The 72,089-nt window shown below is 43.5% G+C and overlaps 1 protein-coding gene and 3 pseudogenes across 4 annotated transcripts; 1 reads left to right on the forward strand and 3 right to left on the reverse strand.

The window, feature by feature from the left end:
* Positions 1 to 669: 669 nt before the first annotated feature.
* On the reverse strand, positions 670 to 2,329 carry LOC311360689 (annotated as a pseudogene). Its single transcript has 3 exons — positions 2,236 to 2,329; positions 1,850 to 2,055; positions 670 to 1,133 (listed from the first exon to the last, which is right to left on the reverse strand). The product of its transcript is annotated as an uncharacterized misc_RNA (transcript).
* Positions 2,330 to 19,375: 17,046 nt separating this feature from the next.
* Positions 19,376 to 31,064, forward strand: LOC311360691 (NACHT, LRR and PYD domains-containing protein 3-like; the record flags this gene model as incomplete). Its single annotated transcript, XM_084480802.1, is given in 10 exon segments — positions 19,376 to 19,443; positions 20,118 to 20,184; positions 20,583 to 20,811; positions 20,961 to 21,248; positions 21,251 to 22,742; positions 22,950 to 23,123; positions 23,533 to 23,706; positions 23,982 to 24,155; positions 24,554 to 24,600; positions 30,511 to 31,064. Coding segments are annotated over 10 exon segments (3,267 nt in total).
* Positions 31,065 to 42,767: 11,703 nt separating this feature from the next.
* On the reverse strand, positions 42,768 to 57,399 carry LOC311360692 (annotated as a pseudogene). The gene is made up of 6 exons (XR_014684197.1): positions 57,363 to 57,399; positions 56,821 to 57,183; positions 55,692 to 55,738; positions 43,497 to 43,575; positions 43,287 to 43,359; positions 42,768 to 42,890 (listed from the first exon to the last, which is right to left on the reverse strand). The product of XR_014684197.1 is annotated as an uncharacterized misc_RNA (transcript).
* LOC311360637 lies at positions 48,868 to 50,113 on the reverse strand (annotated as a pseudogene). Its single transcript has 3 exons — positions 49,812 to 50,113; positions 49,473 to 49,634; positions 48,868 to 49,351 (listed from the first exon to the last, which is right to left on the reverse strand). The product of its transcript is annotated as an uncharacterized misc_RNA (transcript).
* Positions 57,400 to 72,089: the final 14,690 nt, after the last annotated feature.

Below are 72,089 nucleotides of genomic sequence, written 5' to 3' on the forward strand. Positions count from 1 at the left end.
CAAGCTTTTAATTAGGTTTTTTTTCTTGTTTGTTTGTTTGTTTGTTTGTCTTAACAAATTGGCTTCTGTTTTAATATGCACTAACTTTTTGTTTGTTTTAATATGTACTCAACATGTATTGCATCTTGCTTTTATCGTGAAGCACATTGAGTTTATGCTTGCCATATGAAATGTGCTATATAAATAAAATTGACATTGACATTGACATTCACGTCACCTTTACCAATTACCTGTGCCAGTTTATGCGAACCCTTCCACAGCGGCAAAGTGCTATTTTGATGCGCAACATCAAACAGCTGATGCGGGATTATGAGCTATTTTAATGATCTATACTTCACCCGATATTGCTTCTGTTACTGGAATTATTTGTTAGTGTTACCCTATTGGAATTTGTTATGTAATGTTTTGTGTTCATGTTCTGTGTGAAACATAAGTTCAGTAGCCTCTTAGTGAATTAGATATAATGAAATAGCCCACTGACACCATTTTAAATTTGTTTTATAGCCTACTGCGTGCGTGTATGGTGGGTCAAGTTGCTGTAGGCCTAATTGATAAATAAACCCCTTTTCTCTAATAATGTTTCCTACTATATAATTTCTGTGGACATTATGCGCTATAGCTTTGGCTATAGGCCTACACTTATAGTATACTAAATAATTAATTCATCTATCAGGGCAGTAGCTTGTTGTATAAACATTTTATATGCATACCCAATCGTAGCACATTGTGCTGGTTGGGAAACACGGCAGCATCTGACAAAAAATAATCAGCCAGCTGCTCCCTGACAAGTGCCGCTCTCTGAGATGGTCTGGCTCTGCCGACCGAACACCGTGGTCCGTCGACCATATTCCGGTCCCCCGCAACATGCTGCCTCCACTCTCCAGGCTGGACCTCTCCGGTGTCAGCGGTCGTATCCACAAAGGTGGCGGGCATGTATCTGGCTCGTTCGGTGGATGCCAAGAAGAGAGCCACGCACACCTTCACAATCTTCACCGCCTTTTCAGGTTGACAGTCAATCGGACGGCCAAAAATTTGGAAGCGCGCAGCCAATATGCCAAAGGCATTCTCCACCACGCGTCTCGCCATGGCCAGTCGGTAATTGTAGATGCGCTTCCTATCCTGCAGGTTAGTGCCTTTAATGAGAAGACAAATAAGTGTCATGCCGGAACACAGAACAGATGACTTGGTTGACTCCAACTTTACATGGCTATGGGATAGTAATGGTCAACTGTGCCATTGCGCGCACTGTGTGCCTGCCTGGGTAGGCTATGCATTTTTTTTCGTTAGACTAATTCATGTATATAATTAAAACAATAAATATGTAAATCTATAAACGAGCTAACACACCAGAAGCCAGCCATACAAGACCCGTGGGCGAATCTTTCTCTGGACATGCAGATTGCTTTAATGTAGCCTGGGGTGTTTTATCCAAGAGACCTGCATTTATTTCCATCAGCTACCAATTCGTTTTAAATTACCTGCACAGGTCGCATCAGATTATCCTGTGGAAAGGCCTCTGGCCTATGATGATATATTGTCGGGGTGCGAATTATAGGCTCACGGCAACTGAATAGCCTACAGTGTCATAAGGTTGGCTATATTGCACAACAGGTAAACAGCGCCTTTGCTTGTGCCCTGCTTTTTTTTTTTTTTTCATTAGACCGATGGTTTTTTTGTTAGACCGATGTATGATCATCATTAACAATATTATATATAATAATCAGTAAACGAGATACAACTAAGCCAGCCATACAAGACCCGTGCGCGCTTTCTTTGTCATTGCTTCTGGGCTTTATTCAAAGGCTACCTGCGTTTATTTCCATCAGCTATCAATTATTTTTATTCTCACCTGGATAGGGACGCATCAGGTTCACCTGTAGGGGAAAGGCCTCATCCCCCAGGAAAAAAAAAGGACTGGGCGTTGTGGTGCCTGGTAGGACAGCAGGGGCGGGTAGATTGAGGTTGCCTTCTGCCAGTCTGGATCCGAAGGCACTGCGACCCAAGACACCTCCATCGCTCTCACGCCCGTATGCGCCAACGTCGACATAAATGAACCTATAGTTGGCATCAGCAGCAGCCATAAGGACAATTGAAAAAAAAAACCTTTGTAATTATGGAAGTCACTTCCCGATCGTGCTGGAGCTCTGATTCGAACATGCTTCCCGTCAATCGCCCCGACACACAGGGGAAACTGCCACTGCCTCCAAAAGTCCTCCGCTATATCCTGCCACTGACCGCGGGAAGGAAAGGCCATGTACTCCCCCTGAAGGGCGTCCCAGATGGCAGAACTCATCTCCTCCACGATGCCCGACACAGTGCTGGTGCCCATCTTATAGCTGGCCGAAAGAGCTTGCAGGCCGATGCCGGTTGCCAGGTACCTCAATGTAACCGCAAGCCTTTGGGAAGCCCCGATCGGGTTCCGGTGGTTTTGGTGAGAGTCCGGAAGATATCGGATGACTCGCGAAACGAGATCATCAAACTTTTGCGCCGACATCCGGAAGTACTGGAAATGCCTCTCCTCGTCCAGGCTTCGCATTGGAAGCACCAGAGAAACAAATTCCCCATCCTGGTCTCGTGTGGTATTTAAAGGGCACACATACCACCGCCTATCTCTGCGCTGCCTGCGTTGCTGCCGCCGATGTAATAGGAGCAATAAAATGCACTCTTCTTCCGTAGCCATTTTGATAGGAATGTCACCCGCGAAAACACCAGTGACTCTGCTGCCACCCGTGGCGTGAGCGGTGTATTGCATGTCATGCATTGCCCGCAACGTTTGCGTATGCTGTGTAGACTATGAAAGGGCTCGCGTCGCTTACGCGCGTTGACTAGGTAAGGGCCCTTAGACTGGTACGTGTATGGAGTCAAGGTACATGTCCCACTTTTGGAAATATTTTTCTGTCCTGTCCTGCATCCTATATGACATCCTTTCATATGCAGACACTTTTCCTAATTCAGTCATCCATTCCTGAACAGGTGGTTCTCCTGGTTTCTTCCAGTTCCTAAGAATGATTTGTCGTCCAACCATAATAGCAGTTTGTATCCAGTGCTTCAGTGGGTCAAAGCACATATTGCCTTTTTATAACATTGGCTATGTAACAGTGAATCTTCTTCCAATATTGATTAATCCTGGGGCATGACCATAGAGTATGTACCAGTGTACCTTCATCCATACCACACTTCCAGCAGGTTACTGCATCCTTTAAACCAAGTCTGAAAAGCCTACTCGGGGTCCAATAGAAACGTTTTAGAACTTTAAATTGAATAAGTCTCACTCTCATATCCCTTGACATTATTCGATAATTAGCGCAAATTGAAGCCCAATCCTGTTCATCATATGATACCCCTAAATCTCTTTCCCAGATAAGTCTAAGGGCCGACACACCTCCATCTCCTCCAGACTCCATCAGCATCTTATAATATTTAGCTGCTTCATGACCTCTACCAAATACCTTGAGAATGGGGGGGCTCTCTCCGGAGGCAGTGCCCAGTGGGCCAGATGTCTCAAGCTAAATGCATAATAATAATACAATAAATTTGGGAACCCTAAAGGCCGCAGTATACTCGCCGTTCCCAAGTTGTCACGGGAGCGCTGTGACTATTTATACTCGCGCTGGTGGCCGCGACACTATTTGCAGTCTTCTCCTGAACAAAGGTGTCGCCACTGAGGAAAGGCTACCGACTTTTCACTATTTCCATGCACTAGAAGAAGAATAAAACGTAAACAATGGCAGAGCTGGCAGCAGCAATGATGTCACAGTCAATGTCGGCGACGATATTGGATTCTATGGATGAGGAAGAACAGCTGCTTTAGAGTCTTCTTGCAAAGTCGCGAAGGAAATGAAGGTGGTGTGTTCGTCCTTTGCATCACGCCAGACATAAGTATGGTGAATTCAATGTCGTTGTAAAGCCAATGCAGATGATGGACGAAGAGAAGCACTTTGAGTACTTCAGGATGTCGGCACACCGATTCGATTACCTACTCCAGCGGATCAAGCCTTTCATCAAGCATAAAATAACTCAACTCAACCCAGTGAGTGACTTGCCGTCACTCTCAGAGTCCTAGTGTCCGGTACCAGTCAGAATGCAGTTGCTATCTCGTACAAACTAGGGACGACAACTGTTTCCCGCATAGTTTCCGAGGTGTGTGGTGCCATTTCCTAAAGGGGCTGATTGGAAAGACATTTCTCGAGACTTTTGGAGAGTGTGGAATTTCCCCAACTGTCTGGGCTGCATCGATGGAAAGCATGTCACCATCAAAGCCCCAGCGGACGCTGGAAGTGACTACTTCAACTACAAAGGTGCACAGTCCATCGTGCTTATGGCCGTGTGTGACGCGAGATATCGTTTCACCGTGGTGGATGTCGGTGCTTTCGGCCGTGAGAGTGATGGGGGGATTTTTCGAAGCAGTGAGTTTGGCGCTGCTCTTCTGCAGAACACCCTTCAACTGCCACAGCCTGCGCACTTGCCAGGGACCAACACCAACCTGCCCTATGTGTTCCTGGGAGATGCTGCGTTCCCTCTGAATGTGAACTTGATGCGGCCATATCCAGGTATTTATCTGCAACATAATGTTTCCATGTTATATTAATTTCAGTAATGTAACGTTGATATTTGGGTTCAGTTCACTGTAATTGAAAAATCTTTATTTTCAACTATTGCAGGAGTCAATCTGGATGATGGAAGGAAAACCTACAACTACCGCCACTCAAGGGCCCGCAGGGTCATCGAGAACAGCTTCGGCATCTTGGCTGCACGCTGGAGGATTTTCCAGAAACCGATAGAGTTCACCCCCGACAAAGTGGTGGATGTTGTGAAGGCATGTGTTGCTCTTCACTACATGCTTACACACACGGATGCTGATGAGTCCTACTTGCAGATACATCCCACCAAACTTTGCAGATACAACATCACTATCAGGGGAAGTTCAGCCAGGTGAATGGAGGAGGGTCGTTGCTGATGACACCAATATGAGAGCTGTAGCTAGAATGTCCACTGCACGTGCATCCCGTGCTGCAAGTGCAGTGAGGGATGACCTCAAGACATTTTTTCAAACACAGCAAGGACTTGTTCCCTGGCAGGAAACAGTCATTCAGAGAGGTTGTCTGAACTGAAACAATCTTGTGTTGAATACTGTAATACAGTTGCAATAAAAGAGTTCTACTGATACTGGTACCCATGTCTTTAATTTCTTACACATCATTAGACATTCAGTTAGTTCACCAGGATGTCTCCCACTATACAGCATTATGGCTGTCATTATGACTTTACATTGATTCTACATCACTGCCACACCTGGTCAGCCATCAACATTCCAGTGTGGCAGCAGTTACCATATGAATAGTGTCCTCCCTCATGTGCACCTGGCTATCTAGTACTTTACCTTGCTATTATTCTACAGCAGTTACCATATGAATAGTGTCCTCCCTCATGTGCACCTGGCTATCTAGTACTTTACCTTGCTATTATTCTACAGCAGTTACCATATGAATAGTGTCCTCCCTCATGTGCACCTGGCTATCTAGTACTTTACCTTGCTATTATTCTACAGCAGTTACCATATGAATAGTGTCCTCCCTCGTGCACCTGGCTATCTAGTACTTTACCTTGCTATTATGCTACAGCAGTTACCATATGAATAGTGTTTGTAAGTATCCATCGTATTAACTTTTATATAATCATTACGTAGAACCACGGTTTATTAGCGGGGGGGGGGAGAATATATATATACACACACCACACAATAAAATTGAAAATATAAAGAAAGAAACGATAAAACAAACAAAAAACCTTAACAATAACGCACATTTAAATGTGCATCAACGTTCACACATTCTTTGTGGGTGCTGCTGGGTGTGCTCTAACATAGTTAGCAGCTTTTGTTTCAGCTGCTCATGCACCTGTGGATCCACACTCTCCATCAAGTCCGCAAAGGACTTTGAGAAAACCCGACACAGGAGACGCCGCAAGCCGTAAACACCTGTCCTGGTTCTCCTTGTATTCAGTCCACATCCTTTCCCTGTGCTCCCTGAGATTCGCTAGATGTTCTTCCACCACAGAGTGGTCCAGTGCCATCCGTCTCTTCCTCCTTCTTGGGGTACTCACAGAGAGAGATGACGAGGATGCCACTGCTCTCGGAACAGCATGGGTGATGGGGGAAAGTGGGGTGGCGAGGGCTGGTGAGCTCGACTGGCACGGTGTGGAGGATCTCGTTGATTCTGGGCTTTCTGTGGTCCCGGCTTCCGAATCTGACAGATCCTGAGCCACACAGCTGTGAAGCCTCTGTCGCTTGGTCGCACATCTGTGAAGCCTCGGCCGCTGGGCTGCACGTCTGGATTGATGTAAAAACAACAACGTTAATATATAGGCCATGTCAAATCCAACAATCAGTTTTAACAAACCTTAATTTAAACGTTAGGCTATTCAAAGTTTAGGCTTTAAAAAAATAATTAAAACTGATTCATTGATTAATAATTAAAAATAATTAATAATTAAAAATAATTTAAAAAAAATAATTCAGACACAAGCAAATTAATGCAGATTTGACACCAGCTGATTGAACCAAGAATAATCAAAACAAACATGTTCTGCTTACCTGAATATTTGTTTCTGTCAGCCTGTGCTTCACAAACTTGCACAGCCATGAAAGCTCCTCCAGTATAGGTGCAGGCCTCTGTCCTCCTGTAGCACCGCTTTTTGTAGCTGCCTGCGACCTCTTCCTAGCTTTTGCAAATTGGTCGCGGAGGTTTTTCCATATTTTGCGACATGTGGCCTCATCCTTTCCAACATTAGTTGCGATTTCTCGCTATGAATTTATGCACCTCTGGGCATCCCTGTGTTCTTTCATTGAAGTATCATACAGGTGCCTATAGAGGTGCACTTGCTCGGAAAGCTTGCCTTCGAAATGTTCCATCTTGTGCTTCCGCTTTGTCGCGCGCTACTAAAAGAAAAAAAAAAAAGAGTGGTGCGCGACAGGGCTTAAATCCTGTGGCGCCGGCGATATCGACGTCATTTTGACGTCACATTGTCGCGCGACAACTTGTGAACGGCGAGTATACTGCGGCCTTAAGCCACAACTATTAACTGGCCTTGGTAATTTCTTCATATTCATACGGGCAGGCTTCCCATTCCAAAGAAATGTTTTAAATAGGCTATCAAATCTTTTAAAGTAACTGTTCAGAATTTCTAATGGGAGAGAGTGAAGTAAATAATTAATCCTGGGGACACATTGACTTTTCCCCATAAGGACAAGTATAGTGGCGACCACCGTTTTACATCGATATCCAGTCTCTGTATTAGAGGGTCAAAATTTACTTTAATAATATTGTCAAATTGAGGGGGGAAAAGAATACCCAAATATTTTAACCCCTGCATGGGCCACTTGAATCTGCCTGCTTGGAAGAGAGTTGTCAAAACTTCGTTAAGGGGAGAGCCTCCGATTTATCCCAATTCACCTTGTATCCTGAGAACTTTGAGAAGGTATTAATTGTATTTAACAAAGAGGGTATCGATACCACGGGGTCAGATACCAGTAGGGATTTGTGGACTGAACCGTTAAACGTCACTCCCGGAAAATGATCATCCCCCCTAATCGCGGCTGCTAAAGGTTCCATCACTAAGCAGAACAGCAGAGGGCTAAGTGGTGACCCCTGACGTGTACCTCTACCCAGCTCAAAATATGGAGATGTGTACCCATTAGTTTGTACTGCTGCCTCTGGCTGTTTATATAATAGATGCACCCATTTAGTAAAGATTCTCCCAAAGCCAAATATTTCTAATGTCCTAAACAAAAATCTCCATTCCACCCTGTCAAGCGCTTTTTCGGCGTCGAGTAAAACAGCAGCAATTGGCGAATTTGAATTTGAGACAGCCCACATAATATTAATAAAACGTCTAATGTTATCAGCCGAGTTACGTTTATGAATAAAACCTATCATGCACAATCGAGGTCATTACCTTCTCAAGTCTATTTGCAAGAACTTTAGACAAAATCTTGGTATCTAATGGGATAAGAGAAATCGGGCGATAGCTCTTACAGTCACATGGATCCTTATCCTTTTTAAGAATAAGTGTAATCAAGGCTTTTGATAAAGTATCTGCTAACTCCCCCTTCACAAATTCCTCATTGTACATACTGAGTATTGTAACATATTTCAGCCATAATATTCTCCCATAGCCACAATACTGAGTAAACATAACATAAGCTGTAAGACTTGCGCATAGCCACAACCAGGCAGCAGCTGATCATACATAGATGAAGGGGGCGGGCTTTTAAAGCCACAGAACACGCCCACCTCTACCTGCCTATTTAACTCGGACTCCGCCATTTTAGAATCAGAATCTCTTGGGCGGCGTATCGATTAGATGTAAAGCTTAGAGACGCTCTGCGCATGTTATATACCATTCCTCTCCTTTTGTTTCATAGACGATAGACAATAGACCAACCACCTTAACTCAATAAAGTGAGTTAAAAGCGATCCTGTCTCGGCGGCCTTTCCTGGACTAAAATATCATAACAATTGGTGACCCTCGGACGTGATTTATCCAAGGAAAGGCGGACCTAGACTGACCGAGCCGATCGAACACGGGGATCTGAACACCCCTGCCACGGGCCAACTAAAGGTAAGAACCTTAGGTGGTAGAGGCGATCAGCATTCGTTTTTGTGAAAGCTCCGTTATTCCGGTCCATAGTCATTACAGTTAAGCTGACGTAAAGATGAACGATCGTTGATAACTCTGATTAGGAATTAATTATAAATAATGATTTAGTCGCCATTATAAGACTAAACCGAGGAAACAAAGGGCCAGAATTGTATATATGTTTGTCTAATGTGATACCCGACGGGGTTTTAGAGGTGATCTGTCATAAAGGGTTTGTTAAGTTTTCGACGTGTCCGCGTTTTGACCGGGACATATTACAGATGAGCTAAATTGTTATCCAAGTTGTATTAAACAGTTCGCTGAGACCTCGAGGAACTGGAAAGAGTGTTCAGAGCATTGTCGAGTCGGCAAATACCATGGTGTTACTAGGCACACACGTGGTGGTGTCTCTAGGTCCCAGGGGATTAAGAAACTGTGCTCTTTGTGTCGGTGGCCATGTTAACGCATGTTTCTTTTTAATGGCGATTATGGTAGACCACATGGTTGAAGCATTGTTTAAACATTGGGGGATGGGAGACATTGTCGCGAAGACTGCTTATCACACCTAGAGGAGCTTCAAAGGGTAGATCACCATCTGGTTAACAAAGAGAACACCCCCCCCCCTCCCTTCTGTCCTCTCTATCTATCTATCGACCCCCCCTCACAACTCTCTCTCTCTCATGGATCAATCAATGGATGAAGTTATAATTATAACGTGCTTAAATAGTAAGTACTTCTCAAAGAAATGATCACTACCTCTAATATTCGATACAAGGCAGAGGACCCGGGGAATTCAGCATGTTATGGAAAGCGCTCCCTTCATTATTGTGTTCCTGCTTGAGAACCCCTGTCTGGAGGCCTTCGGCTGGCTGGATGTCTTGGGCTGACAGGGCTTCATGGCCGGGGTAACTCTTAGGGGCCAGCTCAGGGAACTATCTATCTATCCCCCCCCAACTCTCTCTCTCTCTCTCTCTCTCTCTCTCTCTCTCTCTCTCTCTCTCTCTCTCTCTTCTCTCTCTCTCTCTCTCTCTCTCTCTCTCTCCCAACACTCCATACCTCTCGATCCCTCCCCCAACACCCTCTCCCTCTCAGTAACTGTCTCACATACTGTCTCACTCACTCACACATATACGCACTGGCTTAAACACAGACTCACCCACACCCTGTCTCACACATAATTTCTAACACACACACACACAAACTGTCTCACTCACACACTATCTACGACACTGACACAAACACTCACTGTCTCACACACACACATACACACACACATTGTCACACACACACTACACACCCCTTGTTGACAACCCCATACTGTAATAAATTTTAAAAAACCAAAAACTTTTACTAATAAAATGATTATATTTCTTTTTACCCCATTATGTACATAGGTTGTAGGAGGTATTCATGCATTAAATCCGCATGCATTAAATTGGAGACCTCAGTTTTATTTGAAAACCGTGAAGAGATTTACGGTGGATTTTTAGGGACCGAGCAGAACCTGCAAGGTCCCTATTGTTATTGGTCTGTTTTTTATTATTCTTTTCCTTTACTTTCGACTGCATTTCCCCCCCCCCCCCGAACATATACGAAAACTCATTTTTATTTGCCACATTTGTGGGGACTGCTGTAACTTAGATATTCTATGCGTCCAATTCAGTTTGGCCCAAAGGTGGCGCTATACCAACTGTTCTAACGTACAAACTTTGCACAAGCAGCACTCGCCACCGGTTTGACCTACACTCATGAAACTTTGCACACACATGCACATCCTCATGATGAACAAAAAAGTCTCTTGAACTGAAAATTTCCGGGTTGCCAGATTTTCCGCCATTTTGAATTATGTTAAAAACAGCTAATTGCCTAAGGATCCCAGGTTTTTCGACTTCGACAAAAATACTTTGGCACATATTATCTATGGCCCATTACCTTCAATCTGACATAAGGATTAGTCTGTACAATAAAGTTTAAACCACCCATGAGCCAAAAGGGGTGTGGTTAAAAACGCTAAAATCTTTAATTGCTCATATCAACATCAAGTTGGACTCCTATGATGTTGACCCAGATACGAAAGTTGTTCAGATCAAGATCAGTTCAAATTCTGAACAAGATAAACTCAAGATTTTTTCTAATGGGGCGTAGCAACCAAATGGGCGTGGCCTGTCACTAAAATCACCACAGTTCATAGACGCAATATTTGATTTGAGTGGGATCAACTTAGTGGCCGTTAGGAACCAAAGTTCCAACTGCTCAAGTAAAATGAAGTCGATTGGAAAAACAACATGGCCGCCAGAGGAGGGTAAATCACTCTGCGGAGACCGTAATAGTTATGAATATGAAATTCACAGGACACGTGTAGACTAGTGCCTGTAGCTCACATACCTAAATTCGTGGTTGTCATGTTTGTAGCGCCCCCTACAGGAACTTTAAAAAGCAGCCCCTGCGCCACGTTTCACCAATATGTATGAAACTCGGTATGCCCGTACAACATGCCAATACCTACAGAAAAGCCTCTTGGACCCATGCCCCAAAACCTACCGGAAGTCGGATATTTTCTTTTTTTCATTTTCACTTTCGGCAGCAAATTTCACTTTTGCGCCTTGTATTTGAACGAACTCCTCCTAGGGAATTTATCGGATCTGCTTCACAATTGGTCAATTGTTTCAACATATTAAAATAGCTGATTTTACTGGCCCTGTTTCTGCTTCTCTATCATATTTATAGTGTGTGATTTGCAAAACACGTATCATCATAGACATCATAAAGAGTAGATGTCGCATTGGGATATATATACATACACTGACTAGATATCGCATTCGGCTTCTAAGCATGCGTCAACAATGCCGCCATCTTAGGGCGGGGTAACCACCCACCAGAATGAATGAACGTCGATGTGGCAGAAGACCGACATTCATTCATTCATGTGGGTGGTTAGCCCGCCCCATGATGGCGGTGGCATTGACGTAGTTCCACTGACGCTAGAAATGCAGCAGCCATCTCGGATTGGCCAGTTGCGGAGCAGCAGAAGCAACCATGCTGTTAATTCAGTGCACCTGCCACCTGCTGGCGATCTATGGGCAAGACGCCTTCACAACTACCAACATCAAACTCAAAGACAACATTTGGAAAATGTATACTCTACATTAAATTAAAGAAATATTGTTATATGAGAGTCAGACTTATTGCGCTACATTAACACATTTTCCCTGTGGATGAACCTCAATCTTATAACTAAAGCATTAACAGAAATGTTTCTGGAGATTAAAATTAAGTTCTAAATTATAAAAATGTATTTTATACTGATATTATGTTAGATATGAAAATCTCAACAATTCATATTTCTTTTCTACACATAACCACCAAATAACCACAACACACAAATAGACCATATAAAAATTTATTTAAATAACAGGGTGTCGGTGAAATTCAGGGGTCGGGGTTCTCCTCCGCCTCCGCCTCCGCCTCTGCCTCCTTTAATTGATCTGCACACAAACAAAATAGATATTCTCAATTGTGACAGTAAAGGATTTATTCAATCTAATGTCTTGTTCCAAAAAATTCACACACACATTAAAACATAACAAACGTACCATCCTTCAGGAGTTGGATTTCAATCTCCAGCATCTGCACCTTTTCCAATAATAATTTAATTTGAGACCGCATGGCCTCGCCCTGGTGCTGTAATGTTTTGACCTGCTGGTCCGCACAGCGCTTTTGGCGTGCTGTGCGGACCATGTTTTCTAGGGCGAGGCCATGCGATCCCAGGATGGCATTGTAGGCCGCCTCTCTTCCTACGTTAGGATCCAGCACTGCATACTATGAACAAACAAAGCAAATATTAATAATTATATATAGGCCTAGACAAGTTAATAGAACTGTTTATCAACCACACTGAATAAAGTGTTTAATAACCCAACTCTTTCCTTTTTACCTACAATCATATTTTTACACCAATGTTTACCCAAATACAAATTAAAGCAGATAAATCAATAAAACTGTATTATGCTGTTGAGAACAACTGCAAATGAACAATATAGTTGTTTAAACACTCATAATAATAAAACCCCTATAAAACAATTTTTTTTTTCCATTAATACACAGGATCAGATGTTATAATCCCTTGTGCCAAAAGCCGAGGAAAACACACATTCAGAAGCCCCTGTCCAAACCAACCTTATAACCACGCTGGCTACTAAGCTACCAACCAAAGGTGAAAAACACGAGACAACTAGCCCAACTAACACAATCCACACGCTATTTCTATGCAGTTTCACACGTATGAATAATCTTTGACATCATAATATTTAACATGCAAGTGTAGTGGTGCCTGGTTGCTGCGGGGGAAAATCAGCTTTGCGCCGGGTGCAAACTAGCAACGACACATGCGTCGGTGTAGAAAGTCAATTGCGCCGGGCGCAAGATAGGGCCCTTCTTCTGTTTGGCGCACATGGCTAATTTGCATACGCGCACAGGACTGTCGGAATGGGAACATGTCGGACTGGCAGCATTACAGGGGCGCGATTACGGGCTGGCGGAGTTACATTTCAAAATCGCGTTCAAGTAAAAATAAATAAGAAAAGCGGAATCAATTTGCTCGTTGTTCAATCTGTGGCGCAGCGCCACACATTGGCCTATGTGTGGGAAACACTGACAGGCATTCCCAGCAATACAATTTGCAGTGCTCCTCGGAGGCTGTGAGCTACCGCTCGTAGTTGCTGACTTGAAAGTGGCGGACAAACCCTTTTCCCGGCTGGGACAGACTTGCTAGCTTCGGGGTCGGCCGACCGTTCTTCACAATGTCCAGCTTTTCTTGAAAAGTCTGTCTTGAAAATGGTTTTGTGAGCACATCTGCGACCAAATCAACTTCTTCTCCTCCGTCAGCCATTGTGGGTTGTTAAAACAGCTATATTAAATCTACTCGCAAAATATTTTACTTTGTGCCGGTGGCTATAGATGCTTTGCTGGCTCTGACTAGTACCTGTCTCTGACCATCCAATCAAAGGACGTGAAAAATATATTAAAACATAAGTCAGTGATTCTGATAGTGTTTAGGCCAGCAGAGAAGGCCTTGCTGGCCCTGACAGCCCACCACTGGTTAAGAGGAAGTAAACGTGTGGTGAGGATTTGATCTTTGTGAGATTGTACTGATCATCTGGAACACAGGTGAGGCCTTCTCTAGGTCACAAGTTTCTATTCTCTACATTATCTACATTTCTCTCTTCATGGAAATCATGGGAACACTTTACAACAAGGTTGCATTAAGTAACAATTAATTAACATTAGTTAATGCAGTCATAAGAATTAACAGTTCATGAATAGTAATCATTTAATAATGGTGTTCATGTTTACTAATAGTGTCCCCGTGAACTAAGTTTCCCATGCTAATAGTGTATAATAATTGTTATAAGTGCATTCACTACAGTGTTTCCCACAGACCAGGTAGCAACCTGAGGGGGGGGGGAATCAATTTGTGGCGCTCGTTGTTCAATGTGTGGCGCAGCGCCACACATTGGCCTATGTGTGGGAAACACTGCACTAATGTTAATGAATGTTTCATTAATGTATGGTAAAGTGTTAATGAAATCCAGATATTTATTTTCTGTAACTGAGGAGGACGTGTGAGGCGATGCATCAGTGACTGAGTGTCTCTACCTGCTGTTTGAACCATCAAGTGTCTCTTTGTATTTCTCTGAGCTTCTAGACATCACAGCTCTGTCCATTGTTTATATTTTAATCCAGTGGTTATCACTGAGTGAAGTCGCGGAACAGCAGCCTATCAGAGGTTAATCAGAGAGGAGTTTAAACAGGGAGGGGAACTGAACCAACTGGTTGGTTCACAGCGTCATCATTTCCTTGTTGTCGTGTCAGACGGTTTGGTTGCTGAGCACTTCATCGCAGCGGGGAGAAGACGAGGTACTGTAGTCAACACGCTCTGTCATAATCATAATTCATAGGTTGGGTTATATTTATGAAAACGTATAAAGTTTAAAATGTTGTTGCTTTTTAATCTGTAGCCACTTGACAATCCTTTTGTATGTCGTATGTTGTTTGTGTGTCAACATCTAGTAGCGTTCAAATGTATTCATCATCTAACTATTTATCATCTATACTATTATGATTTAAATATTATAATTAGCAATGTTATTATTTTTACTTGGAATATTATGATTATTAGGATAATGATATAATTGTATTATTATAGTTTTATTTATTATTACTATTATACTGATTATTATTATAATATTATTATTGTTATAATTGCCATGTTCTTTATAAAATCGCTGAGTCATGATCGCTTTTAACTGACTTTATTTGTTAAACGTCCGGTATGTTATCTACGAAGCAAAAGGAGGGGAACTGTATAAGCACGCATGGAGATACGCTCAGTAAGGCATCCGATAAATGTGTTACTTGGAGCGTTCTGGTCCCTTAAGCTATGTGTTGTGACTTTAATAATGGGCAGGTGTGGTCTCCGTAATGTGCTCTGATTAGCTAAGCATGGTGCTGAGCTCCCGCCTTTTGGATACCCGTATGTGTACTCGGTGCTGGTCCCTTGTGGCTATGTGTAGGTATTACAACTTGTTTTCGTGGCCTTGGTCTCTGGGCTTCTCAGACACCTGGCCTGCTAATATCTCAAGAATTGATACGTGTATGAATGGCTCTACACATGAGCGGATGCCTCCCTAGTCGCCGAGGACATATCTGGCCTGATGCATGCTAAAATAAGCTACAAAATTATTATTATTATAGTATTATTATTAATATTATAATGATAATTATCATTATCGTCGTTGTGTGTGAGGAAGAGGGTAATAGCTGGGGATCTGGGTGTGGTCTAAACGTCATGAGGAAGTCAGTTTAAGGTCGTCAGTCAGACTGGTTCAACAGGACAGAAAACCTCAGAGGAAGATTTCCTCATAGTGAGCGTATCTGTCTTCTGGTTCCCCTGCAGACGCACTTGAAGCCCTGAGACGTTCTGTGTGACTGAAGTTATCAGTGGTTTGTAGTAAACACTGGGCAGCGTCTCCACGTCTTTCCCCTCGTTGAGAGCAGCAATGACCGGCAATAAGCAGGTTCTACAAAAGCAGTGAATAACCCAAAGCTGAATGACCAGAGAAACAATGCGTAGTTGTGTTTGTGTCCAGGTGTCCAGTCTACTATGGATGAGGAGAGAGAGGAGGGGGGTCCTACCTCTAAGACCACTCTGTCTGGAGCACATGGCCGATGGAGCAAAGCTAAGAGGTAAGAAGAGGATCTCTCACTGTCTGTGACTGTTGTCCATCTCAGAGCTCAGCGGTGATATATCATGACTCCATCATTAGTCTGAGTAAAAGCTGTGTGTGTGTGTGTGTGTGTGTGTGTTGAAGCCCAGCACAGCAGGAGAGACTAGACTCCCCTGGAGCCAGATTGAGGATTAGTTTCAAGGACAGAGGGAAAATGTAAAAGCTCTATTAAAAAAAGGGCTATAATAAGACCACGTTGGCTATGTAATCGCTGACAACAGGGGACATTTCATAGTGGTTGGTGGAAACCGGGACATTTTAGCGTCCCAACAGGCTTTTGCTGGGACTCGGAACACGCAACTCAAAATCGGAACAGTCCCTGCAAAAAAAAGTCTGGTCACCCTATACTATAAGGAATGATGATCAGGTGGTCACCCTATACTATAATGAATTATGATCGGGCGGGTGCGGGTATCAATTGTTCAAAAAACGTTGTTTTGGGTGGATGGCGAGTGGATTATTGATATTAAGCAGCGGGTGCCAACTGCGGATGACATTACAGCTCATACCGAATGTTTTAATTTTTTTATGAATGAAGACACCCGCATGCAAAAATGAGTTCACGTCTGAGTGTAGGCCACAAACGTGATTAACTATCGCAAGTGCAAAAACGCCAACATATTCTTTATTATGCTGACCACTTGTTTTTTATCCTGATAAAAGCCTTGTAAGGACAGTTCCTCTGTGTCTTTCTTGTAGATCGCACCATCTTTCAACGTCTTCGTTTAAGGCGACTACATCATTGTGGCCAAATCCCAAAGTCTGGACTTACAGACTCACAGACTTTACTGGACTTTCTCACAAAGTTAGTAAGGCTTTAGGGCTGTCCCAACATATGAGCAAAGCTCAGAGGTAAGAAGAGGCTCTCTCATTGTCTGTGACTGTTGTCCATCTCAGAGCTCAGCAGTGATACATCATGACTCCATCATTAGTCTGAGTAACAGCTGTGTGTCTTTTGTGTTGAAGCCCAGAGCAGCAGGAGAGACCAGACTCCCCTGGACCTGGATCGATGATTAGTTTCAAGGAAAGATGGAAAGTGTTCGAATCAGAGTAAGAATCTTTCATTAAGATTACACAAAATGTCACAGTCAAACAGTCAACCATCCATAGATCCATCATGTGTAGCCACCCATTGGCTCACAATTAGAGCTTAGAGCCCAAAGAACTAAGGCCCGCCCCGACTCCTTAACTGTAATTATGAGCCCGAGCTATTAAATTAATTATTAAGTAATTATTAAACCCGACAATTGTATTAATACATTAATAACCTAAATAATAAGTAGGTCAACATATTGACTAGACACATGGCAAACTATATTTTTCTTACCCAGCGCTCGTCCGCTGGTTTCCATCAGCATTCCACTGCGCGATCATCCCTGTAGCGTATGCCCTCACACATTGTTGAAATCACATGCTGGATGCCTGTGATTTCAACAATGTGTTTGCTGACCACTTGTTTTTTATCCTGACAAAAGCCTCTTAAGGACAGTTCCTCTGCGTCTTTCTTGTAGACTGCACCATCTTTCAACGTCTTTGTTTAATGCGACTGCATCACCGTGGCCCAATCCCAAAGTCTGGACTCAGAGGACTTTCACAGACTTTACGTTCTCGCGAAATTAGTAAGGCCTTAGTGCTGTCCCAATGTCGGATTCCAAAGGGTGTGAGGTTTGAGTCCACACTTACCGAGCCCTTTCCGTGAGTCCGCATCAGTGCAGACTTTACCTAAGGGAATCACCCTCAGTTCAAAGCGGTGTGATGTTTACCGCGGAGACCATAGGGAAATCCGGAAATTAGGAAGGTAAACAACAACACGACGCAACTGTCAATGTGCAACCAGATGGAATTTCGTCTCTTTTTAGTGAGCCGGATCATTTGGTCATTTTGATCATTTTGATCTCTTTCGGCTCCCAAACGGCTCTTCATATCACCACTTATACCTTTATAATTCAGCTAAATGTAGCCATTTTGACTTATGATTAGTATGTGTAGGCCTATATATCACCTAAACTATTCAATACACATAAAAAATAAAAAAAAATCTAATATCAATAAATTTCTGTAGCCGAAAAAAAAACCTCTAAATGAAAATTCCCAAACCGGCAAGTGTCAGCAACATCTTTGTCATTAATCGTTGCCAAGGTAACATGTTTTTTCGTCAAGTGCTGTCCCAATCCCATATATACCTATCTGATCTCATGTGGCCTCACACACTCACTCATTTAAGTTAATTAGCACCTGAGATAAATTAAGTCTGTGAGTCCTTAGTCCTTAGTCCTTAGTCCTTAGTCCTCAGGGCTCTTTGGGATTGGGCCCATCTCTCCACAAGCGCAGCAACACCTCTACCTAAGCCCCCCCTCCCCCCGGAACCGCAGAGCCGTCTAATCGCATTTACATCAAAATGAAACCGCCAATGTGTGTAGGGTCCGGGAGGGTAAATTGGGGTGCTGGCTCAAACAGCCAATTTACCTCGGTCAGTGTAAACGGACGGACCATGCCGGGAAAAAGGCGTGCATAAGACGGGCATATTTGGCAGTGTAAAAACGTTGAATGGTATGATCTCTTCTCCTTTTACATGAAGCAGGTCTAGCAGACAGGGAGATCCATTATCAGCCTTTCTAGGCTGTCGCTATCTGTAAGATCACAATGTACCAGGTATTCAAGTGGTCAATATGAGACATAAGTGAATATTTGCAGATGATATTCTTGTTCTAGTCTCAGAACCCTGCCGTACACTCTCATCTCATTTTAAATTTGTTTTTAAATTCAGTTGTGTCTCCATGAAGAGTGACTGGTCTATGGAACAACCTGCTATGTTTGGAGAAGGAAATCTATTGAGAAATCTATTGTCTATTGAGCCAAGGTAAGGATCTGTCAGATTATCGACAAAATTCGACAATTCGACAATAAGTGAAAATTGGTGAAAAGCATAGCAGACAGAGTTAGGTTAGGGTTAGGGCTAACCCTAGCTCAATTCCGACAAGATATTGCGGCTCAAGTGAGGCAGGATCCAACAGTGCCAGTGAAATGAGGGAACATCGGGCCTAATTAAAAACTCTTAGAAATGTGGGAACATAAGGCTGTGGGAACATAGGGCTGTGGGATCATAGGCACGCTCCCGTCTCAGAACCCACCTGTACACTCTCATCTCATTTTAAATTAATTCATAAATTGGGCCAGCTGGCCTCCTGAGAACCTTCCTCTTCCAGAGCGCTCCATGGAGGGGAGAGTAGAACCTATTTACATTTGAACACACAGCTAGAAGGACATTTCCAGCTCATGAATCCATTATATCCAGCGTTTAGCTTTAGATTTGAACACTTAACACTTGCAGTAAACTACTTATTTTATATCTATAATGTATTAACTTGAAAAGCAATACAACATTTAATCTAAAAATATCTAGAAGTGTCCAGAAGCAGAGAGCAGACTCCCCTGCACCCAGCTGTGTCTCCATGAGGAGTGACTGGTCTATGATGCAACCTGTTGAGTTTGAAGACGGAAATCAGTCTACTGAGCCAAGGTAAGGATCTGTCAGATTATAAAATACATCATATCTAGAAGAGAACGGCTTCATTTATTTACAGCTTTAAAATAATCTGGAATCAGCAGAAAAGTTTCAAACAGACAAACAGACCTGGAACCGTGGTCACCAGAGCATCCCTCGTGGGGGAAAGCTAACATTACTAAGATGAACTGTTCTTCTTAATTACATGCTAAAAATTGAGCAAACTACACTACTACACAACATTTTCAAAATTTGTGCAGGAAATTGTTTTGGAATGGTAAATGCCCAAGATTGAGGGTACCTAAATTGCAAAGAGCTGCTGACCGTCGGGGTCTGGGAAAACCCAGTTACCTATAAGACCATTATACCTTTACCATCAGGCGTATGGTCCAATAGTCTCACTCACCAGACAGGAACCTCCTTGGTTCAGTATTGAAAGTACCCTTAGTAGACCCTCTCTTTAATGGATGTGGATATGGATCATTTAGCCCCGAATATTCTACAGCACCTTAGGTTCAGGTGAAACCCTAAACTACCTCCATTCACAGGCAGGGTTCTGGTTAGACCCTAAACTACCTCCATTCACAGGCAGTGTGAATGGTGTGAAGTGTGTGTCTGTATTTTCCACAGACACACACTTCACAGGCAGTGTGAATGGTGTGAAGTGTGTGTCTGTGTATTTTCCACAGACAACACCTGGAGAGGTCAAAGGTTACCAGTGGTCGGTGTGTACAGCAGCAACACATAGAGTTGAAGGTGTGTAAATTCTGAGTTCTGTAATGGATGACTGGTTTCCGACCCAACATATTCTCACTCTGAGTTCCACTGAGTACCACTCTCAAAATTCAACAGCTTCTCCATTTCAATCAATAAGACCCCTCCGCCAAGGTCAAGAATCTGGGTGTCATCCTCGACAGCACACTCCCCTTCCAATCACACATAAATAACATCACCTTGAGATGTCCTTGAGATCCTTGAAAGGCACCTTTAAATAACATTTATTATTATTATGACATGTGAACAACGTCTCTCCTGGAGCTAACAGTCTCCAGGCTTCCCTTTTCAGACCAGCAGGACGTGAATCCAGGACAGACGCTTCTGATGTCCTCAGTTAGTTCACAGTAAAGTTCTCATCGATGTTTGTTCTGTTCCAGCGGATCAAGGAGAACGCACACGCTTTTCTAGACAAGGAGGTGGAGAAGCTCTGCAGGGTTCTCTTCCCAGATTACCCACAATGCTCAGAGAGCCAGAGGGAGGAGGAGGAGGAGGTGGATGGTGAGGAAGAGGAGCAGAGGAGGCGTGCCATAGAGGGAGTGGTAGACATCACACTGCTCTGCATGAAGCAGTTGAAGCAGGAAGAGCTGGCCGACACGTTGTGGAGCAGTAAGATACTCTTATTTTGAAACAGAACATTAAGATACTCTTATTTTGAAAACAGAACAGTAAAACAAACAGAGCAGTAGGAAACGGTTCTTTTAAAAGAAGAGCAGTTCTATTTTGATATATTCTTACACTGTTGTTTTTAAATTTAGAAACTGTTGCCGCTGAGTGCCAACGTAAAAACAAGTCTCATCTGAAGGCGAAGACCCAGTGTGTGTTTGAGGGAATCGCTAAAGCAGGAGAGCCGAGACCTCTGAATGAGATCTACACAGAGCTCTACATCACAGAGGGAGGCAGTGGAGAGGTCAACAAGGAACATGAGGTCAGACTGATTGAAACCGCTTCCAGGAAACCAGCCAAGGAGGAAACACCCATTAGATGTGAAGACATCTTTAAACCCTTACCTGGAAAAGATAAGCCAATCAGGACAATAATGACAACTGAGTGGCCGGCATTGGTAAAACCATCTTAACACACAAGTTCACTCTGGACTGGGCTGAAGGCAAAACCAACCACGACATAGACTTCACGTTTCACTTACCTTTCAGAGAGCTCAATTTACTGAAAGATAAAAAGTTTAGTTTGGTGGAACTTCTTCATCACTTATTTATTGAAACCAAAGAAGCAGATATCTGCAGATACGACCGGTTCCAAGTTGTCTTCATCTTGGATGGTCTGGATGAGTGTCGACTTCTTCTGGACTTCCAGAACGACCCAATCTGGACTGATGTCACAGAGTCCACCTCGGTAAACGTGCTGCTGACAAACCTCATCAGGGGCAAGCTGCTTCCCTCCGCTCACATCTGGATAACAACGCGCCCTGTGGCAGCCAATCAGATCCCAGCTGAGTGTGTTGACATGGTGACGGAGGTGAGAGGGTTCACCGACCCACAGAAGGAGGAGTACTTCAGGAAGAGATTCAGAGACAAGCCGCTGGCCAGCAAAATCATCTCCCACATCAAGAAATCACAAAGCCTCCACATCATGTGTCACATCCCAGTCTTCTGTTGGATCACTGCTACAGTTCTGGAGGACTTCTTCAAAACAACCCAGGGAGAAGAAGAGGTGCCCAAGACCATGACTCAGATGTACAGCCACTTCCTGATGGTTCAGTCCATACAGGGGGACAGGAAGTATCATGGGAGAGCTGAAACAGATCCACACTGGAGTTCAGAGAGCAGGGAGATCATTGTTTCTCTGGGAAAACTGGCTTTTAACCAGCTAGAGAAAGGCAACCTGATCTTCTATGAGGCAGACCTGGCAGAGTGTGGCATCGATATCAGAGCATCCTCAGTGCACTCAGGAGTGTTCACCCAGATCTTTAAAGAGGAGTGTTGGCTGTACCAGGACAAGGTGTTCTGCTTTGTCCATTTAAGCATCCAGGAGTTTCTGGCTGCCCTTTATTTCTTCCTGTCCTTCATTGATACTGGTGTCAATATGCTCTCAAAAGAACAACTATCCTTCAGGGAAGATGAACACCTCTTCTACCAGAGTGCTGTGGACCTCGCCATACAGAGTGAGAACGGACACCTGGACTTGTTCCTCCGCTTCCTCCTGGGCCTCTCTCTGGAGACAAATCAGATTATCCTACGAGGTCTGCTGGGACAGACAGTAAGTAGCTCACAGACCAATCAGAGAACAGTGTCTTACATCAAGAAGAGGATAAGTGTAGATCTTTCTCCAGAGAGAACCATCAATCTGTTCCACTGTCTGAATGAGCTGAACGACCGTTCTCTAGTGGAGGAGATCAAACATTACCTGACATCAGGAAGTCTCTCCAGTGAATATCTCTCTCCTGCTCAACTGTCAGCTCTGGTCTTCATCTTACTGACATCAGAAGAGGAGCTGGACGTGTTTGACCTGAAGAAATACGCTGCTTCAGAGGAGGGTCTTCTGAGGCTGCTGCCAGTGGTCAAAGCCTCCAAAACATCTCTGTAGGTTCACTAATAACATGTATTATAATACACTACATTATAACAAAAGTTATAATTATATATACCAACCATCTTGCTAAACATCTTGTCCATACATCACAAATAATAATAATAATAATAATAATAATAACAATTAAGTAAAATAACGTAATAAAGTATGGTAATCAAAATAATGTGAAACAAACCATAACCCTTTTTTGTTTAAAGGCTGAACGGTTGTAATCTGTCAGAGACATGCTGTGAAGCTCTGGCCTCAGTTCTCAGCTCCAACTCCTCTAGTCTGAGAGAGCTGGACCTGAGTACCAATGATCTACAGGATTCAGGAGTGAAGCTGCTCTCTGATGGACTGGGGAGTCCACAATGTACACTGGAAATTCTCAGGTCAGTTTTAATCAATGTGAAAAGTTGTATTCCTTAAGGTTTACCCTCAGCAGACATTTACTGCTAGATGTTCCTTAAAATGTAAGTCATTGTCTCAAGCCTTAATATAACGATTGTATTCATGCCACTTAACATATTTAGATCTTTAGTTATTACCAGAACATTACATATGCTATCTATCTACTAATGAGTGTGGCTACAAACTGCTGAGTTTAGAGTTAGTAAAGTAGAATAACAGACTCTTCTGAAATTGTTTTTTGAAAACACATTTTATTCAGAGATAACATTTTTCAGAGACATTTAAATTTTGGATTTACACTAAACAAGTTTACATTAGTACACATTTCAGTTGTTTCATATTTTATAGATGATGTTTGATTTATTTATAATAACACTTTTATTTGTGAAGGCTGAATGGCTGTCATCTGTCAAAGAGATGCTGTCAACATCTGGCCTCAGTTCTCAGCTCCAACTCCTCTAGTCTGAGAGAGCTGGACCTGAGTAACAATGATCTGGAGGATTCAGGAGTGAAGCTGCTCTCTGATGGACTGGGAAGTCCACACTGTACACTGGAAACTCTCAGGTCAGTTTAACTTTTTTTATGTGCAAACAATCAAACCACACATTTTGATATGAGAAGACATTTAACCGATTCACAAAAATACAACAAGTTAAAACATTCAATGCAATTTTTGTATAAAAAAAATGAATTTTCGTTGACATGATAGTATGGTATAAGTAAAATTCATGTTTTTCAGAATGTTATTATGGTATAATATTTATTATTGTAATGTACTTTTTATTTTTGGATAATTTGTGATTTGTTAGGGAAAGGTTCTGACCATAAACTGTTTGTAGGCTGTCTGGCTGCCTGGTCACACAGGAAGGCTTTGATTCTCTGGCCTCAGCTCTGAGCTCCAGCCCCTCCCATTTGAGAGAGCTGGACCTGAGCTACAATCACCCAGGAGACTCTGGAGCTACACTACTCTCTGCTGGACTGGAGTATCCACGCTGGAGACTGGACGCTCTCAGGTATGGAGAGGACAGCTCACCACTCAGGGACAATGTCTCCTACAAGGGTTCAACACACTCATATTTGGAGCTATGGGTTAGCATGCAGCTAGGCATTAACATTGAGGTGGTTGATAGCGGTTGTAGGTTTCCCGCCAAAAAGCCAAAGATTATATTGCCGCTGAGTGTGTGACTCACACAGTCAGCTGACAAGGTTAGCTGTCTGTCGTTAATCAGTTAACAACGTTACGAACCACCCAGCCATCGGCGTGTTCTGGTTGATTATGTGCTTAATCACGAGTGAATAATAATACTCAACGTCATGAATACAGCAGAGCCATCTGCACACTCTCTTTGTAAACATGTGAATAATGTTTCCTGTTTAAAGGCAACATGCTGCTCTCTCTTTGTCTCCCCAGTGTGGAGCACGGTGGAGTGTGGAGGATGAAACCAGCTCTAAGGAAGTGTAAGTGTCTGTTTTGTTTGATTCATCTCAACACACACTAACTAAAGAGATGGAAAGTCCATCCACAGCAGGAGGTGACGTTGGTTCAGGCAAATCATCCTGGGAATGAAGATGATGTGGACACCACCTTCATCAAACAGTTGATGTTTAATAATCTACAGTATATTCTAGATTATAAAACGGGTGGCTTAAATCCAGCAATCTGATTGGTTCCCAACAGTTGTATATTGAGCGTATACACACAGCTATGACGCCCGTTCAGTTTACAAAGTTCAGTATCACTCCGCGCCTAACTTGATCTGTTGTTTATTCAGTCAGTGAAATGTTCTCATTATACCACAGTTAAGGGCCGTTGTCCCTTAAGGGGGACGGCGACCCCCTTAGCCTGTCGTGATCTATTGCTTAAATAATCTATGTTTCGGTTTGGTTTGATATTCGCTTCCTAGTGAATGTTAAGGCAACATGAAGAAATACTTACCGTAAGCAGCCAGCCGTACAAGGGCTAAAATGTGTGAGAGTTTGACCCCTGTGCGACTCTGTGCGTTTGATTGATTAGTTTAAGATACATTTAATATATTTGGATTGTTTCAGACGGACGAACAAACACAATGATATCCGTGATGATGAATTCAGTTTGACGATAAATATCCTAATCTTCTCAGTAGCTCAATAGCAGCCGATCCAAGTCAGGTTATTCTTAAAGTGTAATTCTTGTAATCTTTCGACATGAAAACACATAAAATAAGCCCTCCAGACACTTTTTTTCGTTGATAATCGAGTATAGTTTGCCTGGAGCAACGCTAACAACCCTTCAGGCTTCCATGTTATTGGCTAGGGGCACAGCAAACGCTTCTAAATCTGCATTTTTTAACCACTAATATTGCTCAAAATAGCACCAAACCTCTGCAGTAGCATGACCAGGGTCCCTACACATCAAACAAAGCATCAACAACTTAGTTAGCCTAGCGGAAGTTTATTAAAAGTTTCAAAAGTTTTTTTACAAGTCTGTGCCTTACTGGTAGACCCATGTTTACAGGAAGTCCATACTCACTGCTCGTTCCCACGTAAATGGCTACCATAAATAATATAATAGAGGTGCCAACACTCCAGGGATGGAAATTTAAACCCGCCACACGCCATATGTGGGTAGATTTGCATGCTGGCGGGTAAATTGAACTATGCCCGCCAATGTGGCGGGCATAGTTCAGATCGAATTTGCATATCTAATACATTCGTCATACGCATGCCAGTGCGCTTTCCACACAGTTCCACAACCATAAAGTTAGATCCATTTTTGTCGAACGCCCCTCTTCTTCTTCTTCGCCTTTCTTGTTGAACTGTAACTCGTTTTTACACTGCCAAATATGTCTTATGCATGCCTTTTCCCCGGCATGGTCCGTGCGTTTACACTGGTAAATTGAGGTAAATTGCCTGCTTGAGCTAGCACCCCAATTTACCATACCAGACCCTACATGTACATTTAGGGCATTTAGTAGACTCTTTTATCCAAAGGGACTTACAATAAGTACATTTGTCATAAGAAGTGAAACAATATATCGCCGTCGGTAAAGTAAAGATGTTCATAGAACCAAGTGCAAGTACTAACAATCGCCAGGCCAACCCCATTCCCCGTATACAGCAGTGATAGCTAGCTACTGCAGATGCTACACAACTAATTACATGCTACACAACATGCATGCACAACACAATTAAGTGCATGCTACACAATTAAGTACAATGAATGAATACAACCTGTATTAAGTGCGTTCATCAAGTGCCAGGACGTACAACAAACAGTAGTGCAACAGACAAATAAGGGACTGAATGGCTATGTAGAGTCTAGGTGAACTCTGAATAGGTGGGTTTGAGTCGTTTGCGGAAGCTGGTGAGCGACTCTGCTGTCCTGACATCAGCAGGGAGCTTGTTCCACAACTGTGGTCCCAAGATAGAGAAGAGTTGTGATTTAGCTGATCGACTTTTGGTTGCTCTTAGTGATGGCGGTACCAGACCTCCAGCTGAGGTAGTTGAGCGGAGGGATCGAGCTGGGGTGTGTGGTTTGATCAAGGCTTGGAGGTAGGGAGGGGCAGTTCCATCGACCGCCTTGTATGCCAGTACCATCATCTTGAATCTGATGCGGGCTACTACAGGGAGCCAGTGGAGGTGGCGGAAGAGGGGAGTCACATGGGAGAATTTAGGTAGGTTGAACACGAGGAGCTCTGCCGCGTTCTGGATACGCTGCAAAGGTTTAATAGCAGAGACCGGGAGTCCAGCTAGGAGCGAGTTGCAGTAGTCCAGGCGGGAGATGACCAGTGCTTGGACTAGAAGCTGAGCTGCTTCCCTTGTGAGGAAGGGCCGTATCCTGCAGATGTTGTAAAGTGCAAATCTGCAGGATCGGGCCACTGCGGTGATGTTGGCGGTGCAACATAACTGGTTGTCTAGTACGACACCAAGGTTTCTGGCAGTTGGAGACGGAGATACAGTGATGTTCTCGACAGTGACCAGTAAGTCCAAGTGTGGGCAATCTCTCCCTGGTATTAGGAGGAGCTCAGTCTTGTTGAGGTTAAGCCTCAGGTAATGGGCAGTCATCCAAGTGCTGACGTCTGCCAGACATTCAGATATGCGCGTTGCAATCAGGGCTCTGTCAGAGGAAGGGAATGAGAGGAATAGCTGGGTGTCGTCGGCATAGCAGTGATATGAAAAACCGTGTGATGTAATTACAGAGCCTAGAGATCTGGTATAGAGGGAGAACAGTAGGGGCCCCAGTACAGAGCCTTGAGGGACACCTGTGTCAAGTGTGCAAGGTTTGGACAAGGAGCCATTCCATGTGACTTGATAGGTGCGAATTGACAGGTAAGATGTGACCAGGATAGGGCCGATTTAGCAATGCCAAGTTCGGCGAGAGTGGCAAGGAGGATCTGGTGGTTCACCGTGTCAAATGCTGCGGACAGGTCGAGGAGAATGAGAACCGATGAGAGGGACGAGGCTCTGGCAGCACGGAGGGACTCAGTCACTGCGAGGAGAGCCGTCTCAGTGGAGTGTGCCTTCTTGAAGCCTGACTGGTGAGGGTCAAGCAAGTTGTTATGTGAGAGATAGGAGGACAGTTGGTTAGAGATGGCACATTCAAGTGTTTTAGAGAGGAATGAAAGAAGAGATACTGGTCTGTAGTTCTGGATCTCGGTGGTGTCAAGGGTTGGTTTTTTGAGGAGAGGCTTTATTCTGGCAGTCTTGAAAGACGCCGGAACAATGCCTGAAGTGAGGGAGGAATTGATGAGGGCAGTGAGAAATGGCAGGAGGTCGCCCGAGATGGTCTGGAGGAGAGAGGAAGGGATAGGGTCAAGAGGGCAGGTGGTGGCGTGGTTGGAGTTAACTATTCTATTGACCTCTTCGGAGGTGAGGGGGATGAAGTGGGTAAAAACAGAGGTGGGGATGGGTGGCGGGAGGATGGTGGCAGGGGTAAAAGTGGAGCTGATGTCCTTCACCTTCTGGGTAAAGTAGGTGACAAAGTCGTCAGCAGTGAGGGAGGAAGGAGGCAGAGGGGAGGGAGGGGTGAGGAGGGAAGAGAACATGGAAAATAGTTTCCTTGGGTTGGAGGCGGAGGAGTTGATTTTAGACCGGTAGAAAGTTGATTTGACTGTTGACACAGTGGAGGTGAAATCTGAGAGAAGGTGAAGATAGTGAGATAGATCATTAGGACAGTCTGATCTCTTCCATTTCCTCTCAGCTGCCCGCAGAGATTCAGACAGCCAAGGTGGAGGGGGTGAGGTTCGTGCAGGTCTGGAGTGGAAGGGACAGAGGGAGTCCAAGGAGGAGGAGAGGGAGGATAGCATAGTGTCTGAGGCTTCCTCAGTGGATAGTTGGGAGAATTGTTCGACAGAAGGTAGTGAGGACAGAACAGTTGAGGCAAACGTAGAGGGAGAGAGAGATTTCAGGTTACGACGGCTGGTGACAATGTGAGGGGTAGAGAGAAGGGAGGGAGAGGACCTCAGGGGGAGAGAAAAAGCAACAAAGTGATGGTCAGATACGGGGAGCGGGGAGACCGAGAGAGCGTGAATATCAGGTCAAGTTGGTTACCAGCCTTGTGTGTGGGGGGAGAAGGGGAGAGTGTTAAGTGGCAAAAAAGTTGGTTAGTTCTGGTGAGTGTAACTTCTCTGGCAGGATGTTGAAGTCGCCAAGGATAACGAGTGGTGTGCCATCTTCTGGAAAGCAGCTGAGGAGGGTATCCATCTCGTCATAGCAATCACAGAAGGGACCTGGAGGGCGGTAGATCACTACAATGAAGAGCTCGATAGGCAGGGTGACAGTGACAGCGTTCAGTTCAAATTCAGATCTGGGCAAGTGTTCTAGTGGAAGAACCTGGTATGACCACTTCAGCGAGATGAGGAGTCCAGTCCCTCTTCCTTGCCCCAATGGTCTTGGGGTGTGTGAGAATGAGAATGCGGTGGAGAGGGCAGCAGGAGTAGCAGAGTAGAGTTTTCTGGAGTGATCCAAGTCTCTGTAAGGGCCAGGAAGTGGAGGGTCACAAGGGATGCGTAGGCCGAAATGGAGTCTGCCTTCTTGACCGCTGATTGGCAGTTCCAGAGTCCTCCCATCACTTCGAGGTGGGTGTAGGTGGAGGGTGGTGGGTGGCACAGATTGGACGGGTTGCTGCGCCGAGCAGAGGATCTGTAGTGGCGTCTCCTCTGGTTGGAAATCCTGACGGTGATAGAAGTACGACACATAGCTACAATATGGCCGGCCTCCTAGGTCCTCCTCGAGGGACTCCCACAGAGAGACTCCCTTGGTCTTTGTTTCCCGGGTCTTCGTTCGTGCTGGATCCTGCCGCTACCGCTGACGCTAACCCTACACACATTGGCGGTTTCATTCTGATGTAAATGCGATTAGACGCTCCGCGGTTCCAGGGGGGGGGCTTGGGTAGAGGTGTTGCGGCGTTGTCTCTACAACAGAGACCATGCAGCGATATCAACATGAGTTCTAACTGGAGAGACGGTGAAATCTGCGACCTGCTGACCATCATGGGACAGCGTGGTCAGCAAAATAAAGAATATGTTGGCATTTTTGCACTTTTGCAAAAGTTAACCGCATTTGTAGCCTGCACTCAGAAGTGAACTCATTCTTGCATGCAGATGTATATGAAATATATGAAAAAAAATATATTGTGTATAAAAAGTGGCTGGTAAAAATGTTGAGTGGCTGGTAGATGTTTAAATCCACCTGCCACAGTGGCCGGTGGGCAAAAAAGTTAATTTCCATCTCTGCAACACTTGCTAGATATTCTCACAAACAGCCAAGTTTGTGTATCAAGTATATATCAAGTATCAAGAGGGGCACCTCTATTATATTATTTACGGTAGCTATTTGGGAGCGAGCAGTAAGTATGGACTACCTGTAAGCATGGACCTACTGGTAAGGCACAGACTTGTACGCTAACTAAGTTGTTGATGCTTCGTTTGATGTGTAGGGACCCTAGTCATGCTACTGCAGAGGTTTGGTGCTATTTTGAGCAATATTAGTGGTTAAAAAATGCAGATTTAGAAGCGTTCGCTGTGCCCCTAGCCAATAACATGGAAGCCTGAAGGGCTGTTAGCGTTGCTCCGGGCAAACTCTATACTCGATTATCAACGAAAAAAAGGGTCTGGAGGGCTTATTTGATATGTTTTCATGCCGAAAAAGACCCTGGGTTCAATTTTCGCCGGAATTACACTTTAACACAATGGACAATGTTTAACAAAAAGTTCCCCGTGTGCCAAACAATGTCCTGAATAAGAAGCAGTTGAGACCTCACCCTGCTTATACGGCAACACATGTCCTACACACGCCCTTTGTTAATCCGGGGCCCCGGGGCACTTGCTCCTGCCCCCCCTCTCTGCGTCCCTGGTGTCAGCCCCTGATGGTGTCTTGTTCTCCCCTCAGATGCCTGTGAACTCACACTGGACCCAAACACAGCCTACAGAGAACTCTCTCTGTCTGAGGACAACAGAAAGGTGACGCGGGTTGTAAAGGACCAGTCGTATCCGGATCACCCAGAGAGATTTGAATCCCATTACCAGGTGTTGTGTAGAGAGGCTCTGACTGGCCGCTGTTACTGGGAGGTAGAGAGGGAAGGACCTGTTGTGATAGGAATGACATACAGAGGAATCACAAGGAGAGGATGGGATGGTGACAGCGAGCTTGGATGGAACAACAAGTCCTGGATTCTTTATTGTCATGATGGTCGTTACTCTGCCCGGTTCAACGGTAGAGATACAGCCATACGTCTCCCCCCCCCTGGCTCCAACAGAGTAGGAGTGTATCTGGACCGGCCTGCTGGCACTCTGTCCTTCTACAGAGTGTCCCCAGGTGTAGGAGGGTCCTTAGACACACTGACACACATCCACACCTTCCAGTCCACCTTCACCCAGGAGGACCTCCTCCCTGGGTTTGGGTTTATGAGGCCTGTTTCCTCAGTGTCTCTGAGTCAGTTGTAGTGAGACACACACACACACACACACACACACACACACACACACACACACACACACACACACACACACACACACACACACACACACACACACACACACACACACACACACACACACACACACACACACTCAATCACTCACTCACTCACTCACTCACAGATTGTAGTCTTTTAAACAGAAATTGAATGTAAGATGTGTATTCTGTCGTCTCCTGGTCCTTTAGTGGTCAGTTTATAAGTCCTCTGCATGGAGGGTCACTTTACAGCCATCTCTGTGACTGAACACAGCCCAGTGTGAGTATGACTCCAAGATGGAGACATTGACTAATGCCTGTCTCCTTCTTATGAATAATCTCATAACAATAACACCAAGACCACACCCACTGGATAATAAACAATATGAAACTCCTCCCCTTGGTGAAGATACACCTGGACACGCCCCCTATAGGCCCATATCTGTCCTTCCTGGAAACTATGAACTATAAAAGTTAGTCCATCCAGCCTTGGCCAGGAAATGTTCCCCCATGTAAATGGTATGGCCTACCTGGCCTTGATTGGTCCACCTGGGACTAATTCCTTGGCTTATTTAATGGATGTCTCATTTTGTGATGGTGGTGGGTGAAGGTAGGTGCTGGCTTGATTTGAGGCCAGTACTAGGAACCACATGTTATGCTATGCTAATTTATGCTATGATTATGCTAAGCTAGGCTAAATTGCTAAAAGCTATTTTTTAAACTTTCATCCACATTTTGAACCGTGGATTTATTTTTGTCTATTTATTTTTGGACTTTTGTTTGAAGAAAATATACTTCACTCTTTTTTTTCCCAAACGGAATTGCCCCTCAATTTTTGTCCACGCTCTCCAGTCCAGTGAGTCGGTATCCCAAATACTCTGGTTGACCACGTCGCTCCCTCACATTGTGTGGCAGTGGTGGGACCATCTGAGAAACTGGAGAAACGAGGGGGAAGACGAGGAATCAGTGGACAGACAGGACGAGGGCCAAAGCTGGTGCAGAATGGAACAGAGGCCGTCCAGAGGTGATCTACTGGAATGGTTTCCTCCTCGAGGAAGAGATCAAGTGCACAGCCATGGACTTTCTAAAGACCCTGACAGCCTGGACACCTTCAAGCTTCGAACTTGGCTGACTTCCCCGTTGAAACTGAGACGGTTCAAACTGTCGGAGTCTGCCCACCCGTCACGACCTGTTGGAGTTTGTCCACGCGTCACAAACTGTCGGAGTCTGTCCACCAATAACTATGTGTTAGAGGCTCAGTTAAACTGAGTTAGAGGCTCAGTCAAACTGTGTTAGAGGCTCTGTAAACCTGTGTTAGAGGCTCTTTTAGTCTCGCCACCATGTTGGCATGGTGGTATTTGTAGTTCCATCGCAGTAGGGGGCAGTATGTTAGTCCATCCAGCCTCAGCCAGGAAATCTTCCCCCATGTAAATGGTCTAACTGCTGGGGTAGGAGCTGATCAGGGTGGAGAGATGTGTGGTGTTGACCATAGACATTATAAAGAGTAGACGCTGCATCGACCGCTACTGTCCACTCAGGACAGTAGCTCCACTCAGTGTAATCTGTTTGGCTGGTGCAATGAACTGTCAGTGCATTTAATTAATCATACCTCAATGAATACCAAACAGATTTTCATGCGGGTTGTTTTGCTGAAAAGGTCATACATGTAGCCATAATACAGGACACATGGTTCGGCGCGTTTTAATATTTTGTGGGCTTAACAGTAATAGAATATTCTGATATATGTCATATGATATATAAAATATATTTCCAGTCCAACTAGCAATCTGATTGAAAAATCGAATGCGTCTTCAAAAACTAAACGGGACAGGTAGTTTTTTCTGTATTTAGGCAGGGACAGGCAACCAAAAACGGGGACGTCTGGTCACCCTATGATATGTGATGTAGGCTATGACAGGTATTTTGCAAATCACACACTATAAATATGATGGAGAAGCAGAAACAGGGGCAGTCAATTTTAATACGTTGAAGAAATAATGAATATATGATTAGGCTATATATATATATATATATATATATATATATATATATATATATATATATATAATCCTAACCCAAAGTCCGGACTCAGCTGACTTTCACACACTTTGCTGCACATTCTCTCGAAATTAGTAATGCCTTAGTGCTGTCCCAATGTCGGATTCCAAAGGGTGTGAGGGTTTGAGTCCACACTTACCGAGCCCTTTCCGTGAGTCCGCATCAGTGCAGACTTCCCCTAAGGGAATCACCCTCAGTTCAAAGTGGTGTGACTAGGGCTGTAAAATTAACGCGTTAATTTTGATTAATTAATCACAGAAAAAATAACAGGTTAAAAAAATGTAAGCACATTAATCGCGGTCCTATAGTTCCCTCTAGAGTCAAAACAAAGTATTGTATATTTTTTGCTTGAGATGCATTGGATCTTGAGTGAGATAGAAATGTTTTTAATTTGATCTTAAAATGCACCGTATGTTAATGAAAGACATGTTTTTAATAAAAGAGACATTGAACTTTAAAGTCTATTGTTCATTGAATCACTCATCTGCCATCATTTATTTGAATTAAAAATAAGTAAGTATGCGATTAATTTAGATTAATTAATCACAGAGCCTGTAATTAATTAGATACATTTTTTAATCGCTTGACAGCCCTAGTTGTGACGTTTACTGCGGAGACCATAGGGAAATTAGGAAGGTAAACAACAACAAACAAATGATTAATAATTAAGAAAGTTGTAAATATTGAAAAAGATGTTCAATGAGGCAGCCATCTCCTGTGCCACGGCCGTGTGGAAACAACAAACAAACAAACAAACTTAAAATGAAAATTCCCAAACTGGCAACCGGCAAGTGTCAGCAACATCTTTGTCATTAAACGTCGCCAAAGTAACATGTTCTCTCGTGAAGTGCTGTCCCAATCCCATGTTTACCTATCTGAGCCCATATGGCCTCACACACTCACTCACTTAAGTTAATTAGCACCTGAGATCAATTAAGTTCCTGAGTCCTTAGTCCTCAGGGCTCACTTTGCGATTGGGCCTTGCTGTTGTGTTGACTGCACTTAAAGTTTCCGTCCAGAGCCTCTGCTGATGTGTCTCGGTCGTTTGAGAATGTAGGGGTGGTGGTGGTGGTGGTGGGGGGAGGGGCATAACCTCTCCGTTGCCGAGTACCAGAGCGGCCGAGTCACACCTGTAACAGATGCCGACTACCCTGGGCTAGCTGGAGGCAGTACGTGGTAAAATCCTCACACCCCCTAGCCTTAAGAACACTTCTAGCCACTGGGTTAGAAGCCTGGGCCTTAAGCTCAGTGGTTAGAGTGTTTCGTAGCGTAGTTCGAGAGGTGGCAGGTTCGAGGCTACAATCTGGCGGTCATGATGGAAGATGGTCAGCGACGTAGTCCAGCGGTAGATGGTCCCCAGGTGATGAAGCCACAGAGCCAGCGCGGATGAGGCAGAGGAATGAAGCCAGCAGGTTGCAGCTTCGCTGGAGACGGGGAAACAGCTGATCAATGCCGGGGTTCAGCGGTAAGCGAACACCCTCGGGGCGTCCGTGTGTTGGGGATGCAGCGTCCTCCGCGTTGACAGCAATCCCTGGGCGCAGGTGAGCATCCGGGAGAGCTGGCAGAGGCACGCCAGAGAGGAGTCCCGTGCAGGTGAGCCTTGTGTCGGCGAGGCTAGCCCAGAGGCTAACCAGTGGCAGACAGGTAGAGACTGTTTAACTGGTGTTTCAGTGTCGCAGAGAGTTAGATCCAACAGGCCGAATCAAACAGATGGCTTTGAAGTCCAGAGTTCATGCACGACAAAAGCAACAAAAATAGGAAATAATCACCAAAAAGTAGCGAAAACAGTGGAGGAGGCACGGAAGCAGCTTGCCAGCGGTCGTCGTTAAAAAAACATAAGGGGTAACAGTCGTCTTTTATTGGTGGTTGTTAAAAAAACATAAGGGGTAACACTGTCGTTTGTTATCGGCCGTCATGAAAAAAAGGGGTAACACACAACAGTGTTACCCCTTTTTTTTTTCTTTTTCTGACCACCAATAAAAAACAACAGTGAGCCTGAGGCCCGCTGGTAATAATAATACTGCAAAGCCTTTGCAGTATTATGAACGTTATGAACTGGGTGTCGGTGGCGACACCTTTTGGGATCAATGGGAACAATTACCGCTCATTACCAGCGGTGCCGCCAAAGAGAACAATCAAATATTTGAGGCTACCACTTTACAGTCTGCGTTACTGAATCAACCAAAGAAGAAGAAGCTAATAAGGCACGTCTAGGTGTGTCATTAATATACATCATCACACGCAGTGTGCGAATTATACCACGGCCTCTGGGGGAGCCGGCAGGGTGGGGGGGAAACTTCATTCATGGGCTGTGCAAACTTCAATCCACATGATAAAAAATAATCCACGGACCACCAAAGTAACATTTGACATTTCTTTGAGGGGCTCTAGCGCGGTAAAGACAAGCATTAGGCTACATATTTTCATGAATCATCATGAAATTTTATTTCACTTATTTTATTTTTATTTTACTTTCACTTATTTCACTTACTTTGAGAAAAATCATGCCCAAAATAGCATTTATTATCATATCAATATTTTAGAGCTCCCCCAAAATTGTCACCACTAGGGGAGCTATGGCTCCCCCTGCTCCCCCTGCTCCCCCTTAATTCGCACACTGATCACAGGGGAAGAGCCCAGATTGGCTCATTGTGGAGCCAGTGGTATAGTGAGAAATGGTGAACTAGAGTGGTTTGTAGGTGCTGGTGTTTGAAGTTGTAGAGGTGCTGTTTGAGTCGGGTGATCATGTGATCGGTGATCATGTAGTGTTTATGGCAGTGTGTGCATGTGATGATATAGACTATGTTTGGAGAATCAATACTTGGGGGGTGGAAGATGGGTAGAGTGGTGTGGCTATGTGGGTTGGTGATGGATTTGTGTGGTTTGAAGTGGTGTGTGATGGACGGTGGTGGTTGTGTTGGTTTGCGTGAAAAGGTGGAGGTGACCAGGAGATCCTTTAGATTTTTATTTTTCCGATAGGCTGATATGATTTTGTAGTGTTGTAGTGGTGTGTGTTGTTGTTGTGTGGCGGTGAAGTGGGATTTGATGCTGTGGTGTATGGAGAGGGTTCTATGGGAGAAGGTGGTGATGAAGGGTAGGATGGTAGTGGGGTGAACCTGTGAATTAGGGTGGGGGTTGGGTGTGTGGAAGGGGTAAAGGTTATGGTTGGGAGAGGGTTGGGGTTAGGGGAGGGGGAGAGGTTAAGGTTAGGGTTGGGGTTAGGTTTTTATAATATTATTCAGCTTTTGATGGTCATGTGACCCTGGGTGCACTGGCACACCATCTCCCAATCCTTTCATTTAGTTTTTTTATTTTTAATATATCATGTTTTTCATTTTTGTGTTTCATTTCTTTTTTTGCAGGGATTTAATAAAACGAGGAAGAGAAGGAGGAGCAGGAGGGGCAGCAGCTGGGGTCTGAGGAGGCGCGGAGCAAAGGTGAGTATACTTTTTATTCTATTTCCTTTTATGACCCCCAAGGGCGAGTCAAGAGGGAGCAGGGCACGGTGAAGGCCCAAGGGGTCGGGGCTCCGAGAGGCCTCCCATAGTGGGGCAGCCAGCACAGCAGTCGGGCCGATATAAATACACTTCTATTGGAATAAAAGAGGGGGAGATCTAAGGGCCCTGCCCGCACACGCATGCATATAAATATATATATATATATATATATATATATCCATAAATATATGTATAAAGAGACACACTCACACACACACACACACACATACATCCATGCATTCATACCCATCCATATACATCCTCTCATAAATAGTAAATCATGCGCATAAATACAAAATATATAATATATATAGGAATAAAAGGCGTGCTGGTTCCGGATGACCGCCAGCTGCCGAAAGTGGCTTTGGTGTGGAGAGGGGGCGCTTCTGATATCTGTGGAGAAGCGGGCCCGCAGGGGGAGAGGGGGAGGAAGAGGGAGGGGATGTGAGCAGGATGGGAGGAGAGGGAGGGGGCGGAGGAGGTGGAGCTGGTGTCTGCCGCCCCCCGGTGGCCCTCCCAGAGTCGTGTTGGGCCAAGGGTGTGGGTCTGGCCTCAATGGGGAGTGCCAGGGTGTTAGTCAGGCGGCTCCTCACTCGGGGTGCTCTGGGGGGCAAACCAGGGGGCGGGCTCCTCCTGGGGGGATTTGTGAGAGGGGGGATCTGGTTGAGAGGGGTAGGGGGTCTAGGAGGTGGTGAGGAGAGGACAGGGGCGGCAGTTGTAAGTAGTGTGTGTGTCTGAGGGTGGTGGGCCGGAACCGGTGCTTGTACCGGGTGCGTGCCCACCTCGCAGCCACATCAAAAGCGCCCCCCTCAAACGGGAAGCCTGTAGGGAGGAGGGTGTTTAAAACAGTGGAATAGTGTTCCTTTAGAATGACCAGGTTCTGCTTAAGCCACTCGTCCATGTTCCGCTTCACCCTGTTGAAAGTGTGGGGATTAGGGCAAGCAGGTTTAATGAATTCTGCTAATTTGTTCACCTGTCTAACCATCCCTGATGGTGGGGTGTTGGTGGTAATGGCGTGGGAGACGATTGCTTGGTGGTGGACTGCTTGTATGATTTTAAAGTATGTTTTGGTGATGTGGGTGAGTGGAGGTACACTGTAAACCCGAACGTTCAAAGTAATTAAATAGATTAAGTAGTGCATACTCAAAGTTTTAGAAAAAGTTATACTAACTTAATTATGTCAAGTTGGTGTAACATGTTCTTCCTTTTTGAGTAACTATTTTGTGTAAGAGTAAGCATTACTTAAAAACTTAATTTAAGTACAACTTAATAGAAATAAGTAATTACATGCTAAACCCGAATGGTTTAATTGGAATAAGTAGTGAAAACGTATCTGTTATTATAACTAACTAACTAAGACATGTTGAGTGTCAGTAGCATTTTCTTTCTTTTGTGTTTATTAAGATTATATATTTTTGTGGATTATGTAGGGCTGTCAACGAATATTCGAAATTTGAATATTCGAATAGTTTTTAAAAACAGACATTCAAATGTGAAAATTAATATTCAAATGTGGAAAAACACGGCGCCAGCTGCGGCGCGGACATGTCACAGCGAGTGATGTTGTGTTCACACCGCACTTTGTCCCATTTCGCCTATTCGCGCGAATAGGCGAATGTTGCCGCGCGACAAATCATAATCTGTCGCTGTGCATTTTTGTGTGCATTCGCGGGGCGAATTATTCGCGGGGCGAATTTTTTTTTTGCCTGGCAACGGTCATTCATGCCAATTCATTCTCATCAACCATGGCCGAGATGTGTGTCTGTACCTGTTGTGGAAGAGGGAGAGCCCGTCGTTTATGGGTTAATAATATAATCCGGAGGCGCACACCGCTTTGTGCCGTGATATTATATATATCGTATATATTATATGATATAGATATTTATATATTATATGTAGATATAGAGCGGGAGTCGCAAACAATCACTTTCTCCTCCAAGCTGCGGTTCACTGAACGGTTGAACGGTGATTGGCTGTTTTACGTTACTTCACCCAGGGAGTGAACTGATTGGCTGTTACGTGACGTCACCCAGGGAGTGAACGCTGACTGGCTGTTTTACGTTACTTCACCCACGTTACCCACAGGGAGTGAACGCTGATTGGCTGTTTCAACGCGAATGCCGCGAAGAAGTTGAAATATTTTAACTTTATTCGCGGGGCGAATTATTCGCGGCGCGAATCCACGTGAACGCGCTCGCCGCTCACGAGGAAAAATTTCGCGCTGTCAATCAAATCTTGTCGCGCGTATCGGCGAAAAAAAAATTCGCCCGATTCGCGTCTCCACGTTCACTTAACATTGAAACGTGTCGCGGGGCGAAGTGCGGTGTGAACACACCTTGAGAGAGCGAGGGGGAGAGGGAGAGAGAGAGAGAGAGAGCGAGCGAGAGAGAGAGAGAGCATGAGGTCTGCTGGCCATTAGTTCATTTACTTGTTTTTGTGAAGGTAATATGTTGCCAAATATGTTTAAACTTAAATAAACGACCTATACAAGTAGTTATGTCTCGTTGTATTAGTTTGTTCTGTTATTGACGTAATGCGTGTCATTGACATAATGCGCAAATATAGATACTCGAATTTCGATTTCATATCGAATATATGTTGTTGTTTTTTAGAGGGATTCAAACGTCATTTTTGAGCAATTGTGACAGCCCTAGTAACCACAGATTAAAATGATAAATGTAAGAGTATTTAGAAGTCTACAGTTTCTACGTAAATTCGTCTGACGTCACCCAACGTGAGACGCATGGTAAAGGTGCCATGTGTGACTCAGTGGGCGAATGAAAGGAGAGAAGGAGCTGCACACCTGAACGTCAATCCAATCTATACTCGTTTAAGCTACTTTTTTTCGCCAACTATCAGCACCATTTGATTAATTCTAAGTATGCAACATACAATTAAGACTTTTTAAAATATTTGTTTGGAATTTCAACGTGTTTTTCATACACGTAGGCCTACAACGAAAGTCATAGCCATGTAACTTGACACCGCATGGTTAGCTTGTTAACCAATTAAGTCGGGAGCTTGGATAATGCCAACGTTTTTCCACACTTTAGTTTAATTAATTTTCGGCAACTTATCAGTGCCATTTGATTGTACGTATTCAACATATAATTAAGATTTATTCAAATATGTTTGCAATTTCAACGTGTTTTTCCATACACGTACACCGAAAATCATATTGGCCATGTATATCGCATGGTTAACAGAACACGAGTCAACTGCCTGCCCACATGTGCTGCGTCAGTTTTAAAACAAACGACCCTGCTTGCAAGCTACCATGCAGTAAAGTTCAAGTGCGTCTGCTTTTTACAGTTATGTTAGTTTTGCTTGATGGCGTCAAGCACTAACCAGCACTGCTAGTTCCAGACGTTCCTGGCTGTTCGTCGTCATCATCTGGCAAGGTAAATATCGACGGAATTGCGGTTTTCACAAGCGCGGGTCTCTTCGCTCCTAAGGGGTTGGGTTCGAAGTCTTCTGGCTTGAAATGTAGACTGCACACCGTCTGATTTTTTTTAGTGCTTCAATGGCTGTGTCCTCTCCAAACTTCGGGTTATTGAGGCCCGTAGCCACCTTTTGCACAACTCCAACTCTTTGGGTAATCTATGAAAACTTAACTCTGTGTATTTTCCTTGTCCTGGCTGAACATCCCGGTACCATGCAAGTGCACACCATTTCGAAACACAAACGAGGAGTAATTCACTAATGAGTTTGCAAACTAACTCTTCACTAGGCGGTCTCGTGGTAGCGTAGAGTGGAGCTCAACTCTAGATCCTTGGTTGATAGATTGATGGGCGGAGTTCAACCATTGGTTCCCACAACAGTGGGAGTGGCCTGCGGATCTGAGCATTGCAATGCACTATGGGGATTGTTGTCTGCAATCCACAATCCCTAAAAAGTCATTTTCTCCGAAACATGAATGATCACATTCATCTGATCTTTCCTCATGATCCGCTAGCTGCCCGCCTCATAAGCAGGCCGTCAGAAAAACGTGTCTCTGTAGGCAGCCTGTGCTCCGAGATCACACACAAAAACAAATGGTACTACCAACCACTCCAAACCAAAATAAATATTCCAACCAATCACTGACGAGGGGTGGGTGTTGTGGAGGCAAACACCTACCCCTTGTCGGTGATTGGTTGTTTTTGATTACGTATTTTTCTTACTGATTAGTTGTGTGATCAATATATATTTCATAGAGCCTTTAGTGACCACAGAACACATTTGGAAGGCTAGAATCAGATTTTTTTATTTTTATGTATTGTATAATTTGTACAGTTACTTGCAGCTCAACAATTTATTTTATATATAAATATATATATTTATAAATGTTGATTTATTTCATTTTAACATTGCAGTGTGCCAATAGCAGATGTTGATGACTTGTGAAGATATTAAGTCAGACTCAATTTAATACATAAGTTTTGAGTCGAATGTTAAGTAAACAAACAAAACATATTTGACTAATGGGTACTTAATGAAAAAACTAATAAAGATTGAGTTTTGTTGCATTCAAATTGTGTTGTTGGGAACTTATTTTTTTAAGTTCTGTGAACTTACTCCAGTGGGTTTGAGAACTGGAAACTTTCAAGTCATATTAACGAAAAATATTTGAGTTGCCTTAACAAAAAAATTGTGAATGAGCATTTTAATTCAGTTGTTATCAAAAGGTACAAGTGGAAGTCATCCAACCTACTAAGTTCTGGAAAATTGTGACTTTTAAGTTAATCAACTTAAAGAAATTGAGGCAATCGATTGCCTCAATTTTTTTGAGTTTTGGTAACTTATTCGGGTTTACTGTGTGTGTGTGTGTGTGTGTGTGTGTGTGTGTGTGTGTGTGTGTGTGTGTGTGTGTGTGTGTGTGTGTGTGTGTGTGTGTGTGTGTGTGTGTGTGTGTGTGTGTGTGTGTCCATTAGAGTGGGACAGGGGCGCAAATCTGGAACCCTGGTGGAACATAGTAGAGTCTAGTAAATGATTACTAGATTAGTTAACTATTAGTTAACTGTCAATTAACTTTGAGTTAATTCATATTACTGCAATAACTAATGTTAATTAATGGTTAATTAATGTAAATCTAAATAATCTAAAGGTAAAGAAAGGGTCCCCCTTTTTAGCGGGTTACCTTCTCGCTCAATACTGGACCAATATGAAACAATGTTGCCTGCATTAGTCCCTTAGAGCCAAAATGATTGCAATATAGGGTACAGGATGAAGAAATCCCATTGTTTTCCTTTAACACTTTATTTATAGATTTAATAATGTATAAATGAAGACCTAATTAACTGTATTACTGCAATAACTAATGTTAATTAATGTAGCCTTATTGTAAAATGTTACTGGTATTGTTGCTGTAATGACGTGTTCTTGGGATATTAAAGGGGCCGCAGCGTCCTACCTAAGACAAGGAGTAGAGACTGCCACGCAAACATTACAACCTACGCAGAATAGCTTTAGCCAGTTCCAGATCATAGCCTGATACACACAGAGGCCTTTGTACATTTCCCTTCACTCAATCCAGGGTTGCCAACTCTCACGCATCTGGCGTGACACTCACGCTTTCAGCATCAATCTCACACTGTCATGCACACGCAACAAACGTCACGCAAAAAAAAAAAACTCCCGTGAATTTTCTGTTGATGACTTGACTAGATTAGACCACAGCATATTGTTTTTAATGAAAGGGGAGGAGTTTAAAACATCCCCTTACAACGTTCTCACAGCAGTATTCTCTGATCGATAATCCCAGTTGTTCTGCTATATTGCAGCTTTGCCACAGCCCCCCCCCCCCCCCCCCCCCCCCTCCGTCAACAACCATGTCAGCCCGCAACCCCCCCCCCCCCCCCCCCCCCCGTTCGGTCAGATTTTACCCTGGAGAGTCCCACTCCAGCCAAAAACCCAAAGTTGGCAACCCTGCTCAATCTTACATTTATTTATACTTTGATTTATAGTTTGACAAACAATATGCAAACAGTAAATGGTATATAAAACATATTTCTGAACAAGCTTTACTTTATCACATGTTTGAATTTTCTTGAGACTGAAGTGGAAAATGATATGTTCTTCCTCATCTTGACAGCACAAAGATGAGGTCATATTGAGGAAGTAGAGCCGTTGTGTTTGTATTCAAAGACTTGGTCATGGTCACAGCCTCTTAGTATTCATGGCTGAGTAGGTGCTGAACTCTGAGGGTTGTACTCTCTTCTTTTTAGGTCTCTGAGACCGTAGAGGGATATCCAGTGTAGAGTAACACACGCCATCTTCATCCTGAGAGAGACAGATACAACTATTAATATTACTAATACATCAATACTAATACATATCTCTGCTAAACCATAACATCATCAACATAATAGTTGGTTTCCCGTCTTAAATCAAACTATTGAACACTGCTTAAGTGTGTCCCTTGTTCCACCCTTATGTTATACCATATGACTCTACAGGAAGCAGCTACTCTTGACTCTTAAAGAACCACATGAAGCTCTGCTGAATGTGCTTCTCTTCCTGAGTCTTGTAACACCTGACTATCGCTGAACATTGGGTCCATTGAAGCTCATTTACCCTTCAGTCAACATCTTTGTACAGTGCTCCGCCATAACATGTAAATGTAATCCATACAATCCTCTACCATTACATAAAAAATGTTTATGATCTATACGTTACCTGGTTGCTGATTGATGTTACATGTTACTGCTGGGTAACATGTAACATCTCTGAGCAACATGGAGGTCTTCAGCTTAAAGAAACACAACAGTCAATATTACGCCACAAAACCAGACCAGGGAGACAGTTACTGCTCATACAGAAGACAACATGTAGTGTAGGTGTCCTCAAGATACAGTAGATGACAGTTAACAGAGATATATACACTACCTTTCCTTCTGCAGCGGAGGTAGACGACCAAGGATGAGAGGAGGGAGAGGAGAAGAGCAGAGGAGGGACACAGGATGACCAGCAGCAGAGTCTCCAGCACCTGCAGCAAAGGCATCATATATATAGATGTATATAGATGTGTATATATATATATATATATATATATGATGCCTAATCATATGCCTGAATATGATGCCTGAATCATGGAAGTTCTAAGTTCCTTTCAGCGAGTCAGCGTCAGCGACTCATCGACTAGTGGGTGGGTCTGGGAGTGGAGTCTTGGAGAACGAATGATACGAACGAGACGAACGAGAGAGAACTGAAACGTGGAATCAGGTTGGTTCGTTCTTGTTTAAGAGTCGTTCATTTGAACTGATTCGGTCACAAACGACCCATCACTATTCCTTATTAATTTCAAGAAAAAATGGTTGTAGCATGTAGCATTTAGCATGTAGCAATTGGACATTGTTATAAAAATCTATGCAAAGTCAACTTACCAAATGAAATCCTTGTGGTTACATTTCCATATCTGTGTTTATACTTTGGAACAATCTTGTCTCCATCTATCACATCCTGTTTTTCAGTTCCACAGTAGTAAAGACCAATTATTCTACATCACATTTAGATGGAGTGAATGGGAGTCTTCATTCTCTTGTATTTCCTTCCATCTCAGAATAAGTGTCGGCTGATTTTCATGAGAACAGTTCCTGTACCAAACAATATTTTCACCAGATGAGCGTTTAACGTCAAGGTACAGTAATGTTTTCTCCTGGTCTCACAGTCATCTCCACTACTGTGTAAGAGGACACAACCGCACCTTGAATTAAATATGAGTCAGTAAGAAGGAATATGCATCAACATGGACATACATATGGAGACTGTACCAATGTGAGGTTAAAAGATGAACATGTCAAACATGACAATAGGCCTACTGTTTAACATATTAAACTCTGCATGTATTATTGAAGTGGAAATTCAAATATTCATATTTTACCCCAGGCGATGGGTATAATATACATCCAGCTCATGGTGATGATCTGTTGAGGAGTGAGACATTTGAAACTACACACACAGACACAGGAACACAGAGAAACACACACAAACAAGCACACACATAAAAAATGAAGCTTGGCTGGCTATGTGGAAAATGTTGAGGTTATTACGCTGTGGGTATCAGGCAAGGTTTTACTGTTAGAACATCATAGACATGCTCATGGGCTGAGGTGACCTGAGTTTTATTCTGTTTGTGGATTGGATTACATTTAATTCCAATTTTCATAGATTTCATCTATTGATTGAACAAAACTGTTCAGACCTCCTTCTGCTTTAATAAATGCTTCTCTTTTTTCGCAACTATAATTGTATGAAACGTAAGATTTGAAATGTTATTATTATTATTATTAAAATGCGATATAAATATAAATCACATATAAAATGCAAATATTTAAATAGTTGTTCTCCATTCAGGTCTTTCCAAACCACCAATAATACAGAAATATTGTCTTAGTTTCTACTCAATACTATTCAATTCAATCTTTTATCCAAACCGTCTTCCAAAACTATGTTTTCATATGTTCTTATCATGGGCGGCCCCAGAGGGAATCAAACCCCTACCCTATGGCATTTTTGGCCGGGTGAAAAACTGGAATTAATAGTGTGGTGGCTCACCAACTACTGGCTGACCCATTTGTAATGTGATTGAGCTGAAATCCTGTTTATGTCAGTTGGCCACTAGAGGGCACTGTCTGTGAGCTGTATTATAGTGAAGCAGGGTTATCCGGGTAATGTTTGCCATGTGTTCTACAGAGGAGTCTCCTCTGTAGAACACATGGCAAACATTACCCAGTGGCGGCTGGTCAATAGAGGGCGCTAGGGCGCCGCCCCTCCGTGAAATATTCACTCAAATATATCTGCCAACTTTGAATAAACTATTATACATATGAAATAAATCAACAAAAATACATAGCGTTTATCCTCATTTAATTATGTGATAGACCGTACTTGCAACTGCCAGCAACCATTTAAATGCATCTGATCGTAAATGATTTGGGCTAGGCTAGTTATTGGTCATTCGAAATAAAGCCCTCCTCCAAGTCAGGGGCGCCGGCCAAGTTGAAGTCAACGTAAGCTCGCAAACTTTTTGCTGTCAATCAAGCAGACGACTTTTCATTGGCGCAAAAAAAAATCGCCCTCGGGTCGCAACAGTGTGCGTCCCAGGCCAATGGTATGGCTTTTCTGTTTTTTTTATCACCACACGATTGGACAATTCAGCGAATCAATCAAATAGGCTACCTCCCTCAGCAACACTCGCGCAACACAACTACAGCAGAGAAGAGATAGATCGCTAACTAGCAGAGAGTTGTAAAAGCACTTTCCACCCATTTCAGTGGAGGAATTGGACTCCCCAAGCAATGTTATACTTAAAAGCAGCAAGTAAGTTACATATTAATTTAGTCTTTTGGCCTGTAGCATATAAATTATATAAAGCAACTGTCCCATATTTCTAACTGCATTTGAAATAGCCATTGAGACACAAAAATGGACGCTATAGGACAGTGATCATGATTTGCCTCAATATCATAATAACAACAATGGGTAAGCTTGTAAGCTTGCCCAGGCCCTGGGCAAGCCCAAGTCAGGATGTAGGCTATGAATCTGAAGGAATAGCAGGAAATAGGTAATAGGTAGTGGCCATCTCCAAAATGCACCAGAATACAGGAAATCAAATCTACCAAATTCATTTTTTTCTATTACTGCGCCCCACCAACAATTTTTATCACCAGCCGCCACTGAGAGGAGACAACTACCTTGCTCACCGGTTTGTGTATTTCTACAAATTCTATTTAACGGTTAAAACCATGAAGCCTGAGACACTTCATGACAAAATGACACTAAACCCTGGATCCTTTGTGTACTAAAAATATATAAAATATATATGTGTACTATATATATAAAAACATCCATGTAACAAATCTTTTTCAGGGGTAGTTTTATCTCTTTCTCATCCCTCACTTTATGTTCAATATATTGTATGTATAAACTTTACATTTTGTCTGTTGTTCATGGGGTTATGTGCATATGTCTTTGTGTGTGTGTGTGTGTGTGTGATAACTAGCATATTCAACTTAATTGAAACTTAAGAGTTTAATTTAGGGGTTTCTGGGTAAACACCTTTAAAATCAGGCAACAACAAACACAAGATATCTTCCTAGCTCTAAGATAGGAAGCACATATCTTAGTTTTGCTTTTATTTTAAGGGCACCAACAGGTGTGGTGTGTTTAGCCATTACAAGCTGTTTCAAAATCGGACCTGCCCTGTGATATCACAAGTGAGACTGTCCACTCAGTCTACCAGCCTACCCAGTGGACTGTAGCAACTGGAAGGCTTATCTGTCCATCATATATCAAGGTTCACACTCCCACTTGTGATGTCACTAAGGCTTCAGTCACACTGCAAGCATTCTGCCCAATTTGGGTTGATAGCTCAGATCCGATTTTTTGTTTTAGATGTTGAAATTATGTTTAACATGTGGTCAATATCGGATTCAAGTGTGAACTGGCCACAATCTGTTCACATCAAACTTGCATGAATTTCAATCGGTTCCGTTGCAAGAAATCTGATCTGAATCTGATTTGGGACCACATATGAAATTAGAAAAATGGAATAGAAAAATCCTGAATTGAGAAGATCAGATTCAATGTGATTTTGCCCACTTTTGCCAGCTGTGTAAAGATGCCAGCGTCACAGGGCGGGTTTATTTTGAACATGGTATACAAACTGGCCAAACTGGCCCTGACCTCTAGTGGAAAGAAGCAGTGATGCAACACAGACACGGACACAACCAGGGCCTCATGCTGTGGCTCCTAGGATTTATTTCAAGACATTATTTCAATGTGTTTAGGTCTGTTATGAAGAAATGAGTATGACGCAGTACTGCACCAATGTGCAATGTGTTCAAGGTTCCTAAATAATATGATGGTACCATTTAGTAACCTTGTTGCATATTATAAAAATATTGCCAAAAATAATAAATCTATTTCTAAATAAAATCAAACAAAAGCTGAAAATGAAACATAATTGAGTTGTATTTCAGTGTAGTCAGCATTGAGCCTGTAAACAGTCAGAAATCTAAGCTGCAAGCAGCGCTTGTAAACTGAAAGAAGCACACAGGAAACCATGGCAGCATCCTGTAGTGGAAAAACAAACCAAAACTGGTGATCTTAACATGTGATGTTGTAGAAACAGCGTACAGCACTCAACCATAGCATGTGAATGTAGGGGAGAGCCGGGTCGATTGAAACACTTTTCAGTTAAACGTCTTTTTCAAAGATGACGTTACGTATACAAATCATTTTATCATGTGATCAACAACTCACATGAGTATTATCTTAGTTACAAGTGTAATTTAATACATATGTTGGACGATCACGGTGTTTTTTAACTTTGAACCTAAGTTGACATTTGTTTCAAACGCCCCGCATAGTAGGGACGTTTGAAACACATATGCGGGACGAATGAAACAGCATATTTTAAACAGAAACTATTGAGCTTACTCTTGTTTTTGTGCAACATACCGGACAGCATACTAGTGTACTCGTCATCTCTAAAAGTTCACATAATTTCTCATAATATAAATAGGTAAAAAAAATATTTTTGTCCTGTGCGTAATTGTCAAGATGCGCATTTCGATTAAAACTCACCTTTCTTCTTTTATACCAGTTGGACGATTACATTTTCATTTAATTTACTTATTTCACTGTCCACAGTCATGTTTAGGGATACACAGTTGAACATCCTGTTATTTAATTTAAACAAAAACCACCAGGTCAACCGGAAAACACGACACCTGACCTTTATCCAAGCGCACCTTGGAGGTGTCTTTCTTTTCGTCGCGCGCAGCAAGGCGCACAGACGCATCCGGAGTTTTGTCGACAGGTAAGTGGCTAAACTTATTTTATCTGCTAAATATTGTGTAATAGTCTGAACATTTGCATGTACATTACATTGAAATCATATATTAAGTAGAACTTTGATTAAGATTGCGCTCTAGCTGATGGATGGTAATGGCTGGAGAAAAGGCTAAATCGGCAAGCTATAGGCCTATAGTCTTGACCAAGAGCAAGGGTGTGGAAGACTAGCCTACAGCTTATACCCAGCAGTTTTTAAGTGCATGTCCACTAAATTAAATGATAATTGTCATAATCATTTAATGTAGCCGTTGTTACTTTGGATGCTTTACAATGATGGACGTTAGTTAATCAGTCTATAATATTCAGTGAAATGTGCGTTTACAGTAGGCCTATTTCCACTGCAAACAAGGGAAGACACATGGCCAGTATAGTAGCCTAGGCTAAATTATTATTTTTATTTCTATTCTTTGTCACACAGGTGACACAAGTAGTGCGTAGCCCCTTCAGTGCAAGCCTCATGCGACCACTTATAACAAAAGACGCACTGGACCCACTCTTCCCCAGGCATCGAGGCGCTGAACCGCTCGCAGCACACGAGGCAGCTGGCGTCCTCGTTGGACGGATCAGTTGGAGGAGTAGAGGGGGAGTAGGCAATAGTGGCGAACTCTACTGCATCCGGAGCAGCACAGAGCAGGCCTAAGGTAGGGGTGACTGCGTCAGAGGGCCAGGTGATGGTGGCAGAGGCGACAGCAGGAGGAGCAGCTGAGGGGGCACCAGGGGCGTCTCCAGCAAGAGGGGCGGCAGCAGGAGCAGGCGAGAACAGCCTCTTCTTGGGAGCCCGAGAGGAGGGACGCTGCTTTGCTGGACGACGCTGCTTGCCGGTTTCCTGCTTTTCTGCCTCTAAAGCAGCCCTCACCGGGCTGTCAGTTAGGATAGCAGTTGTCCTGAAAACATTAAATTTGACATTTTAATGTTAATTGATTGACTTGAAATGTGGTAGGTCTACATGACTGTAGACAAAGGAAGGCAAGACAAGATATGAGATGTTAGACTAACTCCACTTGCCTCCTTCTCCCTCTTCTCTTTGTCAGTTTTCTAGGTCCGGCCTTAGGGAAAGGCCGGACGATCTCTGGGCTGAATTCCAGGGCTTCCTCAGGCTGGACAGCATCAGGCTCGGGACCTTGTCCAGGCTCGTACATGCCTGCCAAAGTACGCTTTTTTTTTTCTCTGATCCTCGTTAAATACCCTGTTGTAAGAGTTGTAGCCTGGTGGTCTAGCAGCTTCTCTGCCCTCCACTAACCTATGGACTTTTTTATGAACTTGGACTTATGGGACTATTTATTCATTTATGTATTTATTATGAACTCTGTTTAATCCTCTTTGTTGCTTCTGATGAACTGTAACCTACCTGAAGTGGCACCTGGAGAAGTGCTGACTTCGTCACCTGAAGCCTGGGGAGGAGGACGGTCTGTGACGAAGGAACCAGCGAAGTCCTTCTCCTCAAAAGCGGAGGGTCTAAATGGCCAGATCCCTGGACTGGAAAACCCAGAGGTGACGTTCTTCACCGTCGCTGCCTCAGGTAAGGCTTCAGCCACGATGGAGGGAACATCATAGATGGTAATGTTGGACCCTGGGTGGCTCCTCATCCACCGGTCCGCCGCACTGTTAATGTACCCCTTTAGGGGGCCGAAGACACTTACGTCCATTGGCTGCAACCTGTGGGTGCAGTGGGGAGGGAAGGACAGCAGCACTATGCCATTAGCCCTGCAAAAATCAATTGCTGCTATTGACAGGTGGGACGGGTGATTGTCCAGGAGGAGAAGCAGCTTGGACTCCTTGGACACACGGGTGTGCCTGGTGAAGTGGGCCAGGTACAGGAGGAAGTCTGGCTCCTTCATCCAGCCAGTTGGGTTGCCAGTGCCAGCACAGCCGACAGGTCCACCCCTCAAGAAGTGGTCTTTGAACCGTTTACGGGGGAAGATGAAGAATGGTGGAACAAGGTCGCCCTGGGCATTGCCTGCCAGGGCGACGGTGACCAGGGTCCCCCTCTCCGCTGAGGTCACGGAGCCGACCTGCTTCTGCCCCATCTGGGCCACGACGCGGTCTGGCACCTGGACAGTGGTGACCCCTGTTAATCAAATACATTTTTGACTTTTAATTGAACTAATTGAACTCCATGAAATATTGTTGTCTTTAAATGTAAATAGTTGTGTGAGCTTAGTTAGTTAGTTATATATCTAGTTATGTGTATATAGTTGTTTTCATATTTATAGTTGTGAGCATAGTTTTAGTTTTATATATCTAGTTATGTGTATATAGTTGTTTTCATATTTATAGTTGTGAGCATAGTTTTAGTTTTGTATATCTAGTTATGTGTATATAGTGTTTTATATTATAGTTCAATTAAATACCAGTTTCATCAATGTTCCAAACATCCTTGGCCTGGAACTGGTGCCGGTCCAGCACTTTTTCTAAGTTGCTGAAAAACGCGTTGACATTGCTTTGGTTGAAGCTGGACAACCGTTGTTGGCTAGTGGCCTCTGGACGCCGGAGGGAGAGGCTGCCACTGCGCTCCAGGAAGGAGGTGAACCAGTCCTTCCCCGCCATGCTCTTCCTTGACCAAGATGCGGGGAATGGACAACTGAATTGAACTGCCAGTTCAAAGGCAAATTTTCTGACCTGAAGGGGTCATAAAAAGAAAACATTTAACTTAAATTATTTTGTGTGTGTTTGTTATTTATTCATATTTATTCATTTTTAAAAGTATATGCATAGCATACATGTGTGCCTGTGTAGCCCTGTTAGCCTTTTCCCAACACTGACCTCCGTAGGGGTCAGCCCAAAATAAATGGCTGCTGCCCGCTTCAGGTAGTCCCTGACCTTTCCCTCCTGCTCGGTGTTGAACACCCTATTATGCGGGTTGTAGCCCGGGGGCCTAGCCACTTCTTTGCCCTCCTCTGCCCTCCGCTTGAGGAAGCGTGACAGGGTGACATGGCTGATGTTGTTGGCCAATGCTGCCTGCCTGACTGAGCTCCCCAAATTGACTTCGCTGCAGGCCCTGGCATACACTGCTGGAGGAACCAGCCCACGGGAGGTGGTCCTTTTTCTTATTCTGGGCATTCTCTTATGGTGATAATCTGTTGATGCATGTGATGAACACGTTTGTTCATTAAAAATATATGTTACTAATTCAAAGCAGTTATTCATTGCAAAACATTAATTCATTTGGTGATTTATACAGGTATTGATCACGCAATGTGCGCGTATTTACGCATGGTGACATGCGGGACGTTTGAAACAAGTGTTTCAATCGTCCCGACAGCGACTCTTAAACCTTTTTTGACTCTAAACTTCAAAACTCTGACATTGCACACTTTAGGACATGTTTAAGTACTAATTCACCTGTTGTATAGTCATATTATTATGGCATGAAACAAAACACACAACTGTTTATTACAAAAAAAATACAGGACGAAAGATTTTACTTACTGCGCTCAAAAACAGGTTCGCGGGATAAAAATCGAACGGAATGACGTCATTACGTGAGATTTCCCGGGGTTGGTCAGTCTTGCGTGCTGAACGTAGTGACGAAATTTGACGTGTCAGACTTGCGTGGTTTTCGAGAAAATCGCTGTGTTTCATTCGTCCCGTGTTTCAATCGACCCGGCTCTCCCCTACTCCAAACTGTCTTCTTCTACCATTACATCACACATGTACTTAAGTACATGAACTATACGTTACCTGGTTGCTGATTGATGTTACATCTCTACTGCTGGGTGTTCTTTGAGCAACATGGAGGTCTTCAGCTTAAAAAAACACAACAGTCAATATTACGCTACAAAACCAGACCAGGGAGACAGTTACTGCTCATACAGAAGACAACATGTAGCATAGGTGTCCTCAAGATACATTTCCCTTACTTACAATTAGACATTGCTATTAAAATGTACTCAAAGTCAACATACTGAATGAAATCCTTGTGGAACAAACTTGTCTCCATGTTTCACTGCCGGTCGTGCTTCTCCAGACTGTGGACCGTGCTGGGTGCTGCTGGTCATCCTGTGTCTCTCCTCTGCTCTCCTCCTCTCCCTCCTCTGCTCTCCTCCTCTCCCTCCTCTGCTCTCCTCCTCTCCCTCCTCTCATCCTCAGTCGTCTACATCCTCTGCAGAAAAACAGGTAGTGCAGCAAACTGACCGGTAGACAAAAATATGGACGGGGGGAGTAATTGTGCAGCACTCTCCTACATCCTCATCCCCGGATGACGTGCCCTTGAGCAAGGCACCTGGAAACCCCCACCTGCTCCCCGGGCGCTGCACTGCGGCTGCCCACCGCTCCGGGTGCTCACCGGCTCCCAGATGGGTCAAAAGCAGAGGAAGAATTTCCACCAAAAAGGGACAATAAAGGTTAACTTAACTTAGATCTTCGTTTGACCAATATTTACCAGTCTACTTTCCTTGAGTTAAACCTACACTATGCGCGTTTCGCTATATTTTCCAACCTCTAGGGGCTTGAGTTGTATCCATATTTATAAATTTTCCCACAGCGGGGAACACGAGTAAAACTTTTTTTTGTGAAAATGTCCCTGGATTAATTGACTCATGGATGGGCGCATTTTATTCTTGAGGAACCTTGTAGTTCTAAAGTTTAATCTTTCTGTCAATGCCTCTGTATGTATATATATATATATATATTATTGTTAGACTTATTCTTAGCCTATTGTATCAAAAGAGAATGATTAAGATGATAATAACGACTGAGCACTAATTTCGTTCCACATGTGTGCCAACTCCAGCCACTAAAGACAGACCCAGAGTTTATCAGATAACACCTGACTCAAGAGATAGAACTCAGGAAATCAGGTTCCAGAACCGCGTCATCCAGTTCCTACTGTGTGTTCACACCGCACTTTGTCCCATTTCGCCTATTCACGCGAATAGGCGAATGTTGCCGCGCGACAAATCATAATCTGTCGCTGTGCATTTTTGTGTGCATTCGCGGGGCGAATTTTTTTTTTGCCTAGCAACGGTCATTCATGCCAATTCATTCTCATCAACCATGGCCAAGATGTGTGTCTGTACCTGTTGTGGAAGAGGGAGAGCCCGTCGTTTATGGGTTAATAATATAATCCGGAGGCGCACACCGCTTTGTGCCGTGATATTATATATATCATATATATTATATGATATAGATATTTATATATTATATGTAGATATAGAGCGGGAGTCTCAAACGGCAACAATCACTTTCTCCTCCAAGCTGCGGTTCACTGAACGGTTGAACGGTGATTGGCTGTTTTACGTTACTTCACCCAGGGAGTGAACTGATTGGCTGTTACGTGACGTCACCCAGGGAGTGAACGCTGATTGGCTGTTTTACGTTACTTCACCCACGTTACCCACAGGGAGTGAACGCTGATTGGCTGTTTCAACGCGAATGCCGCGAAGAAGTTGAAATATTTGAACTTCAGCGAATTATTTGCGGTGCGAATCCACGTGAACGCGCTCGCCGTTCACGTGGAAAAATTTTGCGCCGTCAATCAAATCTTGTCGCGCGAATAGGCGGAAAAAAAATTCGCCCGATTCGCGTCTCCACGTTCACTTAACATTGAAACGTGTCGCGGGGCGAAGTGCGGTGTGAACACACCTTTAGTTTTCTTAAAGACCGGGTAAACCAAATTCAGTATTTTTCTTCTTATCATATTAATTAGGCCTTAAATGTGTCCCTCAAAACATGTAAAAAATATTTTTCCCATTCATCATTTCCTTGAGGAGCTAGGCCTCAGAGAATGTTCTGTGTGCAGGTTTAAAATGGGCGGGTCTACATCAAAGACCGCGTTACGTAAAGCGGTCTTCGATGTAGACCCGCCCCCTGCTGCCCTCTAGGTATAAATACATTAACCGCGCACTAGCATTCTGTGGTTTCACCCGTCTATGGTTTTACCGCTCACGAGTCTGGTTTGAATTGTCAGTTTGCAGCTAGCTTGCCCGTTATGCCTCTTCAACCTCGTTGGTGCATCTTCCCTGGATGCCACAGTGGGAAACGTAACGTTAACGGTTCGTTTACTTTATTTAAGTTTCCGACCGAAGACGGTCTCTCTCCGGTGATGGGCGTGGTTTCCTGGCCTGCAGCGCACACGCCCCCACCGTCCTGAGCCAGGGATTACTGCTCATTTTTCATCAACTTTGAAGCATAATTTTAGATACTTCGCGATTTTTTTAGTCCTTCAAATTTGGCAGGGTGGTTAATAATATATTTTCCTGTGGTATTATAAACTCAAAACCCATAATTATTCTTGGTTTACCCGGTCTTTAACTTCCTAGTTCTGGTGTTTTAACTTATCCAGGTAAGAACCATCCATGGTAAGAAGCTATAGCTGTACTGACACTGTTGTATTCAGACGGTCTCATCAGAACACAATCCTGCAAAGGCTTCAGCTTTCTTCATCGTAGATCCAAGGCATTTTCGGGATATAATCTATCCCATAGAGATTTCTTATGAGTCTAGGTCTTTCATTAAGCCTCAAATTAAGTATGAAAGAGATTATTCAAAAGAAACTGGCATGCAACATCTTTAGATTTTATTTATTTATTCTTACATGTGATCAAAACATATAATAGACAGGTTACTTTTGGGTCTAAAACTATATATAAGTGCATATTTAAAAGTTTTTTGTCTAACATATTGTACATTAATCCAAGTTGAATAGACTTTAAGGTATCAAAATAACAAGAACCACAAGGGAATTACAATACATACAAACGTGTGTTTGTGTGTGCGACTGTGTGTTTGTGTGTTGGTGTGAGTGAGTCTGTGTGTGCGTTGGGCTGTGTGTTGTGGAGGAACCCTAACCAATCCGCCTCTCAAACCCCACTCGTACTGCGGGCGGAGAAGCTGTGAGATCCTTTGTGTTGTGGAGTTTTCAACACAGCATAAAACACACGGCTGTAGTTTTCCTCCTGTGTGAGAGATGGACACAACGTGACATTAGGACAGTACAACTACTGAGCACACTTCTTAATAGAACAGGGTGTTTATATAATTTAATGGAAGAGCTGTACTATCAGATACCTCATGTTGCGGTGTTAAAGGTCCCGTTTCCTGAGAGACGCCACGGTCTTTTACAGCACGAACTGAAACACAGACTGAGTTAGAATTACAAGAGACAACGCAATCAAATGAAGTGCAGAAAGACTTCCAGTGAATAGAAGCACATGATGTTCTACCCATGTGACTGCAGAGGAAGTAGAGGAACAAAGAGAGGAGAGCGGCGGGGCAGAGGGTGACCAGCAGCATCCAGCACGGTCCACAGTCTGGACAAGCAGGACCAGCACCTGCACCATAGGGATATTTAAGGACATATCATTGTGTACAAATCAGCAGTGCTAGTTCTTACCTTTTTACAATCTTGGTTCATCGAAGTTCTGTTTGTTTGACCATTGTTCAGGATAGAACTCCTGAACGCCCCCTATTGGCTATTAAAGGTGGGAATGACTTTGGCAGTTACACACTATACGACTGGTCTTGACGATCAGTGGTGGTCTACACAGGGAGCATGCAGGGGTACACACACGATGACTACGTCCCATTATCTGCTCCATCTCTGAAAACTGAAAACTCAAATCTCAGGGGAACACGTCCTCTTCATCCGTTATAAGGGTCATTTGTTTCTTCCTATTGGCTGTCCTCCACACGACACAGTCAGGCCCGGGGTCTAGAGACAAATTAACGTGTCTCTAGACCCCCACACTAAACAACCATCAGATCCGACCTCTCCCGTCTTTTGATATTTTCATGAATGACTCATGATACATTTTTGAATAGAAGAATGAAAGAAGAATGAAAATAAATAAATTAAATGTTAATGAATCAATACACTCTCTAGCCTCTACAAATGTCCTGCACTTTAATCTGCAGTTAAAAATGCAGGATATTTGTAGGAATTGTAAATGTAAATGTTATGGTGTAATTGGTAAATATATTAAGTGGCACAAATGTCTTCAATCAGCACTTCCTGCCCATCTTTAAAATTGCTTGACATGCAATACGTTTGCATATTATCCCTACATCTGATAAGAATTTGAATTCATAATAAATTTCTGTAGTAAAAATTGTTTTCTCTATTTATACAATATAATGAATTTGACGGCAAAAAAAAGTCCACTTGCCGAACAAAATCCTTGTGATTATATTACCATATGTGCAGATATATTTTGCCTTGTTTCCTTTTTTCCCATTCAGTTTTTCAATTCCACAGTAGTAAAGATCAAGATGAGAATCAGTGATGTTCTTAATCAGTAAGTTGTATTGTAATTACATATAATTATTTCTAATTCATTTCAATAGTAAAAAATCATTCATGGAGCATTTTATTTACCTACAATTTCACATTGCTATACACATACAGTCAACTTACCAAATGAAATCCTTGTGGTCACATTTCCATATCTGTGGATATATTTTTGAACAATCTTGTCTCCATCTATCACAATCGGTTCTTCAGTTCCACAGTAGTAGAGACCAAGGTGAGAATCAGTGATGTTCCTAATCAGTAAATTGTATGAGTTTGTTGTCATATTTAAATGGGGTAAATAGCGTCCATTCTCTACATTATCCATATTGTCCCACTTCAGAGTAAGTGTGGGCTGATTTTCATGAGAACAGTTCCTGTACCAAACAATATTTTCACCCAATGAGCGTTTACAGTCACATTGTAGAGTAACGTTTTCTCCTGGTCCCACGGTCAGCTCCACTACTGTGTAAGAGGACACAACGGCACCTTGAAATAAAAATATATAAATAAATATAAACACTGTAGCGATGTGATGTTAAAATACCATAAATTAATCCATAATTTAAAGCTTTTGTTGAAGATAATAGGCCTACTGTACAACATATAAAACGTATAAAACATATAAAAAGTGTATTTTTGAAGTTGAAATAATACGATTATTTTACCCCAGACGATGGGTAGAAAGACATACATCCAGCGCATGATGATCGGTTGAGGAGTAGAAGACATTTGAAAGATTTTTGTGAAGCGCATTTGACCGACATGCGGAAAGATGAAAACAACTTGTGATTGGCTGGCCTTGTGGAAAATGTTGAGGTTATTTCTCTCTGCGTACCAGGTGAGGTTTGATTGTCAGAACATTAAAAAAACCTTCTCATGGGCTGAGGTGACCTGGATTTCATTCTGTTTCTGGATTAGATAACATTCAACTTTCATTGATTTTATTGATTCCAAACTCCAAAATCGCAGTTATAGCAACAAACCATGTGGAACATAATATTCTGAATCATTATTTTAGCATATATTAATATTATCCAATTGAATTAAATCTTTAATCATAACAGTTTTACAATACTGTGTTTTCATATGTTCTTAGCATGGCTGGGCCCAGAGGGAATCAAAACCCTACCCTATGGCAGTTTTGGCCAGGTGCAAACCTGGAATTATATTGTTGTGGCTCACTGGTTGACCCATTGCAGTAAACCTTGGATCCTTACTGTCATACACCTATTGAATAAGCAAAGGCTTTTGTACTTTCCCAGAAACCCTTTGTTCAGGGTTAGTTTGATCTCTTTCTCATCTCTCCCATCCTGTTCAATATAGTGTGTGCATGGACTTTACATTTTGTCTGTTGTTGTTCATGAGGTTCATTATGTGTATAAACGTGTGTGGTTGTGTGTGTGTGTGAATGTTTTCATGGTGTTACTTTCTCAGCCTGTGTCTATAAGCATTGCAGGTTGGACTAACCACAGTAACCACAACTGTTTTCAGAGGCGTCTGTATCGTCTTGATGCATTGGTGGTAGTTTTATTTTTGGGTTTCTTGGTAAACGCCTGTAGAAGCAGGCAACAAAAAACAAAACACTCTGTTCTTCCAAGCCATTTTAGAAATCTGCCCCTTATTACAGCATGAGGGGGACCATGTCATGGGACCTTTAAATGAGAAAATCATATAAGTTGTAGTTTGCCGGAACAAATAATAGTTTTCCTTTCCTTTTAAGGAACCCTATTTAACCACCGGTGTGAGTGTTTTTAGTCATTACAAGCCGTTTCAAAATCGGACCTGCCCAGTGACTTAGTGACATAACAAGTGTGTGTCCACTCACTATGTATTTTGGATAGATCTGTCTACCAGCCTACCCAGTGGACTGTAGCAACTGAGTCTTATCTGTCCATCATATATCAAGGTAAATACTCTCTCTTGTAATATCACTGAGGCTGTGGAGATTTTTTTGTTTGGCTGTTCACATTATGTTTTAGTGGCAAAAACATAGGTGTCACATGCAGCACGCACAGACGTAAGCATGCAGGCCATTGAAGACACCTTAACGGTTTAATTTAGAAGTTGCAGCAGTGATGAAACGGTGTGGACATTTTCACAGTGGTGCAGGTTGTTATTATCAAATTATAGTTTTTCCCTTTACATTTCTAAAGGGGTGTTACGACTGTTGTCGTAGTTTTTGTATTCTGTTGTGTTTGTGTGTGTGGCTTTGTGTTTTCTGTCAATCTTATGTTCCTATGTAAATAGGAATGTGCCATTCCCGGGTGGGGATTGGTCCACTCATTTCGGCCGGGGACGGTGATTGGCCGAGGCAAGAATAAAAGGAGTCAAGATGGCCACCGTGGAGGCCAGCACTTCCATCCTCCTCCTCTCCCAACAAGCCACACATGTTTTTATGTCCTGTATTTTAGTTTAGAAGTTTCTGTTTAAATAGTAGGGGTGGACTGCCATTTCAGTTTGTATTGTTTCCTCCTGTTTTCATTAGAAAGGGAGCTGATTTGATTGTCATTTGTTTTCTTAGGTTAGAGTCTCTTTTGTTTCAGATAGGGACATTTGTTTGTTATTTTGGCCTGGGTCCACCCTGAAGCCTACCTTAGTTACTTTGATAATTGTTTGTGTGAATAAATCCTGTACTCATTTAAAAAGGAACAACACGTGTGCTAGTGGCTACTTGGGAGTTGGGGAAGAGGGGTGTTTTTCATGTTGCGTCCTAGGCCCCTAGAATGGGGCGTAACAAGGGGTCTCATTCCTTGAAACAAATGTTATTTTAATAACGCAGAAAGCAGAACTACAATATCACGTAGGATTGCTGCATGGGCATCAATGGCTTTCGGGTCCACCCATCGGTCCGAGTCCGACCCTCTGACTGCAGAGCTTCGATGTAGCCTCAAAGCCTCAAAAGATCATTATTAATCTCCATCCCACATGACTCCATTTAACTACTATTTCCACTGACAATATCGATCGAGTGAAAGTCAAACTTGCATGAATCAATAAGATTCAATAAGACCAGAAGAAAATCAGACCTGTATTTGATTAAGGACCATTCTTTTAACCAACTTGTCCCAAAGAAACCCTACATATTTCATATTATAAACATATTAACAAACATTGCTTAATGACTACATTACAAAATCAAATCAAACAAAAGCTAAAGATGAAAACATAATTGAGTTGTATTTATATGTAGCACTTGTATCCGTTGGAATGAACATGCTAAAATAAACAGTATGAGTACACAGGAAACCACGGCAGCATCCTGTAGCTGAAGAACACAAACCACTGGTGGTTTTAATGTTGTCCATAGAAACGTGTCATGCAATCACGTAGTAGTATACACTTTTATACAAGTTTCAAATCAGATCTTTCATTAGGTGAGGGCTGAATGCAAAGCTCAACTATTGTTCTTCTTAGGCTTTATTAAGGGGACAAGCACAAAGTGCTAGCGAGGCAACCTATTGTATTTGTTAGTGTTTTTATTATTAATCTGCCAGAAACACCTACATTGCCAAAAGCTGTAGAGGGTGACTAAAGATAAACAGTGTAATAATAATGTTATACTGATTGGGCCAAAGGTGGTGCTATAGCAATCGTTTGAAAATGAAAACTTTGAACAAGCATATCTCCTGGCCGCTTTGACTTAGTCATGCCCAAGTATGTATCTCCTCATGGTGAAGAAAAATGGTGTGGTCTAGAGCAGTGGTTCTCAAACTTTTTATACCACATACCACCTCAGAAATTAATATTTGTCTCCCCAAGTACCATCATTAGGAACAATGTTATAAAATATAACAAACTACAGTAGCGTAGGCCTGCGGCCCTATTCTGCTAGTCTCAGGTGTGGCTCAGCATCAATCCTGCTTCTGTATTTTGTTTTTATGATGGAAAGTGAAGACAAGACTTTTTCGCACTGATGTGATGTGGTCAGCTGATATTGAAACAAAAATATTACAGGAAAGGCCAAACTTATTTTAAACTTGGTTAACGTATTTCCATTCATCCTAGTATTTTGATATTATGTTGTTGTTGTTGTTGTATGTACAGTGTTTCCGACAGACCAGGTAGCAATGTGTGGTGCCCCCCTGCAGGGTTGGCAACTTTTGGTTTTTGGCTGGAGTGAGACTCTGTAGAATCTTATAATGCTTACATTATAACCAGGGGTGCAAATAACTTTTTAAGTGAGTTACTCATTTGAGTATCAGGAGATGGTGTTCGGTAGGACCTATGCACTCCACACGTAGCGTCGTTTTGATAATGATAAGGCGATACCACCACGGGTGGAGTTGTTGGGGTGGGGGGGGGTGTATGCTGTGGGGTATGGGCAGGGTTCTATGGGAAAAGGTGGTGACGAAGGGTAGGATGGTGGTGGGGTGAACCTGTGAGTTAGGGTGGGGGTTAGGTGTGGGGTTTTCGGAATAGTGTTCACGGGGCTGCTCACTTTAACATCTGTACCCAGTGATGTAGCATGAGCTTGGCTGTATTATGGGACCAATGAATGTGGTCGCTGTCCGTGGTGAACTAGGATCTGGGTAGCTCTGGAATAGAGTAGCAATTGTTAGAGATGTATCTGTTAAGGCGGTTGAGGTTTGTCTGTTCCCGGTGTGGCAGAGCCCTTGAAAAGTTAATCAGAGGTACATAGATATGAGCCCGCGGAAAAGCTATTTAAGCCATTTTAATAGCCTTCTGCAGCTGCTTAACCGTGGTCTCTTCGACCTTCTGTGCCCTGTTGTTCAGACCAAAAGCTAAAATTATCTTTAGTACCACCGCCGACAAAGTGGTTTTGGCCAAGATGGCCTCCACGTGACGGAACGTAGCACCCGGAAACGCATCAATTTGTAGGTCCGCCTCCTGAAAGGGTGGCATTCTGGTCAGATTCGAATCCTAAATGATTACCCACTTGTGACGCGTTGTGAGGGACCAATCCGTCATCTTCCTGGCGGTGTTGATGTGACGGGTGGGTCTGCGGGTTGGAGTGGAGGTGGAGGTCTCCAGCGCAGGTCTGATGAAGGTGAGTTGACTCTGCGACGTGGCACGACACGGGCCCGAGAGTGCTGGGGTCAGGGGCACCTGAAGCTGCTGCAGAGATGTCCTGTGGATCTCCTCTGTCGACAGGTCCAGCAGTAACGGCGGGGGAGTCACATCAACCGCAGCAGCGGATGAAGGGGTGGACGTCCGAGCCGGGGTCCTGGGGGAGCCGGCAGAGAGGAGAGGCGGCCGGGTGCTCATCCGTCTCCTCGGCGCCCTTTGTGTGCGAGGGGCCAGCAGCGGACCACAGGACACCGGGCGAACAGCGGGTTCCTCCGGAGGAGTCTGCACCTGGAATGAGGGCAGAGGCAAGGAAGAGAGGGAGGAGGAGGGGGGAGAGGGGAGAGGAGAAGAGACGGGAGAAGGGAGGAAGAGAGGGGGAGGGGAACAAGGGTGGGGAGGGGGAGAGGCAGGGGCCCTCAAGGCAGGAGGCTGGTCCGGGCCGGGTGCAGGGCTGTGGGGCCGGTCGCTCGAGTCCGAGAGCACCGTGGGTGTGGGGAGCAGCTGGTGTCTCGGCGGTGGGTGGAGCTGAGCCTCAACCGTGATGCTGCGGTTCTCTGGGACGGGTCTGTGGCGGGCGCAGACACGGGGGCCACGTGTCGCTGTGCAGACAAGCAGACCTCGGTTGCTCTGGAGGGAGGGGCCGTCTCCCGTTGCAGGGTCCCCTCAGAAAGCAATTTTTGTGACAACATAGAATGTACCTCCTGCAATGTCGTTGGGTCAAGCCTTCTCCCAAAATGGCGTCTGGCCCAGGAGGAGGCCACCTCAAAGGGCTGTTGCCAATCGCCCACCGGGAGTTGCAATAAGATCTGAATGTCATTGGCCAACGTATCTAAATAGTGATCTCCAAGGATCAAAATGGTGGTGTATTCCCACTGTCTTGCATTGCCCTCTATTAAAGATATCGTGGCTGGGTGAGGGGCCGCGGGTTTAATAGCCAAAATCAAATTGGCTGTAAGTTTCAGAATGGAAACTGGGGCCTGTTCTGTGTTGACGTTGTTTAGGTGGTGGGACACTTTGATTATTCTAAAAAACACACGCACCTTAACCGAGAAGTCAGGGTCCGGAGCAGAGGCAGAAGTGCGCGGTGTTATGTCCTGGGTAGGGGGCGGGGCTCCTCGAACGTGGCGGCGCCGACCGGCACCTCCTCCAGTGCGGTAACGCCTCTGGGCTGTGCGGCGATAGCGGCGATCGTCATGATCGTCCGGGCGGGGGTACACGTACGGGGCAGGTGCCCGACCGTGAGGTCCACGGTCGGAACGGAGCGCATCCGCATAGCTGCGGATAACCCTCTGTGCTTGATAATCGCGGGGACCCTGGTCGCGGTCCCAGCGGTGAACCGAAGGATCAGGCCTCGGGGCCCTGTGGGGACGATAGTCACGGGGACCCTGGTCGCGGTCCCAGCGGTGAACCGAAGGATCAGGCCTCGGGGCCCTGTGGGGACGATAGTCACGGGGACCCTGGTCGCGGTCCCAGCGGTGAACCGAAGGATCAGGTCCCGGGGTCATGTGGGGACGATGGTCACGGGGACCCTGGTCGCGGTCCCAGCGGTGAACCGGAGGATCAGGTCTCGGGGTCATGTGGGGACGATAGTCACGGGGACCCTGGTCGCGGTCCCAGCGGTGAACCGGAGGATCTGGTCTCGGGCCCCTTGGGTCAGGGTTATTGTAGTTCCTACCTCGAGGTCGTCCGCGGGTCACCGTGGTCCACTGGTCGTCCCTCACATAGTGGTCTGCAGCCATTTTGGCTAATGTAGGTCACATGTGGTGGACCACACGGAATGAAAAAGCTTATATGAAAAAGAACAGCGTGTACAAGAACTGGGAGTCGTGATGTTTTAATCTATGAGATTTATTATAATCAAAGTGGATTATAATTAAAGCAGAACGTTTCGGTCTTGAGCGACCTTCATCAGCTGCTAATAGGTGACCTTGTGGCTCCTTCAAGTGGTCAAGAACGGAAGTCACCTGGTGCTACCCGTCCGAATATGATCTCAGTCAATTTCCGTTTCCGGGTGAACCAATTAAGTGCATAAAACGGAAAAATAATTTTAATAAAACAATAAATAAAAACAAAAATATATACATTAATAAATAAAAATACAACATTTATAAATAAAAATGGGAATAAAACTTAAAGACCGGGTAAACCAAATTCAGTATTTTTCTTCTTATCATATTAATTAGGCCTTAAATGTGTCCCTCAAAACATGTAAAAAATATTTTTCCCATTCATAATTTCCTTGAGGAGCTAGGCCTCAGAGAATGTTCTGTGTGCAGGTTTAAAATGGGCGGGTCTACATCGAAGACCGCGTTACGTAAAGCGGTCATACTCACATAAACCCGCCCCCTGCTGCCCTCTAGGTATAAATACATTAACCGCGCACTAGCATTCTGTGGTTTCACCCGTCTATGGTTTTACCGCTCACGAGTCTGGTTTGAATTGTCAGTTTGCAGTTGGCTCTCCGGTGATGGGCGTGGTTTCCTGGCCTGCAGCGCACACGCCCCCACCGTCCTGAGCCAGGGATTACTGCTCATTTTTCATCAACTTTGAAGCATAATTTTATATACTTCGCGATTTTTTTAGTCCTTCAAATTTGGCAGGGTGGTTAATAATATATTTTCCTGTGGTATTATAAACTCAAAACCCATAATTATTTTTGGTTTACCCGGTCTTTAAACATGACTAATAAACATAACCAATAATACTAATAAGTGCAAAATGATTCATTGAAAATAAAAAACAGAAATATAGCAGTAAATTCAACCACCTGAAAGTCACCAAGGCACCTGTAACACCACGCTCCAGTGAATATATACATATATGTACATGTGTGGAAAATATGCAACCTCATAATTCTGTCAGTAGACCATATCAGAGGGACCGTAATAAAAGTCATATTAAACAAACTAAACAAATTGTCACAAGAGAGTCCAAGCAGAAAGTATGCCAACAAACAGAGGATGTACAGTGGTGGCCCCCCAAGCGATGCACATGAACCAGCTTTATTGGGTTATTTTAGGTTATAACAAGGCGCAGGCGACAAGAGCCCAACAGAAGTGGCACTGGCGGGTTAGGTGTGAGAAAAAATGAGTACCACCGGTGGCACTAAAAACACGGGCCTAGATCTAAAGGGCAGGGCTAATGGTCCCCCCCGCCTCAAAACCAGGCCAAAGGGCTATAACGCATCAATTGTATTTGAGGTTAGGATGGTGTTGGGGTTAGGCGTTAAGGTTAGGGACGGGGTTGGGGTTAGGAATAGGGGTTAGGGTTAGGATTAGGGCCAGGGGTTGGGGTTAGGATAGGGGTCGGGGTTAGGATTAGGGGTTAAGGTTGGGGTTAGGTATATTTCTTTAACCCATAGATCAGGGTTAGGTTAGGGATAGGGTTAGGCTAAGGTTTTGGGCTAGGAATAAATAAGGGTTAGGTTAAGGTTAGGGATAGGTAAGGGTTGAGGTTAGGGAATAAGGTTAGGGTTAGGTAAAGGTTGGGTTACGGTAAGGGTTAGGTTTCAGGTTAGGGTTAGGTTGGGGCTGGGTTAAGGTTAGGTTAAGGTGAGGGTTATGTTAAGGTTAGGATTAGGCAAGGGTAAGTCTCAGGTTATGGTTAGGGTTGGGTTGAGGTTAGGATTGGGTAAGAGTTATGGTTAGGTTGTGGTTTGGTTAGGTTAAGGTTGTGGTTAGGTTAAGGTTAGGGTTAGGCAAAGGTTAGAGTCCGAATTAAGTTTGGGTATAGTACAATCTAATGTTTAGGTATTAACCTGGGCGTATGGATGTGGCATCTAACATGAGGATCCAATGCTGTTCCCTCCTTCTCCTCTGTTGCAGGGTCCAGGTGATGTTGCTCTGGAGACCCGCCACCCTCATGGAGCCCAGTCCATGCAGCAGGAAGTGCTGAACTAAAGGTGAGTCAAGGTCTTTTTTGTTAGTGATGTCCACGTTGTGTTGCATAATACGTGTCTCACCCACAAATTGAGTGGGACAGCAGGAACAATAAACCAGATAAATACAGTTGTGTGATTTGGGGGTAAAACTTTGTGTTAGTCCATGCCATGTATCACTCTTATGGTTCTGAATAAACAAATTGTGTGTTACGTTCTACAAGACCATCATTGCTACCCAGGGAGGGTAACTTGGCCTGTACCAGGATGTCTTTGAGGTTCTTATTTCTTCTATAGGCTGAGATGACTTTTGACCCAACAAAAGGTACCTGTTGGCCAAGAAGATTAATAAAATTGGACTTTAGTCTAGTACTAAGGGCTGAACCCATGGAGGAGTAAGTAATGATTAATGGAATGGGATTGGTCTGATCCTTCTCCTTCCTAACCAAGGTCTCCCCCCTCCTTCTCCCTCTCCGTTCCCCCCCTTGATTCTACACGTCAACAGACTCTCCCAATCTCTAGCCATCTCCACTCATTGCCTATAACCACTTCAACTGTTGGTTCTGTCGCCCTCACCACAGCCTTTACACCATGCAATTCTCCACTCGTCATTCCTGTCTTCATCTCGCATAGACGGCGTCCTGCTCAAAGTCACCAGCATGGGGCCCATACATGTCTCCTGCGTTCACTACGCCCCTCCTCACTTCCCCCTCCCTCGACTGTTAAGATGGCACTGATCAATATCAGATCTCTTAATAATAAGACTTTTATTTTGAAAAACTTTTTTTCTGCTCACACTTTGGATTTTTTGCTGTTAACCGAAACCTGGCAAAAGCCAGGTGATGTTAGTGCCTTCTCTGAGCTCCTCCCTCCCAGTTGCTCTTTTTTCAGCTGTCCACGAGCCACTGGTCGAGGTGGTGGTGTAGCCTCTGTGTTCAAAAATAAATTCAAATGCAGGCTCATCACAACAAATACTTACTCTAGTTTTGAGCTCCAGGTTTTTGTGCTAGATAATAACTGCTCCATCCTGTGTGCCATTATCTACCGTCCCCCTAAGGCAAACCAGATTTTTATTTCTGAATTTTCTGAGTTTTTAGCAGAGTTTTTACCAAAATTTGACAAAATTCTAATCTGCGGAGATTTTAATATACATGTCTGTTGCTCAGCTAATCAATTGGGAAATGACTTCAGAGATCTTTTAGATTATTTTGATCTCACACAATTAGTGGCCGGACCAACACATAATCTTGGCCATACATTGGATTTAATAATCACCTATGGTCTCTCGGTGTCAGTCAAAGAGATCAGTGTCACTCCCCTCTCTGACCATCTTCCCATACTCTTCGACCTAAGAGTACCATCTCCTGCAACTAAGCCCGTCTTACCTCCTTGCCGTCGCCGCATTATCACCTCTTCCACTGCCAGTGATTTTGCATCAGCATTTCAAAATAGTGATCCCACTACCTTAGACAACCTGTGTTATCCTGCCTCACCTGACTGTTTCATCTCCTCCTTCCACTCTACTTGCACTTCAATTCTTGACTCTGTAGCTCCTCTAAGGATAAAATCCTCAAAGTCCAGGGCTGATCCTTGGCTGAATGATTACACTCGCGCTCTTAGGCAAGACTGTAGATTGGCAGAACGGAAATGGAAGAAGCACAAATCTCCCATTTTGCTGGGTATCTGGAGGGACAAGTTAGCTACTTTTCAGAGAGCTATGAGAGATGCAAAAGCTCTTTATCTGTCCAGACTCATCTCTACGAGCAGCAATCGTCCAAGGGTATTATTTAGTACAATAAACTCTGTCATTAATCCATCCACTAGTAGCCCTCTAGATGCTTCAACAGCAACTTGTGAAGAGTTTTTAAAATTCTTTGTTGACTAAATCGTTTCTGTTAGGGGAAAGATTACTGCTAACACCAATGTCGCAGATAATAGGCTGAATTCTGCCTCTGTGCACCCAACTGCTGTTCTTAATAATTTTGAGCCTGTTTCCCTCTCCCTCCTTTCTGAGATCGTGCAAAAGCTAAAGGCAACCACCTGTCCCTCAGACATTGTTCCCGCTAAGGTGCTGAAAGAGGTTTTTAATACTGTCGGACCTTACCTCCTTGTTTTTATCAACATGTGCCTTAGCTCAGGTACTGTCCCAGATCTTTTTAAACATGCCGTGGTCAGACCACTTCTCAAGAAACCTCACCTGGATCCCTCAGTTTTATCTAATTTTAGGCCCGTTTCTCATCTGTCTTTTTTATCTAAGGTCTTAGAGAAGGTTGTTTTTATTCAGTTACAATCTTTTCTGGAAAAAAAATGCCATCTTCGAAAAATTTCAATCTGGTTTTAGATCCCGCCATAGCACTGAGTCGGCTCTACTTAAAATCCACAACGATATCCTCCGTTCAGCTGACAATAAAACCCCCATGATACTAGTCCTCCTAGACCTCACAGCAGCATTCGATACAGTAGACCACTCTATTCTCATCTCCCGTCTGTCCAATCACGTGGGCATTCAGGGTCCAGTTCTTAAATGGTTTTCCTCTTACCTCAAAACCAGGTCTTTCTCCGTTATGATTGGAGACCTCTCATCCTCCTGTGCCCCCCTCTCTTGTGGGGTTCCACAGGGTTCCATTCTCGGCCCCCTTCTTTTCACCCTCTATCTACTGCCTCTTGGAAAGATCATATCAACGCATAATCTTCATTTTCATTGTTATGCTGATGACATTCAGGTTTACCTCCCAATCATCCCAAATGCTCCAGCTGCTCTAAAATCCCTCCTCAATTGCCTAGAAGATATTAACCTGTGGTTGACAAAAAAAAATTTCTGCACTTGAACCAGTCAAAAATGGAATGTATTGTTTTTGGTACCTCTAATGTTTGCGAAAATGTGATTAGTAACTGTGTTTCCTCTTCCGTTGCCTCTCTTTTTAAACCTGCTGTAAGAAACCTGGGAGTTATTCTAGACCCTGGCCTATGTTTTGATCAGCAGATTGACTCAGTAGTGAAGCCAAGTTTCTTTCAACTGCGCCTTTTAAGTAAAGTTAAACCATTCCTCAGCAGGAACGATCTTGAAACGGCTATACATGCTTTTATCAGTTCTAGGTTAGATTATTGCAATTCCCTGTACTTTGGCATTAAGCAATCATCTCTCTCCCGCCTTCAACTGGTACAAAATGTTGCAGCACGCCTCCTAACCAACACCTCCCGTTACAGTCACATCACTCCCGTTCTCTGTTCACTACATTGGCTCTCGGTTAAATTTAGAATCACTTTTAAACTGTTATTATTTGTTTTTAAAGCTATTCATGGTCTTGCTCCAGAGTATCTGTCCGATTGTTTAAAACTTAGACGACACTGTAGAGCCCTCCGGTCCTCAAAACAGCCCCTGTTAGAGGTCCCTTTCTCTAATTGCAAACAGTGGGGGGATCTGACCTTTTCAATAGCGGGACCAAAACTGTGGAACTCCCTACCCCCTGAATTATATTTTATTGATGACTTGGCACTTTTTAAAGCACGTCTTAAAACTCATTTGTTTAAACTGGCTTTTAATATTGATAAACTTTTACCTTTTGATATGTATTTCATTGTTGTGTTTTCTTGTTTTGTTTTTTCCATGCCATTTGTCACCTGAAATGTTATTTCTTTTCTGTAAAGCACTTTGATCATCTGTCCGATGTTGTAAGGTGCTATATAAATAAACTTTATTATTATTATTATTATTATGACAGCCTCTAAGGAAAGACCTAGAGGTACCCCTGTCTCTTAGAGCCCGGAACAATATGTGAACTGCATCATAGAAATCACTCTTCCTAGTGCAAATCCTATTAAACCGTAATATTTGTGATTTCACTAATCCTTTTGTAAGTGTGTTTTGGATGGAAACTACTTTTGTAAAGTAAGGCGTGGGTATCCGTCTTTTTAGTAGTTGTGTCTAAAAAATCAATAGTGGAGTCACTGAGCTCATAGGTAAGCTGGATTGATGGGTCGTGGGCATTTAAGATAGACATAAAGTCTTTAAATTCTGTTTCAGAACCTGGCCAGATCCCCCAAATATCATCCAAATACCGAAGATAATTTAAAGGCTTTAGGTGACATTTGGAAAAGACCTCCTCCTCCCAGTTGGCCATAAAAATGTTGGCGTAGGCTGGGGCGAATTGTTTGCCCATTGCTGTTCCCTTAATTTGTAAATAAAATTTGTCGTTAAAAATGAAATCATTCCTGGTCAAATTAATATCCAATAATTGTCTATCAGGTCTTTTTGGATCCGGGAATCTATTATCTATATATAATTTTTTGACACATTGAATGCCCGCAATAATGGGAATATTCCTATAGAGGCTTTTAACATCCATAGAGAATAGAAAACAATTCGATGGTACTATTAATTTTTTGACTATATTAACGAAGTGGTATGTGTCTTTCACATAGGAGGGGTGTATAATCGAGAGGGGATTAAGAAAGAAATCCAAATATTCAGCTGTAAAATAGGTCTCACTCCCACAATCTGAGACAATTGGTCTACCTGGGGGGATTTCAAATGGTATCGTCCAAGTGGAGGGGCCCATGTATTTTAGGCAATATATAGAATCGCCTGGGTCTAGGCTCCTCCTCACCGATCAGATATCTCTGTTGTTTGCCATTAATAAATTTGCTCCTGAGAAGTGAGTCTATAATTTGGATAACTAATTTGATCGTGTCTAGATAAATAGGTTTGTCTAATTTATGATAATAAATAGTGTCGTTCAGTTGACGTTCAACCTCCAAGATGTATTGGTCTCTATCTAATTTAACTACCTTTATCGGCTGGCTTAATCACGATGTGTTTATTCTTTTGAAGTTCTATTAAAGCTTCCGTTTCCAATGTGTTGGGAATTTCGAGTATTGTCCTGTAATGATTTTTAATCGTCAATTTGTCTAGGGTTATTAATTGGTGTATATAACCGGGAATTTCCCCTGGTGGAGTTGTCCAAACAGAAGGGCCTACAAAAGGTAACATCATACTCTCCTTATCTTTGAAAAAGCTAATCAATTTGAGTCGTCTGTGATAGTTTTGTAGGTCCGATTTGAACTATTTCTTAACATCCCGCCTGTTACGTGTCCCTCCTATTCCTATGGTGGCCAGCTAGTTGCCTGACAGTGGCTTAATTGGCTACACCTTGTGGTTCCCACCGCTATTACCTGTGCCTATTATCTTTCACCTGTGTCCAGGTGTAGGTCCTGAGTGGGAGGCGGGGCCTCCACTATAAAAGCCCTACACACCTGCCATGGCGGCGACTTCTTTCCCGAGAGACTTGCTGGATGCTTTGGCCTTGTTAACTGCCGGTTCACCCGTGTCCATTCTCCTCTCGCTGCCGCTACCAACGCTATTTGTCTTTTTGGCATAATTGTTTGCCTAGTTTTTGTTAAATACAACCATTTTCTGTTAATAAATCCCCTAGATTGAGCCCTTTGTGTTGTCTCTCTTATGTTCGGTTTCAGCCGTAACATAATTGGGGGCTCGTCCGTTCTTTAATTGGACCGTTTTTATTAAGGCTATTTTTGGAGTTTGATGAGGCATTTTTTCAAGAAGATCCAACGACGTTTGTAGGTTTTGGCAATTCTGTTTTTGCATACACCCTTAGTTAGTCTGTTTGTTGTTTTCTGCTTTACTTTTGGGTGGTAGCCCTATTTAGCACGCCAGGGTTTGATGATTGATCGACCATAGTCTTTTGTTGAGCGAACGGGCCTGCACGCTAGGTATCAGAACCACCTGAAGACCTTAGACAGTGAGGTAGTTAGGGCAGTTTTGTTTTGCTTTACCTCTTTTTGAAGTTACCAATTATCTACTGGGTGTGGAAGCTTTCTGATTGCCGTTTTATAATAAAAGTCTTTTTTTTTTTTTTTTTGAAGTTCTATGAACTTTATTTAAATTGCACAATTGAAGATGTGGGCCGATATTTAGTCTTGCCAGCCTAGTACTGCTGTTTCGTCCCTATTCTTCGTTTATTCCAGCCGTGTTGGTATTTCGTGCTTTACAAGGCTTTTTGTAGGTGAACCTGTGGTTGTTTTTTGTGACCACTTTTTGAATTTTTAAACTGATATTTGTTTTGTAGCCTTTGAATCAGTTTTTCAAAATTTTGATATTCGATTTTCTAATAATATTTAGTTATCGAATCTTATTTAATTTAATTGCATTTGGCGTATCAAAATGTCATTATTAGATGACTTCATTGCATTGCCATCTGTGGAGATTCTTTCTCAGTGTACGAAAGCTCAGTTATTGGAGTTATCAGAAGTACCAGGTACCTCTGTCGAACGCTGCAAAACGTTTAAAGAACATGACCTTAGTTGCTTTAATTGAAGGTCTTGTCGCTCAGGAACTCTTGCCCGAAACGGCAGCTGATGCGAAGCCACCGCGGAGTAGCACTAAGGAGCTTGAGCTCCGAATTCGTTTACAGGAGCTCACCTTACGTGAAAAGGAGCTTGACAATGAGCATGAAAAATTGCGTGTTTC

This window comes from Micromesistius poutassou, assembly GCF_964030765.1.
Source record: "Micromesistius poutassou genome assembly, chromosome: 16".
Classification (NCBI taxonomy): Eukaryota; Metazoa; Chordata; class Actinopteri; order Gadiformes; family Gadidae; genus Micromesistius; species Micromesistius poutassou.